The following is a 57354-nucleotide window of genomic DNA, read 5'->3' as shown; positions in this document are numbered from 1 at the left end:
ATGAAGGATGTTCGTGGAGACACCTGACGGTGTTAAATGGATCAATTGCCTTGATCACATATCATGCACATATGGCGGCTACCTTTAGCATATCAATTTTGGGTGAATTTCGTGTAAAGAATCATGGACCAAACTTTTCAGTGTTGAGTTGTCTTACGATGAGCAACCATTTGAAATGGAAAATGGCAAATTATTCTTCATAAGAAGAGACGGAGAATTAGTTTCGTTTGACTTATGTACTTGTATGATTGAGGAGCTTGGTATTAAAGGAGAGACCTTTGGTTGTAGGATAGTAGTTTATAGAGAAAACCTTCTTCCAATTGGTGGAGTAAATAAATAATTAAATGATTTTCTTGTTTTCATCTAGAAGTATATATGACTGTGGTTATTGGGGTGTGACCTTGTAAATAAGGTGGCTTGTCAAATGGGCATATTGCAATCATAGTTAAGTATATATAAGACAAATTAAAATATATTTTATCTTGCATTACCAGTTTTATTTTGAATGTCTACTCTCTTTCTAGTTTTATGTAGAAATAGTATATATACGAGAGAAACTTGATAATCTGATGATCAACAAATCTCTACTTGAAGATTTTGTGCTTTATTTTTTCTATTGCATTTCAAATCAAAATTCATAAACTTAACTTGCTCAAGCTTGTATGGCATAGTTTAAATCAAGTTATCTTTTTCATGTCCCCTCTATTATAAAGAATCTTATTCTACATGCCAAAGACCGAGTCTTCCATTCATGTATGCCAACCAAACACAGATTGATATTAACCGAACAAATAAACCACATACAAAATTAGCAATGCGTGAATCAGAACCTAACTCAATGTCACTTTTATGGTTATTATTCTAGTATATTTTATGGTGATCATAGTTTTGGGTTTAGACCCTCACGAAACGTTAACCATGTACTCAAGGAAATAACTGATTGACGGCAAGAAAAAGGTGCTTTTAACAAAGATGTTTATCGGTCAATATACTCTATTTATAATAATAGGAAGTGGACAAATAGGAAGTGGACAAATAAATCATCCAATTAAAATTTGCCAACTATTTCTTGAAAAATTCTTGAAGCTATTTTTCTTGAGAAGTAGCATTTTCCTTATAATAATATCAATACAACATTTATTATTTTTTATTAATTTCACCCACTTACATGGCTACTCCACTAACTAATAAAGATGTTTTGATATTAATTTTTTCACTAAAAGTAACTCAACTATCCATTTCATTGAGAACCATGAACAACCCAAATGCGATAATTATTAGACGAATGGATAATGAGAAGTGTATATATATATATATAGGGTTATGATAGAAGACACCTTTTATGAAGTTGTCTTTTATCAAGTTACTCTATGAGCATTTGCGAAAAGACACCAACTTACTTTTAGGAAGGTGTCTTTTATCAAAGTTATAACTAAAAAGTGAAAATCACACTTTAAGGTGTGACTTGATAAAAGACATCACCAAAGGGTGGCTTGTAACATAACCCATATATATATATATATATATATATATATATATATATATATATATATATATATATATATATATATATATATATATATATATATATATATATAGGAGGCTGTTAACTTGCACCCACCTAAAAACACTAAGGTGCAAGTTAACAAGTTGCACCTACTAGTTATTTACCAAAACACCCATGTTTTTCTATTATAAACAAATATTATTTATGCTATTTACAAAAATGTCCTTTTAATTAAAATAAAGTTTAATAGAGACAAAAGGATGTTTTAGTAAAGTACAAGTAGGTGCAGCTTGTTAACTTGAACTTAGTGTTTTTAGGTGGGTGCAAGTTAACAGCCCTCATATATATAATGATATATTCACTTTTAAGGTAGAAAAACATTTTCCTTTGAATCTCTATGAGAAAGGAGAATCAAGTAAAAAATGGTAGGTGGGAATTTGATGATGACAAATGATATGGCCAAAAAATATTCCTAGTCAATTCTTATAAATTAATTTCTATTTACGCCACGAGAGAAGATAAATCCAAACATTAAATGTTAAATACAAAGTTTTTTTTTTTTGAAAGAAAGAATGTTAAATACAAAGTTGTGTAATCATAATTTCACAAGTTAAACATTTTACAAAATCGTATTTGCATCTTTCGTGTTTTGACTTGATATAAATTATCATTATCATGAGAAGTATGTAGGAATGATATTTTCATTCTTGAAGATAGAAAAAACAAAGCATTTTTCTTTTGAATGAATCTCTTTGAGGAAGGAGAATCAAGAATATGGCTGGTGGGTCTTTTACAACAGGTAATGTGGACAACGAAAGGGCAGAGCTTTATAAAGGGAGGGTCACTCCTTATGTTATCATTGCATGCATTGTTGCTGCTACAGGAGGATCACTTTTTGGTTATGATGTTGGAATTTCAGGTTCTTGCACAATTCATTACTTGAATCATAAGTTTTTGTAGTTTTTTGTTTTCAATGTTTTTAATGATATTTCATTTCATTATATTTTTCTTAATTTTTTCATGAGTTGAATATCCCACAAGAGATATGAAATTGCATATATGTTGATCTTTATGTGTTTTTTTAATGAATTTTTAAACTCAATTTGTTGATAAGCCTATTTCCTGATTCTATAAATTATCATTCTTAATTATATTTTCAAACATGAAAATTTAAAACTATTATGGCTTAGTCACCTAAAAATCTAAAAAAACCTAGCTGTAATGGTAAACAACAAATTTTTACATCATATTTCAATTTTTTTGGTGTAGACCGACTATTTTCTAGTTGTAACTACAAATACTAATCTCTCGAGCCGTGTATAAATGAAATGGTCGATAAATTTCTCCCTCAAGAAATTTGCCATTGTTTTACTATCAGTTTGCTATAGATGGAAATGCAATCATCCATCATGATAGAATGTTTTATTAAATTATTGATTGTTTCTAATTATCTTCTCCCAAAGCTTAATTCACAACGTTTTTAATCTCAACCGAAGACTTAAGGGTCAAGAATTGGGCAATAACAAGCCACTCCATTGTCAATTATTGGCGACATGGGATGTGATTATATTTCTATCAACAACAAATTGATAATGAAATGACGTTAACACTTTTGAGGGGGATATTTATTGGTCATTTTGGGTCTACCCGACTTTAAGGGTCATCCATCACGGTCAGGTTATGGATTCCTTCAAATTATCTATAAACCACTTCATTATCTATAAAGGCTTGGGACTTGGGCGCATTATCATCTCTAGGTTTCAAGTTTGAATCCTTTAGATACTAACAATCCATATGTTGGGTCAGTTCATACAAGACTTTGCTCTGGCTTCAACTGAGCCATCAGTTGGTGGATGTTTGATTAGACCTCCAGATTGATCGGTCATTAGGTCGGATATCAAGTTTAAAAAAATCTATATAAAACCATCAACTTAGCACTCTGAATCACAAATAATTAAGAAAATATAGCATCACATAAATGTGTACTCTATCAGGAGGAAAATGCATGTAATTATAGCAATGCTACATGCATCCCCAAATTATTTAATTAGTTGTACAAGAAGCTTCAAAACTCAACTCATATCGTCATAAACTAAGGAAAGGGAACTATGTTTCCTTACTGATTTGGTTATCTTAGAATATTTTTCTTGATTTGTTTCCTTATTTCAATAACTTTTAGTCTTAATGTTAGTTGTTAAGATGTTGATGAACCTTACATCCATTTCATTATCTGTTAGAATTTTTTGTGTTCATGGTTTTTTTTTTCTTCTGATGAATGTTATATGGTTAACAGGCGGGGTGACTTCCATGGATGACTTCCTTAAAGAATTCTTCCCTGCAGTATACGTGCAAAAACAACATGCACATGAAAACAATTACTGCAAGTACGACAACCAGGGCCTTGCGGCATTTACCTCTTCTTTATACATTGCTGGTTTAGTCGCATCCTTGTTTGCATCTACCATTACAAGGACATATGGACGTCGGGCAAGTATCATCAGTGGTGGTATTAGCTTTCTAATTGGATCAGCTGTAAATGCTTCCGCTATTAACCTCTCAATGTTGATCTTTGGCCGTATTATGCTCGGCATTGGCATTGGATTTGGAAATCAGGTAATAACATATTACTCTAATTTAGCTATGATCAATCCTTAAAAGTGTTAAGCTATTGTGTCAAGTATCACATTTTCTATCTATGATGAATTGATGGTCAATACTTAGCAGATAAAACATTTTTTCCTTTTATTGGTTTAGAACACAAGTAAATTTTTTCTATGAAAGAAGGAAACTTTGTTTCCAATTTAAAACATATCTCTAGATTAGTCAAACAAGTATCAAATAGTTTGAAGGGAGTTAATTGTTAATAATAATAGCGTAAATGTTAATATTTGTTCATAAAAAATATGGGAAACAATGTATGTTTGAGTTATACCTTGAAAGTTGACAAATATTTTGCGATGTGCCCCCTCATGCTTTTTTTGAAGGCAATTCCGCTTTATTTGTCAGAGATGGCACCGACCCACCTGCGAGGAGGATTGAACATGATGTTTCAAGTGGCAACAACTTTTGCGATTTTCATAGCCAATATGGTGAATTTTGGAACACAAAGGATTAAACCTTGGGGATGGAGATTATCCCTAGGCTTGGCTGCAATACCGGCTCTTTTAATGACGATAGGAGGAATATTTCTTCCCGATACTCCAAACAGCTTAATAGAACGAGGATCACAAGAAAAAGGAAGGAAGCTCCTAGAGAAAATTAGAGGAACTAGCGATGTTGATGCAGAGTTTGAAGATATGGTTGAAGCAAGCGAATTGGCGAACTCAATAAAGCACCCGTTTCGTAACATACTCCAAAGAAGGTATAGGCCAGAGTTGGTGATGGCAATTGTCATGCCAACTTCACAAATCTTAACCGGCATAAATGCCATTCTCTTCTACGCTCCGGTGTTGTTTCAAAGCATGGGCTTTGGGGGAGACGCTTCACTATACTCCTCGGCTTTGACTGGTGGCGTTCTTGCTTGCTCAACATTTATTTCCATTGCAACAGTTGATAAGCTGGGAAGGAGAATTCTTCTTATCAGTGGTGGAATACAAATGATCACATGTCAGGTATGAAAAATTCCGCCTCAAACAAATTCTAATCATGTTTTAAAGATCCACAAACACTTATTATCCTACCCTTTATTTAGTTATAACCAAAAATTATGTTCATACACGAAGTAGTCTAATGCAGAAATGCTTGAAACTGAACAAAAAATTTAGGGCAACTTATTTTGCTTCATTTTTCACATGAGCAGGTTATAGTTGCAATAATTCTTGGAGTCAAGTTTGGGGATAACCAGGAACTCTCCAAAGGCTATTCAATATTGGTTGTAGTTGTGGTTTGCCTATTTGTTGTAGCATTTGGATGGTCATGGGGTCCTCTTGGTTGGACAGTTCCAAGTGAGATATTTCCATTAGAAATTCGTTCAGCAGGGCAAAGTATCACAGTATTTGTAAACCTTTTTTTCACTTTCATAATCGCTCAGGCATTTCTTACTCTTCTATGCTCATTCAAGTTTGGGATCTTTCTCTTTTTTGCTGGTTGGATTATCCTAATGACCATATTTGTTTTTCTGTTCTTGCCTGAAACCAAAGGTATTCCTATTGAAGAGATGACATTTATGTGGAGGAAGCATTGGTTCTGGAAATTGATATTGCCTGAAAACACATCACAATAATGCAAAGAAAGTAGCATGTATTTTTTTGTTTTTGTTTACAAGTAGCATGTATGTATGTGTTTTTGTATCTGTTAGAAATGAAAATATTTAGTAAGATAAATTGTAATTGTACAAATCTGACATTTTTCTTTAGAAAATATGTTACTATTTTACTATTATTTTACAGAAGAAACAAAAAGACAAAAGCCACTAAATATACATTAAAATTGGTAACATTTTCTTGTAAAGAGATAAAAAGAAAGTCCACAAGTGCTCTTGTAAATTGTAATGCACTACATTCCTCCTTAAATATAGACTTTTTAAGTTTTTTCATTGTCTTGTTTTATAAGACTCCTTTCAAATTGTAAAGGACGTTGATTATTTCTTTATAAATATATATATATATATATATATATATATATATATATATATATATTATGTTACTTTTTTTTTTTTTACAATATGTAATAAATACTCCATGTAAACGTTAACAAATTGCTCAAAACATTGTTGTCAATGTTTAAAAAATACAAAAAAAATTATTATCAATGTTTAGTGCATATATAATTGCTCAAAATAAATTGTTTAATGCATAGATTCTGCATCTAGTTATTATAATTAATAATAATTTAGTTGTGATTGACTATTAAACCTACAAAATTAAGAAAATTATGAGTTTAATCGTAGTTAATAAAAGAATTTTAACCAAGTTGCTTGGGCTCCTGTGGCAAGGAGCTACTTCCAAAGACGTATCCGGGAAATACCAGGTTCGATTCCCAGGGGGGACAATGCCTGGCCAGTGCGCATGCCTCTACGCATGAGCCGGATTAGTCGCCCACCTTTGGTGGGTCGGAAACCCGTGCGAAAGCCAGAAAAAAAATCATTAATTTTAATATATTAGTATTAGAAGAGTAGTGAATAATAGCAAATATTAATGGAAAACTAGTTTATGCTAGTTTTACCAAATAAAACAAATTTAAACGATCATTTTATTCACTATAAGTTAGTTTACCAACTATATAAACTCATCCGCTAAGGGAAATGTTAACAAGTGTTTGAAGAACACTGTTTAAGGATTATAAGTGGTAAGTATTTATGAAAATACATGTATTCAATGCATTGAAAATCGAAATATTTGACTTTTTAATGAATAGTTATTTATTTTGGAATGTTTAAAGAGCACGCAGAGGACACTCGTTAACAAGACATGTTTGTTAAAAACTATAAATTCAACCGGTCATTTTATTCACTATAAGCTAATTTATAAACTATGGGTCATGCTAACTTTTGCCTCTAGGGCACAAGTTAAAGAACTAAAAAGAGAAATAATAAATTAATTTTGTATTGAAAATATAAATTCTTAAAATTTTACTCCCTCTGTTTCAAAATGAGTGTCGCTTTAGCCAAAAAAATTTGTTTCAAGATGAACGCCACTTTACATTTTCAATACAACTTTAATTTTTTTTCTTCCAACTTTCCCTCTCCAATTTTTCTCTCACACAATTTTCAATGCAACTTTAAATTTGTCTTTTTCTTATAAAGTAAGGGCAGTTTAGTAAAAGTGTTATGTCTAATGATTATTTCATTCTATCCCTTAATCTGTGTGCAATTGGCTAAAACGACATTTATTTTGAAATGGAGGGAGTACATTATTGAATACACAAGTTTCAAGAATTTTTTTTCTTCTATCTTTAGCCTATTAACTTGTGCCTTAACGGCACAAGTTAGCATTTCCCACAACTATTTGCTATAAAGTCATATGTTATAAACTAACTCATTAACTATTCATTATTATTGTTAAAACTAAATTACACTAGTGATTTTTAAGGCTTTGGCTGGATTGATGGAATGGAATAGTATGGAATGTGATTCCATTATTTGGATATTTTAAAGGGTCTTGTTAACGAGTGTCCCCGGACACTCTTTAAACATCCCAAATTTATTAATTATTCTTTTAAAAAGTCAACAGTTACAATTTCCAATGCATTGAATACACTATTTTTCATTAAAAACGTACCATTTAAATGGCTTAAAGAGTGCCCCGAAGATACTCGTTAACATTTCCCTATTTTAAAAATGAGTGGAAAGGAGTGGTATATGATGGGATCCATTCCATCCCATTCCATCCACTTCTCTCATTTTTTCATCCCCTCCAATTTGGGAGGCATAGGATGGAATCCAACCTCTTAGTTTATTAATTACTATATTATCCATTTTGTACATCATCTTAGTTTATTAAATCCACCTTATGACTGTGTATATATAGCTCTCGACCTTTCGTTTTCGTTTTTGTTCTTCCTGCTAGCTTTTGACCTTGCCTATGCTTCTTATATAAAGCTGAAATTCATATTTCAGTTTTTTTCGTTTTCTTCTTCCTGCTATCTTTCGACCTTACCTGTGATCATTCTCCTCTCTCATTTTCTTCTTCATGCTAGCTTTAGACCTTGTTTAATTTATTAGCATTATTATTAATATTATTATCAAAAGAACTCAGATTGAGACAGAGACCCGTATCACCGAAACTGATAAATTTGCAAGAGTTGATTGTTGCACATTTGTGATAGTAAAACTTGTAGCCTTAAACATGGATACTTCGTCTTCTTAATCAATCATTTGAATTAGAGATTAAAAACTAACATTTTAATAAAATATTAGTATTTTAATTTTACATAATAATATTGTTTAATGAGGGTAAAAATGGAATAAAAAAATCTAACACATACCACATTCCGTCCATTTTCCAAACGATGGAATGAAAATTTCGTTCCATTCCGTAGTAAAATGTCCAAACAATGGAACGAAACATTTGTTCCATTCCGCTCCGTTCCACCCCATTCCATTATGTTCCATTCCATTCCGCTCTGTTATGTTCCATCAATCCAAACAGAGCCTAAGTTTGAGGTTTGTAATAGATTGGTCATTTAAGTTATTTTGGTCATACATAATATTTGTAATAGATTGATCATTTAAATTATTTTGGTAACTGGTGCGTTTGATGGTCAGGATAGGGAGACAAGATATGATACATTAATCATATCCTGCTTAAATATCATGTTTGATGCACCAAAAGGATATGATAAAATAAATCATTTTCCTATCCTATCCTAACTTTCCATTGTAATTTCTATCTTGAGTATAAGTTGAGTTATAAATTATCCTGATGGGATCATTCCTTATTTATTATCCTGAATATTCTGCCATTTTTAAAATATTGTCATTTTTAAAATAATGATAGCATGTATTTTCTATTATAATTAATTACATGCCATTTTTATAATATTTAATTAATTATGAGAGCAATTTTTTCGTTTGTTATCATATGCGCATCAAACACATGATAGGATTAATGTTTATCATGTCCTTATCATATCCTATCTCTACCCAGCTTTATATCATATCTTGTCTCTATCCTATCCTGACCATCAAACGGTTGTAAACATTTTCAATTTAGTCCTTCTATTAACCAAACATTACAAGTGGCAGAAGGACTAAATTGAAAATATTTACAAACTTAAAAGATTCATGTGTGACCAAAATAATTTAAAGGACTAATCCGTTACAACTATAAACCTAAAGGACTTATGTTATGTGTGACCCGAATAATTTATATGATCAATTTATTACAAACCTCAAACTTAAAAGACCCATGCGTAATTTAACCTTTATTTTTAGGGTCTTGTTAACCAATGCCCCGGAGCACTGATTAAGGAATCCAAAAATAGAATTTTTTGTCTAGAAACCATGAACTGTCATTTTTCATCAAGTAATAATTATATTACTTTTTAACAAAAACTTGTTTCTTTTGGTGCTTAACCAATGTCCCTGGGGCACTGGTTAACATTCTCCTTATTTTTATTATGGAATAAAACATGTAGGGACATTTATGGTTTTTTAGTTAAGCAAGTAGAAGTGTAAGCATTGTTGTTTGCCCCAAACAGAGCATCTGACAACCAGAAGTGGGGGTGGTCAGTCCAAGTCCACCAACTCTCCTCCACGCCTTCTCAATTCCCATTCTCTTCCTTCTCAAACCCTAATTTCCCAATTCCAATTTTCCCTTTCAATTAACCAAAATTTTCACTATTTTTTTCATGTATATACACTTTCTTCATTGTTTTTCACCTTCCTCGGTCCTCGGTTGCATCGCATAACCAATTTCATCAAAATTCAGCAAAATATTCCAAGTTCGGTTTTTCCAAATTTTCTTCTTTTGCATAAAAATACGTTTTTTAGCTTGTGGGGTGTTATGATTTTAGTGTTTTAGCAATGACACTCGAATCAGGGGTTCTGGGTCATCGAGTTTTCATTTCGGGTTCGAAATTGTTTTACCCTGTGCATGAGAATCGTACAAAGAGAATGCCAATGAAGGTTTTGGGTACAAATGGGAGATACCATTTTCCTATTGTGTCCAACTGTGTTGGCCCTTTCAATTGTAAAAGCTTTCATCTTTCAAGTTATGGAAAAAATTTGAATTTAGTTGGTGGAGCTAGCTTGAAGGTGAAGTGTATTGGTAGTGGTAGTGATAGTGATTGTTTGCGAGCGAAAAACAATGTTTCTGATGCTAATTTGAAGTTTACAAATGAAGTTTTGGTGAAGAGAGGAATTATTTTGGCTGCTACTGTTTGTGGGGTGTTGGTGTTTGGATGCCCTAAAGTTTTGGCTACTGAAGGTGTGGTGAATGCTGGATATGGTGTTATTGGAAAGTGTATACTTTTGCTTAAGAATACTTGGCCGACGGTGTTGCAAATTCTTCGTTTGTTTAAGGAACAAGGATTGTTATTGGCTTTGCTTTTGGGTCTTTCGGCTTTTTTCTCTCTGGCAGAGACTTCGATTACTACACTTTGGCCTTGGAAGGTATCATGCTTATTTTTTCTTTTTATGAGTGAGTGACTATTTTTATATGTATGGCATTGTTCAATATAGGTCTACTGAATATAGTGTAGTTTGTAAAAGGATTGTTACCAGGGTTGGGTTGAGTTTTGGAGGCTATTTTTGTGGAAATAGGAACATTATTCATGATGATACGGGAACATTTTTGACAGTGAAATTTATTTTATTGCTGACTGTTGAAAGTTTCTCATTGTTGAAGTAATGAAGTTTGTATTTTAGATGAGATATAGTGACCAGAAACCCATCTGCTATCTAACTGTTTGAGACACCAATTTTTTTGGTTTTGTTGAAGTGATGGGTTTTAATTGAAAGAGAAGAGAAATAATAAGAATTTTGAATATTGTAATAATAACTGGATACTAACTTGATAATTAACTTGATACTGATTTGATACAATAGACTAAAAATCAATTCCTGTATATTGGGATGTAAGACTCACAATCCTAAACAAATGGGTAAATCTGGGAAAAAAATTAAATTAATGAATAAGTACTATGTAAATTAGTTTAAAGAGATAATCAAAGATTAGAAATTGAATGTTATTGAGATAGTAAGTTTAGCAATATTTTTAATAGAACAATATCTGACATATTTTCCTTATATACATATATTTGTGCCATTGTCTTGCTTTAGTAACTTGGATCATGTCGCCACTGAAGGTGAATACTAGTTAAACTTAAAATCTAACAAAACAGCATGATTTGATTGTAATATTGGTGTGACTGTAGAGTCACAAACTGCTAAAATAGTGCTTCTAACAGTTAAGCTTTTAGCGACTCACCTATTTGTTGGCAAGGAAATTAAATGCAACTGCTTGAAGCATCAGTTGCCATACTATAGTTCCTTTTCCTCTGAGAATTTTGTTTGTTTTCTTTGATATGCATGCATTTCCGTACATTAGATATGTTACTTCCTATGATTAATATGGTTGACTATAATTTTAAAATTTTGATGTCTGATTACTGTTGATGACAATGTTTTAGGTTCGTGAGTTGGCTGAAAAGGAGTCTGAAAATGGCGTCTTCAGACTACTCCGAAGTGATGTTACTCGGTTCCTCACAACCATACTTATTGGCACAACGTATTTTTCTTTAATTTGTCTTTTAATTGAAGAATATCATTTTGTTAACTTGATTATAGTAGTTTCTCATGTCGATAAGTTGTATGCAGTGTGGTAAATATTGCAGCAACTGCTCTGGTCACAGAAGCTGCAACTGCAGCATTCGGCGAAGCTGGTGTCAGCGCAGCAACAGGAGTGATGACGGTATGTTTTCTTGTTCTTGCTTGGATATTAATAACAGGTCATCAAAACATAAACTCAGATTCACTAGGCTACTTGATTGTTATTCATTTCAAACCTTGAATATTTCAGTATATCAACATGCTGCCCATTAAACTTGCAAACTCCTGATGTGATGGCAACCAGAATTTGACATATAAAGCTTGCTAGCTTTATCACCAATTTGTGAAAAAAGGTGCCCGGGCTAATCTTTTAGTGAATAGACAAAGGGGCGGTGATATGATATGTTATTTGAATTTATACATTTAAAAGCTATTCACATGTCAGCAATTTAGGCACCATTATAGGATGTAGGATTTTCATAAAGTTAAGTATCCTATTTTAAATTTTATTTAGTCTTTTTTCGTAGTACCTGTACTTGGTATAAATTATCTTTTCAAACAGAATGGTTGTATCAGATTGATCACAAAACCTTACTCTGACGGTTTCTTTTTGACCCATAAACTTTTTGTCCGAAACCTCTTGTAATATCTTTATTTTTCTCCAAAAATATCATTGCTCATACCACTCATCTGAAGCTTGGTTTGATTGATTGAAGCTACAAATTCGTTGGGCTATAAATTGAGTCTGTTTATCTTCTTAATTCTCATGGATGCTTCAGCATCTGTTTAGTTGTTGTTTCCGATAATGAACTACATGTATTTTAATTTCATAACTGTGTTTCTTCTCACCTCTTGTAAGTATAATATACGTGTACATGTTGATACGCATTTCGTAGAATTTTTTCTCATAATAACTGATTTCTCTTCTCTCTGTAATCATACAAGGTTGCCATTTTGCTTCTCACTGAAATCACTCCAAAAAGCATCGCGGTTCATAATGCCACAGAAGTGGCTCGGTTTGTGGTAAGTTGTAAATTTATTGCCTTCTACTTTTTTTTATATTTGGAAACAGAAATGTGCTGATTAAGCATTTTTGTTTGTTTTGCACCCCATGGCATTTCTTTTTCAACTTTGTTTAGTGACAAATATTAATTTTAAATTATAATGCCTCTAGGTCAGGCCAGTGGCATGGCTTTCTCTGGTACTGTATCCTGCAGGAAGAATTGTTACCTTTCTTTCAATGGGGATGCTTAAATTGCTTGGCTTAAAAGGAAGTAGGTATGCTGAAAAAATAGCCAGCCATTAATATTCTCTTGTACATTTGTTTTTTGTTTTTATTTATTAATGTGTCTATCGTGAAATCTGATTCTTATTTGTGATGTAAATCTTAGCCCCTTCATTAAAGGGATGCATTTTTTTTTTTTCACCCATGCACCATGATAACTCTGCATTTTCTAAGTTTGTTTTTGTTTTTGTTTAAATGTATGAGAGATTAAATGGGGAAATGAAGTTACTTTATTGATCGTGAGGGTTTTATGTATGGTAGCTGTTAGATGGTTGGTTACAGTTTTTGGGTTTGTAATCTGGTCAAATCATATGGCACAAGGAAGCGAACTTTGTTTCTTTATGTATTCTTTATCCTTGGTTATGAAAAGTAAACATGGCCACCTTCTTGTGTTAAGCTTGTAGCATAATGAGTGGATACACGACCTTTTACTATTATAGATGGTCTGATATTTTTAAGATGTTTACTCTATGTTGATACGGAGCAAACATTGGAAGCACATGACTTTGCTTAAACAAAAGCAAAATAGGGTATTTGGAATGTAAGCTCTTCGGGAGGCACACAGTTAGAGGTGAAAATTGGAGAAAGACTTCAGGTTGAATCTGTGATAGGAAAAAGGCCACTCAAGCTAAACTGGAAGTTTTACTGCACCATCTATAAGACCTACAATATTGTATGGGACTGAAACTTGAGCAATAGGTAGCCTATAGAAAAAGTAAGTTCAGTACAGAGATGAGAATATTGCAATGGATAAGCAGTTTGGTCAACTAGCGGCTATAGATTAGTGGCGCTATAGCTCAGCAAAATTTGAATAAATCAATATTTTGGCGTGATACAATATTTAGTACAAAATGTTGTCAAATAGCGGCACTTTAGCTATGACGAGTAGCGGATTTTAATAAACCACAATTTTCCATGATCCCCAATTGACAACACTTTGGATAAGTGATTTCAAAAGACCAGTAGTATTAGAAATGAAATCATTAGAGATAAAATTGGGGTAAATTCCTTTGTAGAAAAGGTTGCAGATGTAGGATATGATGGATAGAAGACTTTTAAAAGCAGCGATTAAGAGGGTAGGCCAGATGTAGGATAGTCTGATGCTAGGCCGTAGAGCTAAACTAAAGAAAACTTATAGAGACGCGGATTTAAACCGTCTCATTAACATGATTCATTACATATTGTTATGGCATCATTTGAGCCATATTGCCAACCTCACCTAGTGAATAAAGGCTTCTGTTGTTGTTTGAATATGTTGATAATACTTATCTGGGAAGTTGCATTCATTTGTTGAAGCAATGATCTTGGGTTATTCTCATTCATTTATTTTTATTGAATTTAACACTAAAGGCAATATATTTTATTTCAGTGAGCCATATGTAACTGAAGAGGAGCTAAAACTGATGCTAAGGGGTGCAGAATTAAGTGGAGCAATAGAAGAGGAAGAACAGGTGATTAATTTTGGGTTTAATTCTAATAATATCACTTTATATTTCTTTTCAAAATGTTCAGCCCTTTCTCTCCTCTAGAGAAAATAAAATTTTATAAATATGTTCCGTTGTAAAAAATTGTCTCTACACTATTGTTTTTTTAAAAAATGCAACCTGAAATTTAATGTGAAAATGTGCTCTTTGTTTTAGTAATGGCGTATGTTCAGTGTTATTCTTTACACCACTTACAAAAGCCATTTGATTATTTATAGTGTTTAATCTGTTTTCATTTGTTTTTTTTTCTTTTTCTGACAAGTGTCTTGAATATATTTTATAGGATATGATTGAAAATGTGTTGGAGATAAAAGACACACATGTCAGAGAAGTTATGACGCCTCTTGTTGATGTTGTTGCAATTGATGCAAGTTCAAGCCTTGTAGATTTTCATCACTTGTGGGTTACACATCAATACTCAAGGTATTTAAGCGTTTCCCAGTTTGAATTCAGTGATATTTTTTTCCCAGTGTGCTAACTGTATCATGACATGTTTCCTAGGGTTCCTGTTTTTGAGCAACGTGTTGATAATATAATGGGTATAGCATATGCGATGGATCTGCTGGATTATGTCCAAAAGGTTGGTAGATTTTACTACTGTTATTGGTTATAAGTTCTTTACCGATTAATCCAATCTCATAGTTTGCAGAATTATATTATGTTTAATTTTGAAGGGCGAAACTTTAGAAAGTATCACAGTTGGAGATTTGGCTCACAAGCCTGCATATTTTGTACCTGGTATCTTGACTAAATCTTAACACATCGAAATTGAAATAACATGGTGCATAATATTGGATGAATAATTTCTTATTATTTGCCTTTGCAGATTCAATGTCTGTTTGGAATCTTCTTAGAGAATTTCGAATCAGGAAGGTTCACATGGCTGTCGTTCTTAATGAGTATGGTGGAACTGTTGGGGTATGTGCTTGCCATACTAGAATTCAACCAAACTCGGATCAGTTTGTTTGACATAAATATGAATATATGGAATTTGTGATTCTTAAGATGTATAAACTGTGCAAAGTATAACTGTAGGAAAAAAAAGATGCATATTAAAGATATCAATTAGAACATGCTATCACTATGGGTGTATGTTTCTTTCAGCCTCTTTTTTATGTTAATTTTAAATAAAAGCTAATCAACATTGAAATCATACCACTCATCAGAAACAATTTCAAGAATATTCATAAATTATCCTGTACAAATATTTGCTTAAATTATTGTAGATACATGTTTAGGTATTAGTATGCTGCTTTCCACTTTAATTTAATAATATATAAGTTAAAATAGTTTTTTCTCTACTTTCTGATTCCAAGGCAATTCTGATTTACTAAATCTTGATATTTACCTTCTGTTCTCATCTTTCTGTTGCCCTAGCTTCCCTGATTTTGGTTGCAATAAATTTTGAATCTGTGATGATTGAATTCATTTTGCCAATGATTTTATGTGGCATCCTTCCACGTGCTTGTTGCATTTAGTAAATCCTTTTTTTAATTGCTAAATGGGGCATGTTTTCTTCTTCTGACACAGTTTATTACGATTGTAACTAAACTCTCTGATTCATCTGAAGTTCATTCTGTGATCTGCCAATAATGTCTAACAATTTTGATAAGATAATGGTTTTTGAATCAATGAGTCTTGATGTCTTACGTATTTTTCCATTTAACAGCTTGTAACTCTTGAAGATGTTGTTGAGGAAATTGTTGGTGAAATATTCGATGAAAATGACTCGAAGGTAAATCTCAGTATAAACGCTTCTACTTAATCTTTACATTTTCAAATTTACATACATTGCCGTCACTTTTCCTCCCGAGCAATAGTTCTGTATATTTGCATTTGATTGATAAAAAATCAGCAAATTTAAATGAAATTTATTTTTTTTATGTATATTTGCATCTGATTTTTGGTGACTACAACTATTTTCTGCTTTTATGTGCCAAGTTTTCATTAAAGAACATTGTTTTGTTGCTATTACAGGAGGAAATACAAAAGAAAACCGGCTACATAGTAATGCGAGCTGAGGGCGTGTTTGACGTCGATGCTAACACATCCATTGATCAACTCTCAGAAGACTTGAACATCAAGATGCCAGAGGTTCGCCACTTTTTTATTTCATTTTCCATACATGCATTTACATATTAGTCTTCTTATATCAGTGCTTGAAATTTTGGTTAACATTTTTCTTTATTACAGCACCCAATCAGGTTTTCCTTTTAAAGGAAAAAAGTGCCAGTATCACAATTTATTGTTATTTGTAGAACCAATGATTAAGTTGATTTTGAAGTTGCCCTCAGAACCATTGCAGCCTACCCTAGCATCTTTGCAGCTCAAACAGCCTACCCTATATTTTGACAAGATTACCAATGTTTAAGATTTGCGGGCCTATTAATACGGTGGTTACTTTATTATTTCAGGGTCACCAATATGAGACGGTATCGGGCTTTGTATGTGAAGCCTTTGGATACATTCCAAGGACAGGAGAAACCATCAAGTTAGTTCTTGAAAGGGATGATGAAGATGACGACGATGACACCAATGGTGACCACCAGGAACCGAAAGAGAAGAAACATATTTTCAAACTTGAGGTAATCACTTTGTTGCTATTGATGGTATTGTCCCTTATGGTATTATTTATAAGTTTTCAGATATTTTTTTTTTCTTCTTTTTCCGAATCTGTGTGAAGTAACAAAACTGAATTGAGAGCTTCTCTGTCTTTGACGCAGATACTAGCAGGAAATGCGAGAAAGGTGAGTGCTGTTCGGTTTGAAAGACTACATAGTGGCGATGAAATGTTGGAAGCGAAAGAAGTAACACGAATGTTCCCAAAAATTGTGAAAAGAAAATGGAACAGTGGTGAGGAATCTGAAGATGAGGCAGAGTATGATGGATATACATTTCCAAAGAGACCACATGAAGACATTTCTAATGAATATGTAGTTGATCAGGAAAATTCTCATAGTAATTATTAAGTTATTTTCCTCAATTTTTTTTATCATTTCTTTCTAATTGGCAAGCTTTTGTGCCATTTTTGTATTAGTTGGAAAACTTGAGATACGTGTACAAATTGAGAACCAATGTTCTTCCACAAAAAGAAGAGAGAACCAATGAGTTATAGCATGCAGAACCTTTCCAAGACAAATAGAGGGTTCTAACTTCTATTCAAACAGAAATCCTATTCTCTTTGTCTATCATCCAAAGAAAGAAAAAACATGAACATTAGGATGAGGAAACTATAAGCAAGCTAGAAAGGCCTAAGTGTGAAATATTTGTTTTTATTTATTTAATGCATTATAAGACTTTATGGTGTTTTATGACAGATATATACTCCTTTTGGCGTTAAATATAAACGCTGATTGACAGAAAAATTAAACCTAAATGTAAGCTATATTTTAATTTACTAGATACCTTTGCTCCTTTTTTTTCTTAATAAGTATCTTTGAATATAAAAAGTTAGGGTATGTTAACCAGAGTTTCTGATATATATTGAAAATAGCATTTTTCCTACACTTTGAAGAGGTTGACTACACAATATTTTTTTTCATTACTATATTTGGTTCCTTAAGTTTGCATTTTTCCACACATACACATATAAAATGGTATTTTAGGTACATTCATACGAACACATTAACTACATTATTGATTTTTCTTAACAGAAGTGAAATGTGCAAGACCTGTTTATATTTAGGGAGGGAGTATAAAGTATGTTTATATTTGGGGTGGGAGATATATAGTGAAAAGGATTTGGTTGTTTCAGTTGTATGTACATTTGGATGCCAAGTGTTTTTTATGGTGGTTGGTCCCCCCTCCATTTTCACTTGTGTAATAAGGTGGTGTTTTGATTGAAGTGGGAATGGTTCAAACAATATAAGTCCATCTGTCCATGTTTTGTTATAAAATTAACAAGGGTTAATTATGTTTCTAGTCCCTATAAAATAGCGACCTTGTAAGTTTAGTCCCTACTTAATTTTAATAGCATTTTTAGTCCTTAATTTTGTTTTTCTGCACTGAGTATTAGTCCCTACTCAATTCAAATTTGTTTAATCTATGCTTAAACTCTTAAATTTTTGAACAATTTTTTGCAGACATGTTTAGAACATTACTAAAAGTTCGTCCGCAAAAAATTATCGCGAAATTTGATTTCTACATCCATATTTTATTACTTTTTATCTTTAACTTTTGTCGTTTTAAAAAATTCATATTTAATTCATTTCATGTCAGAAAATTCTAAATTTTAGTAAACGAACCTTTCATAGTGTTCTAATCTTGTCTCAAAAAAATCGTTCAAAAATTTAAGAGTTTAAGGATAATTAATCAAACTTTGTTTTAGCAGGGACTAAAATTATAAGTAATTTTTTTTTATAGGGACTAAAAATGCTATTAAAATTAAGTAGGGACTAAACTTATAAGGTCGCTATTTTATAGGGACTAGAAACATAATTAACCCAATTAACAATAATTTCAAATAAAATCCAAATACTATTTTATACCAATTAAAAGAAACACAATCCTTACATATGACATATAACATAAAAAATTACTACAAAGCAAAACGATACAAACAATTTGAAGAATACATTTCTGCGTATAGGATAATTTTCACAAATGAACAATCACCTTTCTACATATGAATATTGAACACATATATTTCAAGCAACATTATACATAGTTATTCATCATTGGTCACACTAACAAGTCTAGCATGCCTGGTCACTTTCTCCCTCAAACGTTCAGTCACCCTTGCTGCATCAACATCTTCTCCTTTAATCACCACTCTATCTTTTCCTTCCCTTTCCAAAGTAACCATTGTAACACCTATATCATTCACAAACGATTAGTTAATTAACCGTATTACCAGTTCCTAATATTGAAAAGTTAAAAATACAGTAGTGAAACATTTTAATTGAAAAAAGAAATGTGTATTTTTTTTATCATATGAGCATCTCCAATTTCTCGAGGATGACTAATCTTCATCAGGTAACCTGATTGATCTTTAGTGGAGTCTTTTCTCTTAACCATATTTTTTCATTCACAAGGTTTGAACTCGAGACCTTGTTTAAGCGATTCGAGTCGAGTTCTACTTGGACCAATGTAATGTTTGTTATATATATATATATATATATATATATATATATATATATATATATATATATGTATATTTTTTTTTTTTTTGAATACATTATTTTTTTTTCAATATAAAACATTTCACTTTTATATGATCAACACATACCATCAGCAATGGTACATATGGCCAATATCTTCTTCTTGCATTTTGCACAGTGGAGGGGCAACTCAATCACGATCTTTTGCTGCACCATTTATAAGTAAATTAAAAATGCATCATAATTAAGCAATAAACCACATATGCATGTATATAAATACGTTGATCAAATTAATGAGAAAATATAGTTCTGGAATATAGGAAAGTCCAGTTTTTGAGAGAAAAAGAAAGAAAACGAAATTTAATGAAGCAATTTGCAGCGTACCTTCATAATCTCGACCAAATGAAATGGATTAGCTAGTTTAATTAAGTTTACGAGAATCTTCTTGATCTTGAAGAAGAATTAACCATGATCCCATGCATATATACTATAATGTAGAGCATGTATATCTGTCACTAGTGGCGGTATAGATTATTAAATTCAAATAATTAACTTGCAAAGCAAAAGTATATGCAATTAAGTTAACTAAATAATATTAATTTATATCCTAACTTGGTGATCCACTTTTTATGGATTCAACACGGTTGACATGGTCGTGTTATCAATTTATCAATTTAAATGAAATAAACAAACTAAGTCAGCTGCTTATGTTCAAAGTCAATATCATATGAATGACGTGTATGAAAGGAATATGGTGATGTATATGTACACGTTCAATTTTAGATTTTTTTTTCCTTCAAAAATATTTACTCTCATCTCCTTCTTGCAAAAAGAATGAATTTGTAAAACATTTTTTAGTTTAAATTTTGTGTAAACAACGGGTAGTCAGGAGTAGAATAATTAATCACAAAAAAAAACTGAGACTTTATCAACAACTAATTTTCAGTTATTAATTAATATTAACAATTTTAAATTTAAAGGCTATATTTTTATTAAAATAAATTTAAATACAATATACATACATACTTTTTTTTTTTGAAAGAATACACACACATATATATAATCTTTTCACAAACATAATTTTGAACAATATTAGCAAGTTACTTTTTTTGGTACATTTTGACTACTAATATTTAAATAGTTTCACTAGATTGTATGAATCTCACATAATATTTTTAAAAGAAAAATATTTCATTTTATCATTTATTTATTTTTGAAGAAATCAAAATGGAATATATTAAACGACTGACTGTCTTTCTAGCACAAGGTGTGCCAAGAAAGATAACAAATATTTACAGCAAATTGTATCAACAAGAATGAACAATGATTAGCCTATACCCAAACACAAGAGGGGGTTTTGGCACCAATCATGAAACTTATAATTAAAACTAGCACATTTTGCTTTATGCCAATAAAAAGAGAGTAGCCTAATGTTCTCCAAAAGCTGAGGAAATGAGCTTTGTTTTGTTCTGAAGAGTTTATCATTCCTTTCCTTCCAAATAACCCATGAAGTTGCAAACCAAATTAAGTGCATAAAAGAACACCGCACCTTTGAATAACCTGCTGAAGAACCAAATTGTATGAAGTGATCCACCAAAGTTAAGGGATCCGCAGTATAGACACCTAGCCATTGACGAACCAGGTACCAGACCATACCAAAATGATTACAAAGCAAAAAAAGATGATCGGAGGTTTCACTGGAACCACAGCCACTGACACATGATTGTGCCTCAAAATGAATTATTCCCCGCCGAAATAAATTCACCTTCGTAGGCAACCTGTTCCTAAAGAGCCTCCACGCAAAGATCGAAACTTTCAGAGGAATATCTTTCCTCCAAAGCAAATCCGCAGTACCAAAGGGACATTATGGTTGACTGGCGTTCCTCTAGTGAGAATGCGATATGCCCCTCGAACCGTATAACCCTCGCCTCGATCAGGAAGCTAAGTCCAAATATCGTTAACAGTACCCTGCAAAACCACGGTCAGTAATAACAACCTACACTCCACTAGAGAGTCCTCCTCCCACCCCCTTAACCTCCTCCTCCACTTCCAAGCCTCCCCACCCTCACCCCAACCCAAGTCAAACATCTCAGCCACAGTTAACCATTTGTTTTCTGATAAATCAAACAAACGGCGAAACCGGACCTGAAGAGGCACCTCATCAACCCACCTATCAAACCAAAATAACGCCTATGACCCATTACCTAACTGTAATCGCACATTATCAGGGTACCACGATCCTCCCACCAAGTCCACCCCATCACGGATATTCACAATATCCCTCCACCACACCGAACCCTCACTGCCACCTCCCTGAAGCCCCCCCCCCCCCCCCCCCCCCCCCCCCCAGAAGTCTAAACCACAAACCCTCCCTATCCGACACCTGTCTCCAACACCATTTACCTAACAACGCCACATTTAACTCCCTAATTCTCCTTACCCCCAAACCACCAACCTCCTTATCCAAACAAATGGACTCCCAATCAATCCAAGAAATTTTCCTATTATCCTCACTTCCCCCAAAAAAAACGAATTAAAAAACGAATTATCCTCACCTCCCTAATCATTTTATCATTTATTAAATCATATAATACCACCAACCTCCTTATCCAAACAAATGGACTCCCAATCAATCCAAGAAATTTTCCTATTATCCTCACTTCCCCCAAAAAAAACGAATTAAAAAACGAATTATCCTCACCTCCCTAATCATTTTATCATTTATTAAATCATATAATACTTTTTTTTGTCAAAAATAATAATAATATCATACTTAGGTGCTAGCTTAAATAATAATATACACACACAGACACAATATTTTTTTATACATAAATAGTATATACGAAGCCTTTTTGTGACAATTATAGTATGTTTGAAGATTATTTAGGAAAGTTTCACATTATATAATTTTTTTTTTTTACGTGTTGTTCACTGTTTGTCAATTATCAAATAAACATAGAAGCTGACTTTTCTTATTTTATTCTCTTATATTATACAATTACTATTTGTTTTCACCGAACATGTAGTCATTTCACACTTAGGTGCTAGCTCGGTAGTAAGCTTAACTTTTTAATCTTCATATACAAAGTTTCTTTTTTTAGGAAATATACAAAGCTTAATTCTTTGTAATTAATAATTTTTTTTCTTTTTCCAATTTTTTCAAAAAATTTATATCATTCTAATAATTTTTTTTTTGTTACAATGCAAAAATGAAAGAAATGTATAGGAAAAAAAACACAAAAAAGACTACTCTCTAGTATAGAAAGTTTCAGTCACATACATCCCAAGGAGATACAAGAGATCTTTTGGAGGAGAGGCATGATACAACAACTCATTATCCGAAGAGGCTCTTAGTTTGGACATAAAATCCGCGTAGTGGTTACCCTCTCTAAGAGTATTGAAAACAATGACATTGGTATGCTCAATTAAATCCTTCACATCTTGAATCAAGACCGCGAAGACATGAAACTTCGTTGTTGGACCTTTGAGGAGGTTGATACAGTGCAAAGAGTCGGAGTAGCAAACAAGCTCAATTAAATTTAAGTTTTTAGTCAAAATTAGACCTTGTTAGATGGCATAAAGCTCTGTATACATGATGTCGGAAGAGTCATGAATATATCCAGAAAAACCTCATAAATAAAAGCCAACATTATTTTAAACGACTCCTCCAAAGTCAGCTCTCACGAGAGTGACAAAACAACTATTATCTACATTAAGGATGACACAAGAGTGATTATCGTTGTTCCACTTAATTAATCTATAAATTGGCTCGACATTGAAAATAGGAGCAAAACAAGATGTGAGAGAATCTACCATACTGTGAATGTTGTAGGAGAGGCGCGTGGCCAATTTTTATTGCTTAAATACATAAGATTTTGGTGATGCCAAGCCCACCAAACAATAGTAGCAAAGAGGGAAGAATGAAGACCCATAGAAGTGTCCTTCAACCAATTTATCACATTCATATTTGAGTAGAAATTCGCATCATGGAAGCCAACATGGTGCCAAATGATTCGAGAGAAGTTACAATCACGAACACAATGGAGGAAAGTCTCGTCATCAAGACCACAACGAGAGCAAGCAGTCGATGGTGCAATATTTCTATGGTTGAGCAAAAGGAGAGTGTGAGCGGAGTTGTGACAGGCCAACAAAAAAAGTTTAATTATAGGAGTTTATAATTATAAGAGTTTAATTAATATACTCTGTCAATTAACAATTATTTTAAACATTAATTCTATAATGTATTGTCACGTCAAATCAATTAATAAATATCACAATTTATATGATTCTATATCCATTAATCAACGTAACGGCACATAATTTGATTCAAGTGTAAAATAGTTTTTTTTTAACGAACAAATGTAAAATTGTTGCATATTGAGATGTTATACATCCTTCGGTCAATATTATAAACAAAAATTAACATTTTAGATTCATTTAATAAATGATATATGTGGTATATTAATAACTAGAAGGTGTATTTACTAAAGAGTTTTTTCTAGAAGACACCTTTTATGACGGTGTCTTTTAGCAAATTATTCTATGATTATTTGTTAAAAGACTCAAACTAATTTTTATGAAGTGTCTTTTAGCAAAGTTATAACTAAAAAGTGGAAATCACACCTTAAAATATGACTTGCTAAAAGACACCTTCATGGGTGACCGATGACAAAACCCTTTGTTAAATTCTAAATATAATTATAGATTATAAAACGCTTGGATGTTGTGGGTCCTCGAAGAAATGCAACGGACCCCACAAGGAAGTCATGGAGGGTAAAGAGTGGACCATTGATCAAGTTGGATGAGTGACACTGAATTTATGTAACTTTTGTACATTTTTAATTTTTAAAGATGTTGGCATTGTCCTATTCTATGGTTCCCTCCCAAACAAATTGAAATGTTCCACAACACAACCAAAGCCTTAGCCTCTTTCCAAGGTGTACATTTTCCCTCGTTTCTGTTGGTCCCCGCTCTATAAGATTTGAGTTTCATAAAATCATATTTAGTGCTCCATATTCACCAAGGGTCCATCTCTTTATTAAATTCCTTTTTATTTTATATAAATATATTTTTGACAGTATGTTTAAATAAATATTATTCACCTCCTCTTTGTTAAATGATCATTTTGATGTTGATTTTTTTTGACAATATCATTTGATAATGATTCATGTTATATTATGTATCTTTTTAAATTATATCTTTTTAAATTTAAATTGACCATCATTTTTAAATTGGAAAATGAATTTTTTATTATAAGTTTTAAATTTCAGCTTATCTTTAAATAATTTTCTATTCTTACTTTTATAATAGAAAACACTAAACTTTAACTTTATTCAAAAAATTTAAATATAAAATATTATTTTTAAGGGAGTAAAAAAATCTGAATAATAACTATTTTAAAAGAAAATACAAAAATTTAACATAAACCTAATCTGGTCAAAAATAAAAACTTAAAAAATACATTTTTCTTTAAGAAAAAACTTATTCATGCATTCTTCTTAAAATAAACTGAAACATACATTCTGGTCAAAAAAATTAAATAATATAAAATAAAATACTATACTTTCTTTGATAAACAAATATTAAACTTCAATATAAACATATTTTGGTCAAATAAATTAAACATACATTATTCTCTTAAATTAAAAAACTTAATACATTGTACCAAAAAATGTCTTAAATTAAAAAAATTAATACATTGAACCAAAAAAAAAAAAACTTAATACAAACATGCTTAAGAATTAAGAAAACAACATATAGACACACACTTTGTCAAAAAAAAAACATATAAACACACATAAACTTATTTACCGATTTTTTTTTTTGAGTGCTTATTTACCGAAATTGATGTGTCAATTGAAGAGATATTTTTTGAAGAGGTGGTGGCAATTGAAGAGTTGAACCCTTAAATTTAGCACATTGAATTTTCAGAATTATTATTATTAATCTTTTTAGAAGATTTATTTATTTTTTAGTAGTAGCTATCAAAAAAAGGGTTTTATTTTATTTTATTTTGTTTCAGTATCTGAGCAGTTCCAAGCGGTTATAAAAAAAGAGAGAGAATTTAGGAAATAATTTTGGGTCAAATCACAAACTATTTGACACCTCTACTTATAAAGTTTGAATCTTTATAATCAAAACCGAAAATAAATACACTTAACACTCTCACACTTATCACTCTTCTCTAGTACTTATACTTACTTGACTCACTCAGTGCGTTTTGTTGGAGAAAGAGAGAGAAACAGAAAAAGGGTTGGTTCTTCTTCAAACATTGTGTTCCTGTTCTTCAAGCATTGTTCTGTTCTTTTTCATCTTTCTGTTTCATGGGTATGTTTCTTTCTAGATTCTGTTTATTTTAATGATTTTGTGTTTTTTGTTTTGTTTTTGATTTTTTGTTTTATTTTGGATTGTTTTGTAAAAGGGTTGTTTTGAATTGAACCAATTTGTATGCATGTTGCAAAAATTTAGTTCTTTAACATTTTGTTGGGTTTAATGTTAATTTTTGTTTTTTTGTTTTTTGTGTTTTGAATTGTTATCATGAAAATGGGTTGTTTGAAATTATAAACATCTTTGTTTGCATGGTGAAAAAGGTTGTACCTTTAGATTTTAATCTTGAAATGAATGATAGTGTTGGTGATTTTGATGTTTTTTTTTTTGTTTTGAACGGTTGATTATTGTTGAGGGTTGTTTTGAAATGAAAATAATTTATTTGCATGTTGAAATTTTTTTGTATCTTTGAATTTCAATCTTGAAATGTTAATGATGATCTAAGGTTAGTTATTTTCTATTGTTGGTTTTTGGAATTTTTGAATTGTTTGTCAGAGAAAGTTATTTTCTATTGTTGGTTTTTGGAATTTTGGAATTGTTTGTCAGAGATAAAGTGTGTGATTTGCTATTTTCATACTATAGCCCTTTTCTGCTATGCATTAAATTTGATTCCTTTTGAGTGATGACAGAGAAAATTTAGGAAAATAGTATATTTTGCAAAATTCAGTAATTTGTATGTGTCATAAGAATCTATGTTTCTTTCTGTGTCTTTAGGTGATTGGGGGAATAGCTTGTCTTCTTTTGTAGTAAACATCACTTTTATTTTAACTTGTTTTTTTATTCACTAAATTTTGTTTTTATTTTTATTTTTATTTTTCAGTGTTAGCAAGATAAGAGCTATGGATATATCAGAGTACACAAGAATTGTGTTTGATAAAATTCAGAAATTTGAGCCTGAAAATGCTAGAAAGATTATTGGCTATCTTCTTTTACAAGACAATGGCGAACAAGAAATGGCTAGGTTGGCTTCTTGTCCTGACCACATCATCGGTGAAGTCGTCTTTAAGGCCAAAACTGATCTTCAAATAATGGCTGTTAATTCAACCATGATGCCAATTCCGCCACCTAATGTCAACCCTCAACAAGGTTTAAGCCATTTTCCGGCATTATCTCCGTCTTCACCGCTGAACTTTCAAGTTCCATCTTCCTATTGGGATCCACAATCTACCAGCAATGCAAATCCTGAATTTACGGGAATGAATTACATGGATTCTATTCTAGAACTTCAAAAACAAACGCAATTGCTGAGTTTGGAGAATCATTTGGATCATGTGAATACCGGAACTCGAGGTCTTGCTGTTAATGATTACAACAATGGCTTAGATGTTTCTGCTGTCAATTTTGGTGGAAAAGCTACAAAAAGGTTTTCAAATTCAAACATGTCTGAATTTCCACTCAAGATCTGTCATTATTTCAGTAAAGGTTACTGTAGGCATGGAGGTAACTGTAGATATTTTCATGGTCAAGTTCCTCACGACAGTTTCTCTCATATGCATGGAAATAATGATAATACTAGCAATGAGGATCCGGTGATTTCACCAGGGTCACTAGCTCAGATAGAGTCTGAAATTATTGAGCTTTTAAAGCAGAGAAGAGGAAATCCAATGTCAATTGCTTCGCTGCCGATGGCATACTATGATAAATATAAAAAGGTACTGCAAGCACATGGTTATTTAACTGAGAGCCAGCGACATGGTAAGTCTGGCTATAGTTTGACAAAGCTTCTCGCGCGACTCAATAGTATTCGGCTAATTGATAGGTGAAATTTATAAGTCTTATGTATCTTTATATGTGTAAGTATTCAAATGTCTCTTGCTCTAGTTTGAAATTTGTTATGGTTGATTTACAGGCCTCACGGACAACATGCAGTGGTTCTGGCTGAAGATGCTCCAAAATACATTCAAAAGGGAGATTCTGTTCAAAATATCAGTGCATCGCGACAGATATATTTGACTTTTCCAGCTGACAGCACTTTCACTGAAGAGGATGTCGCAGAATACTTCAAGTAAATTATTACATTTTTTGGCGTACCTATACTTATTGACACTTGTTTGTTGCAGCTAATTATACGTATTAGTATATTTGGTTTTACATACTTTTTTCTTTGCAGCGCATTTGGGTATGTTGAAGATGTTAGGATTCCATGCCAGCAGAAAAGAATGTTTGGGTTTGTAACATTTTCTGATCCTGAAACTGTGAGAATGATTTTGGACAAGGGAAATCCTCATTATGTTCGTGGCTCTCGTGTGCTTGTGAAACCTTACAGGGAGAAGACAAAGGTTGTTGAAAGGTTAGAATTCCTTGTCTTTTCTTTTTGATAATAAAGGTTTTGTTTTCTAGTTTTATGACTTCAAATTCTCATTTAATCTTGTAATTATAATTATTTACTGTTCATGTTGCAAAATGAAAATTTATGCTTCTGATTTAAATGGGAAATGTCTGTATTGCTGTCTATATTGTCTATAGTTTTCTAGTATGATGAATGCTTATTCCTCGGTGTTTATTCTCTGGTTCTTAGTTCATCCTCTTGCACTCCATTTTTTGAAGTTGTACACATAGTAGGCACATATCTATATATGTCACGCGTTCGCAACACACAACATATGTATCAAAATTATTTTTCAAAAAATGTTTAAGCTCAGCCGTAAGAGAGCTAAAACTTAGTTTTTTACACATACAAATTGTCATCTTGTCTAAAAAAATGTTTGAAGGGACTCCCATTCTTGAAGTTGCCAATGTTTCTCGTGATGAATCGGAGTCTATTCTTTTCATTGATTATTGACAAAGGGGATGATAATATTGTCACTGTTCATAGTCATTTTTCATAGTCATGTTTAGGTTTTATGATGTTGGTTGTTGAATGATTTATATATTATAGTTCCTTATTTATGGTCACTGTTTTATGATGTTAGCTTGTTTTTGCAAAATTCTGTTTTTCACGTATGTTTAGTTTTCGGAAATTATATTAACATACGTAGAGTCTAGCATAGAACATGTATCTCGTACCCGCACCTGTTCCATTGTCCATAATTTATGCTTGTAAAGTTATGGTATCTTGGTCACTAAGCGTCTGCGACACATGTATGCAAAACAGTTTTGCATTGAAAAGTAAGGTATGCGTACACAAAAAAAAAAAATTCCTATAGAAATACGACCAAGCTATAGAAGGAACTGTCTTTTCTAATTAATTGCAACGCAAATCAGAACAGAACTCCAAAATATAAGAAAACTGGGAAGTTAGAATAAGAGGATATTTTTGACCGAAAATATGGAAAGGTTACTTGTATAGGAGAAATAGGTGAGTTAGGATCCTCTCCGTTTCCTTTCTCCATTTATTCTCTCAATTACTATAGTTTTTAAATGTTGTGAGGTGTATAAAAATGATTTGGGCCATTGTAGTCAGGATTGAGGGCTGGTTTGTAGGATCGTACGATCCTACGTCCCATGGCACCTCAACCGTGCTTCGACCTTACTCAGGTTCGTTTTTGCTTTGTTTTCCTATGTTTGCTCTGTTTTTTTGCTGTTTTTCCTCTGTTTTCTCTGTTTTTTTGCTTGTTTCCTCTGTTTTTTCTCTCAACTCTATCAACAACCTACCAATCCTACTATCGTGTTACGTTCCTCGTGTTTTCACAAGCGGACCGATCCTACTTAGGATCCCAATCCTACTTAGGATCCCAATCCTGACTATATTGATTTGGGCTCATTTAATTCATACTTTTGTATTTATATTTCGAGAACTATAGTAATGGAGCAAATGGAGATGATAGAAAATGGAGAGGATCTTAACTCGAAATAGGGAAAGAGTGTACATTGTATGTAATAAGGGAATTTTTTAAAATATTTTACTAATCGACAAAAGCATTTTTTAAATATTGTATTTATGTTTCCATGAGTACTGGATACAGTTATTGGTATGTTGACTTCAGAGCTACACAACATAAATTATACAAGTTTGAAGGGTATGGCATCTTGGTTTATTTAACATCACAAAGGCTTAAACCTAAAATATGCAAAGTTATGATTATTTAAAAATCAAAAACTAGTATTCTCTCTCTCTCTCTCTCTCTCTCTCTCTCTCTCTCTCTCTCTCACACACACACACACACACACACACACACTGACAAATATAATATTTTGGTTCCTATGATGAATGTTTTCTTTAATAATTATTAACTTCGGTATGTATTTCAGGAGGTACCATGATAGAATGGAGCACTCTGCTTGCTGTCCACATCACTTTGCAAATATCGACTCTGAACTTGACTCAAGTATGATTTAATCTAGTTTATAACCTAATTGTTTTTCTTCTTCCGGTTCACAATGTAGAACAATTCATAGCTTTCCTCTGTGATTAGATTCTATAAAAAACAAAAAACCTTACTGGTTTCCTCTGTGATTGGCTTTCTCAATCAAGTTATATAATTATTTTGAATTTCGCTTTTTGTGATATATGCAGTTCCAAGAAGTTATGGGAACCATAGATCTCTAAGTAGACAGTTGATGGAAGAGCATGAACAAGCTTTTGAATTGCAAAGGAGACGTCTTGCGCAGCTGCAATTTACCCGACGACCTTTTCCCATTTCACCTCATTTTGGGTTTCCTATGGATGCGTTGAGAGTTCCAGATGGTATGTTTTAATGTAGATTTCAATTTTGCTTATAATTTTTATACATGTGTTACTCATCCGTCATTGTTATGCTAATTGAAATAGTTTCTCATGCAGATCATTTCAATTTCCAGGCTGCGGAACCTCTAAATCATGCGTTGAATAACAACACCAAGAATACTGACACTGATTCCTCTGGAGGGAATAGGTATACATTAATTTCTACTGAATTTATTACTCCCATTTTAGTACTAAAACAATTTTCCTTTGGTGAGCTAGGCTTATAGCACCGTTCTTCCTCTCAAAAGGCAAATTTGATATACTCTAAAATTTTCTTTTGTTTGTTCACAATTTCACTAGAGGCTAAAATGGCTGTATAGTGCTGTTAAATGGCCGAATTTGAATATATTGTTCTGCAATATGGTATTGGTTCAAAATTGGGAAATAGTAGCACTGTTGCATAACAGAATTTGAACAAACCACTTTTTTTTCCGCCATCTGCAACTAAAATTTCAGTGAATGGTGGCGTTGTTTGTCTCCTTACATGCAGTACGATTGCTACACCTATCTTGACATAAATCATATTTTGTTAACTATGATGATGACGATCATATTTATTTATTTCTTTATATATTTATGTTTGTAATTTTATGCAGCAACGAAGGACTCAATCTCCCCGACAGTCCATTTGCATTTCCAATGGAAAATGAAAAATAGGAAGTGACTTAGTTTCAGAAACAAATACAGGAGAAGTACAGAGTTAGAACAGTGGAGGCCAAAGGCAACAAACTCTTTCTTTTGATACATAATACAGTTCTTCTTTTGGAACACAATTTACTCAACTAGCTTGGCAGTATAGTTAAAAATATTCAGCAAATATATACAGGCTGAAGAAGGGATATTAGACGAATTTCCTTTTTGCAACTGGAACTGGTGGAATTAACAAAAGTTTACTATAGAAATATGGCTGAAGAAGGTTATTGTTTTGTTTTTTAACTATAGAAATATGGCTGAAAGGTTTGGTTTCTAGAACATCCTTGGGAGTTTTTTTGTTGTTGAAGTTTTTAGTGGTTTGAAATAACTAGCTATATTTTTTGGACAACCTTTCAGAATGTGGTTATGGATCAATGAGCTCATTTTCTCCCTATGAGCAGCTTTCTTTCTAGTTTTAAAACTTTATATTATATGATGTACATTATAAGTATTTTAAGATCTTTATATGGTTTATATGCCTCAAATATGGCTTTTTAGAGTCAATAATCAGAATGTTTTAGTCAATGTTATAATGCTACCCAAAAGGGTAAAATATCCTGTTTCATTTATTTATTGGCTTTCTAGACAACTGTTTTTTTTTTTTTTTTTTTTTTTTTGTGTCGATTAAAGCAATGCATTTGTTAGGAAAATTTCTGTTAGGAAATAAATGTCTTAGAAAATCATTATACTTGATGTTTAATTTTCTAGATATAGTATAATATTATGTAAGGTAAAGATCATCTGAGACATGCGAGTTTACTAGTAAATTGAAAATGGTAAATGGAGCATTTGTTTGATGATTAGGTTGCACTGGTGGATTTGTATGGGACAATGAAAATTGGTACAATCGGAAAATAAAAATGGAGTATGATTATTTTATGGTTGAGATTTTATAGGGAAAAATAATGTGGTAGAAAGGGATTACCATGGTGTGAAATGTAGGCTATATCACCAATTGTGCAGATTAGTATAACTTTTATAGGATCATCTTTTAATGGCATTTTTATAGCACCTTCATATTGATAGATAAGAGGAAAATGGAAAAAAGGAAAGAAAGAGAGATGATACTGATCATATATCCATCTATCTTTTTTCGAGGGGATATCTCCATCTATCTAGTTTATTAAAAAGTACTCTATTTGGTTAATGTTGTGGTAGAATTTTTCTTCTAACCCACCTTAGTTAGGTACTTCTTGACCTTCTAGTAGGGAAGAATACTGTTCACGTATAGTGTTTGGCTGAAAAACACCAGTCATTTACTAATATAATATCATCGACAGTTAATGACCGATGAATTTTAACCGGCGGCAGTTAACTGCCGATGATCATTTACGTCTTTTTTTTGTGTGTTTCAATCTTGTTAGAAGTGTATGCAACAATTTTCTCTAGTAGGTGCCATAAGATATCTCAACGATTTAGGTCTTTTGGATCTACTATGAAATTAATTGTAAAGTCAACAAAGGGACATCCATTTTCTCTTAATATTGGATGGAGTTGCTTTCCAAATAAGTGATTTCAAAAATTGAACTCAAATCCTTTTTCTGGAGGAGATTCATGCTGTAAAGTATTATGTTGGTGACGTGGTATAACTTTTCTACCAAATTTTCTCCACATTTAAATAATTTTGCATAAATTTTATCAGTTTATCTTAAACAAACTTCTATAAGAGATGTACCTTGTTTCATAATTTTGGAAAGGAGAAAATACGCAAACAGTTGCACATTATATTACCAAACTCAATGAGATCTACTTGTTGGAATGAAAACTATCAACAACCATTTTAGAGTTCAATTCAAAATACACAGGACTCAAATGCAAATCATGAACCCAATTCATGAACACTTCACATATGTTGTAAAATGCAGAAAATCAGATCTGCATCATTAGTGGTAACCATAATAACGTTCCGGACAACAACGCTGCCAGAAAACCAGTAATGAAGTTCCCACATCACCTTCACAACCTGCCTTTCATGCTATTCTCATCGTTTTTTTCTTCTTGATAATATTTAATTATTACTCCCTCAGTTCCTTTTTGTCGAAACAAGCAATTGACAATTTTAAGATAACAAGAAACAAACTTTGTTAACATAAAAAAAAAAACAACAAATTTTGTTTTAAAAAACAAACTTTAGTTTTCCAAATATATAGTATTAATTAATTAGTTTTATTGAAAAAGATAAGATAATTGACAACGGGTATAATTGACAAATCGTACCCTTAAAACGACAGCTAAACTGCACTCAAACAACACTTCAAAAGGAGTGGAAGGACCATATTTTTTTAATGATAGATACAATAACAACTATTGGATTTCAAGTTTTTAAATCAACCAATATAAAAAACCTACAAAAAAAGATAAGATCAAGATGTTTATTTCTCCCATTAAAATTGCCTAAAATCTTGAGTTTTAGTTTTAACTCTATAAATATAGTGATACCAAGCAAACTAAATATAACTCTCCAAAGCTAAACCTAATTAGTTTCTTTTTTCATATCATCACTCTCCAAAGGAAAAAAAAAATAACCGATCACTCATCATGCTTTATAATTTTAACCTAGAAATAAGTTCAATCGAAGATGATCCTTTTACGGTGTCAAAAGATGATCCTTTTAGTAACTACTTTTACATTAATTTCCATTACAACCAACTTAATTTTCCCTTGTACACCAATGCCTCAACCTCATCCTTTGACTATAAGACCACCATAAATCGAACCTTGTTGATTCCTTCTAATATCTTATGTAAGTGTAATGAAATTACAATATTAGATAGGGAAGACAACATCTTCTTAAACGACTCTTTTTCCTTTGTGCCTATTTCTTCTCACATATTACAAGAAATATTGCCCCAGATTGGTGAATATGCTAGGGAGATGGTCGCTAATGGCGATGATGAATGTCGTAATATGTGGGAGATAGACGTGAGCCTTGATGTCACTACATGGTATATTGAAGATAATGATGCTGTGAAAGCCCTACTTGTTGTGGATAGGTTGAAAAAGGTTGGAATGGATGATTCATCTTGTTACTCTACTGATAAATGTACAATTTGTTTGGAAAAGCTCTTTAATGGATCAAAGTCAGAACACGTTATGACTAAATGTTTGCATGTTTTTCATAAAGAGTGTATTTTCCAATGGCTCAAAAGATGCATAAGTCGTCAATCATCTCTCTCATGTCCATTGTGTCGCAATAATTGGATATTATGAAAACAAATCAACCAATTCAAGAGTGAACTTTTGAATGAAGTATTTTTCTTGTCTATTTTTATTTACTAGATTGTGTATATTCCTTCTGGTGCGGATTCGATGAGAAAACTCACACCAATAACAACTTGATGTGTGGAGCAAGGGATAATAAAGCAACCAATAATCAAAGTGAATAGAACAATTATAATCACAAGCCAAAAGTAGAAAACAACACAGCAAGAGAAAAGAAGAAGAGAGAACACAAAGAATCTGTTTACCCAGTTCGGTCCAAATTGACCTAGACTGGGGGAGAGAGCAGCCCTCCGTTCCACTATATGATGAATAACGTTACAAAAGAGATGGATTACAAGAATAAGTCTCCCGCCTAATTCTACCCAAATCCCAGCCTCTTCCCGTAACCAAGAGACTCAATCCTAATAGTGTTTCCCAAGGTGAATCAACCCTCAAAACCTAGTGTTTGCTCCAAAGAGACAAACTTTATACAAACCCTAGTTTTGTTGTTGCCTTTCTAAACCCTTGTTTCAGCCCCCTCTATCTCCAGGTTTACACTGATACAATGCCTATATTTATAGTAAAAGAAACTCCCATAAAATTGTACCAAATCTGGCCCAAAAAATACGTTTCTGAAAAATAACAGCACGCAAAATCGGGCCCCGATTTTTACCATTCGGGCGCCGATTTTTTCAGTACCAAACTGCTCCCAAAGACAGCCAAAATCGGGCCCCGATTTTTGCCATTCGGGCCCCGATTTGTACTTTCAGCAAACATCAATTTTTGGCCTCCAAACTCCAATTTTGAGTCACTTTCACAACAATCTCCACCTTGACTCCAAATTAGTGATGATGCCCATTTAACATCAACACCTTGCTGCTATTTCCCTTGTTCCCACTACACCAAGTAGCTCCACAAGTTTACACCCTAACCTCTTCAGCCATCGGAATGTCTTCCGCCTTCTCGAAGGTACTTGCAGTCCAACTACGCTAGGAATTTTAGGTAGTTCCACAAGCCTTTACCTCAACCTCTTCAGCCATCGGAACGTCTTCCGTCTTCTCGAAGAGTCCTTGCATTCCAACTACACTAGGAGTTTTAGGTAGTTCCACAAGCATTCACCATGACATCTTCAACACAGGACATCTCCCGCTTCCTTGAAGATCACCTTGCATCCAATCACCCTTGGCCTTTTTTTAGGGTAATCCCGCAAGTCGTGCTATACATTCTTCAACCTCCGGAATGCCTTCCGTCTTCATGAAGAAATCCCTTGCTCACCATGGAGCATAGCACCCAAGGTCCTCCATAGTCGTACCATTACCGGTGTGTTCAACTCCACCTCAAGTTGAGCGTACTCTACCTCAACTAGCAAATGCGTACATCCCACTATGTCTTCAACCTTGAAACTCCACCTCAACAGGTAGATCATGAGTATTGTTGCCACCGCCTCTCCAGGCTGATCATGAGTATTCTTACCACCGCCTCTCCAGGCTGATGTTGAGTGTTTAACGTCTCTCCAGACGAACACCGCTCCACTAGGCATCAATCCCAAGGTGACCAACATCACCTTCATCCTCCAAACAACACCACACCATCAGAGCGCCTGCATCCTCATAACCCTCAGTGACAATTTGTGCGGAGTTACCATTAATCTTCGGACAATCCTTCATGAAGTGACCCATCTTGTGACAGTTAAAGCATTCAGACTTTGACTTTTTACCACTCTTTCTTCGGTTACCTCTACCTCCACCATTCCCTCTTGTGACACTTAGGCCTTCACCGTTTTCATGAACTCTCAAGTCCTTGGACTTGGTCAACTCCTTGGTTCTCAAAGCCGATTGAACTTCTTCCAAGGTAACAGTGCCTTCTTTGCCATAGAGCATGGTATCTTTGAACGATTCATAAGATTTCGGTAGAGCACACAACAAGAGTATAGCTTTATCTTCATCCTCAAGTTGCACCTCAATATTCTCCAAGTCATCAAGGATTTTGTTGAACTCCGTAAGTTGCTCCATGATGGCCTTTGACTCCACCATCTTGAATGAGTAGAGCTGTTGCTTTAGGAATTGCCGATGAGCCAAAGACTTTGTCATATACAAAGATTCCAACTTTGCCCACATTGATGCCGCGGTTGGTTCCTTTGCTACTTCTCTCAAAACTTTATCTCCGAGGCACAAGACAATGGCACTTCTGGCCTTGTCCACCATCTCGGTCTTCTCCGCACATGACATGGTGACCGGTAACGCACCTTCACCCTTCAAAGCTTTCTCACACTTTTGCTGTATTAACACCGCTTCCATCTTTACCTTCCATAACCCAAAATCGTTATCTCCGGTAAACTTCTCAATATCCCACTTCGAACCCATGGTACTAGATTATCCTTTGACCTTGCCCCACGGTGGGCGCCAATTGTTGCGGATTCGATGAGAAAACTCACACCAATAACAACTTGATGTGTGGAGCAAGGGATAATAAAGCAACCAATAATCAAAGTGAATAGAACAGTTATAATCACAAGCCAAAAGTAGAAAACAACACAGCAAGAGAAAAGAAGAAGAGAGAACACAAAGAATCTGTTTACCCAGTTCGGTCCAAATTGACCTAGTCTGGGGGAGAGAGCAGCCCTCCGTTCCACTATATGATGAGTAACGTTACAAAAGAGATGGATTACAAGAATAAGTCTCCCGCCTAATTCTACCCAAATCCCAGCCTCTTCCCGTAACCAAGAGACTCAATCCTAATAGTGTTTCCCAAGGTGAATCAACCCTCAAAACCTAGTGTTTGTTCCAAAGAGACAAACTCTATACAAACCCTAGTTTTGTTGTTGCCTTTCTAAACCCTTGTTTCAGCCCCCTCTATCTCCAGGTTTACACTGATACAATGCCTATATTTATAGTAAAAGAAACTCCCATAAAATTGTACCAAATCTGGCCCAAAAAATACGTTTCTGAAAAATAACAGCACGCAAAATCGGGCCCCGATTTTTACCATTCGGGCGCCGATTTTTCCAGTACCAAACTGCTCCCAAAGACAGCCAAAATCGGGCCCCGATTTTTGCCATTCGGGCCCCGATTTGTACTTTCAGCAAACATCAATTTTTGGCCTCCAAACTCCAATTTTGAGTCACTTTCACAACACCTTCGTTGTATAGTATTATTATGAGGTGTTTTTTTGTGTGTATATTCCTCCGTTATACAGTACTAGTGTCGAGCGGACACTCCGTCTCCATTTGTAGTCGAACGGGCACTCCGTCTCCATTTGCATGCTCTTTTTACTGCGCTAATGTATATAAATTACAGACAATAATTTTTATGCAATTTTGATTTTAATTAAAACTATTGGTATAGTTATTTTGCACTTTCATATTGTAACAAACTATATTATCTTTTTCAATGACACCAACGGTATAACAAACTATAATATAAAATCTTATCTTTTTGAATAAAACCAATAATATAACATTACAAATTTATTTAAGGGTATCTCCTTAAAAAAAAAAATTATTTAATGGTATACATACCCTTAAATAAGAGAGACAAATCATAACCAGGTAAAATTTAGTAACAAGTAATTAGCGTTCTGAAATAAATTGCCACATGTGATACAAATTGCCACAAGGTAACAGATAATTGTCTATGTTATGGTGATCGTCACTAGTGCAAAAAAAAAAAAAATGGTCCTATTGATTTCAGGTACACCTAAATAAATAATGTACATAGATTAGAATTACAAATGCAATTCACCGGTGATTTCTGGCTTGAAACATAGTTATACGGAACAAAGAACAAAGTTGTGATTTCTGGCTTTCCACCGAAACCGCCGGGGCAACTACTATGGTTCACTGAATTTACAACAACAAAGATAACCATATAGTAATATTTATCACATATATCCTTTGTTGTTTTTACTTCAATGTTTGTCTGTCTTTCTAGAAGGAGAATAATATTGTTTGAACTCACACAAAGTGGTGGAACATACATTGATTTCATCCAATAAAAGAGTTAGTGCTAGAGAGAGTGTTAAAGAGTGAGTGTTGCTAACATTCCTCTTTGTAAAATATAAGCATTTTCATCCTTTTGGTCATATGCTTTATTAGCGTAAAAAAACATTGTCCCTTTGTATTCCAAATACATTATATTTTGACAAACAATTTTGATTGATGCAACTCAGTATGAGTAGAGTTATCTACCATTTGTTGATGGATAAATAAGAATTTGTCTTATATTTTTTTTCATGTGATTGACTACCCCAAATGACGACGAATAATAGGAACCAAGCGTAAATCATATTCCCAAATGACTCAGCCATATCCAATTTTTCAGTCTTCATTTCATTGGGAAGCTTCCAATCAAAGTGATAAAGTAAACTAGCAAGAGGCAACTCAACGTTAGGTAAGCCAAACACAATACCCGGACACATCCTCCTTCCAGCACCAAATGGTATATATTCAAAGTTTGTACCTTTGAAATCAATTGTGCTATTAACAAACCTCTCAGGTTTAAAACTCTCAGCTTCAACCCAATACTTTGGATCTCTTCCAATGGCCCAAACATTGACAGCAACCCTTGTCTTAGCAGGGATATCATATCCATTAATTTGGCATGGTTTCATACTTTCTCTTGGAATCAATAATGGTATAGAAGGATGCAACCTTAATGTTTCTTTGATAACAGACTTTAAGTATATCAATTGGTGCAACTCTGTCTCATCCAAATACTCCTTTTTATCAAACACTCTTCTTACCTCAGTTTGTGCTACTTCCATTACCTTTGGGTTCTTTACCATCTCAGACATCGCCCATAACACAATCCCTGATGATGCTTCACTGCCAGCTGTGAATATGTCCTGCATGAGGATTAACAATTACACTATTCATTACTCCATCCGTCCTTTAATATACAACTCTTTTGCAACATCTAATTATCTCTAAATATGACCCTTTGTGTAATAAAAAAAATATGATCCTTTGCAAAATTTTATATACATTCATTTATAATTACTACTACCGTCAAAAAATAAATTACTACTGCTGAATTTCCTTAGAGTATCACTTGAAAAAAATTGTCTTGAACTATAAAATGTTGTCACTGAATAATACTATACAAAAGGGAAATTTAATAATAATGATGCACAAATCTCAAACATTAATTATATTAAAAACTTTTATTGATATGTGTAAAAATTGTCAAAGAAATTTTATATAAATAACTAAATAAGGACAAAGGAAGTAGTATATAAACCATCATGCATCTTTGAGGCTTTCTTTTATAGTCACATATATAAATGAATATAGTTTAGTTACACATATAAAAATTTATTTGCTCAAAATACTAAATTATTTTATTATTAATTTTTTTTTATTAAAAAAATTCTTTTAATGCGTGTGTAACCAGAACTATTCGTTTATACTTGTGACCATATTAAAAAGTGAATTGACGCTCTTTGCAATCTAATATGATTAGTCAAGATACATATCCATTTTTCTTCAGGAAATCTTACTTCTAATCTCTAAACATATACACATTTTCAACTAGTCATTAAAATTTGAAAATCAACTATTTAATATCTTTGGTTGTACACTAACCTGGATGACTGCTTTTATACTCTCATCAGTCAAGGGGTGTTCTGAGTGATCGGTTTCTCGTTGAATCTTTAGAAGAACATCAACTAGATCTTCATCCTTGCTTGTTTTCCTATGATTGCTTTTGTGATCATTGATGACATCTTGCAATATCATATCAGCCTCTCTCTGAAGATTTTCCATTTTGGTCTTTGCCCTACTCATCCTTTGAAGCATTTTAATAGAAGGATACAAATCAGCAATGCAAAATCCTCCCAATAATTTTATTGATTCCTCCATTGCTGATTTGAACTCTAGTATGTGTTTACTCTTTTTTCCAAAAGCTGCACGTGTGGTTATTACACATGTCATTGAGAAAATCTTATGACTCAAATTAACAACTAATGCTTCACTAGTAGATATTGATTTAACTAGTGATGAAACCTCTTCTTCTCTTATAGACCTAAATGATTGGACACGCTTTGCATTTAATAGCTCTACAACACATATCTTTCGTAGTTGCCTCCAATGTTCTCCATATGCAGAGAATGCAATATCTCTAGCATTGTAACTAAGTATTGTGGACAAAAGAAGGTTTGGTCTATTACAAAAGGTGAGATCATGTGTTTTTAGAACCTCTTTGGCCATTTCTGATGAACTAACTATTATGCATGATATTTCTCCTAGTTTTAGATGCATTAAGGGTCCATATTTATCTGCCAAATTTTTGAAGCAATGATGGGGCAGTGAGCTACTAATAATTTGATGTATATTTCCTATGAGGGGCAGTGTCCATGGTCCTGGTGGTAAATTGATGGTGGAATAGTTACACCTCCATCTCTTAACTATTTTGAGTAGCAAAAAGATGAAGAGAAAGGAGGAAATGAATGTAATATTAGAATAAAGGCTGTCAAGCTCCATAGTTGTTGCTCAATCTTGGAGTGTGGGTTGTTACTTTAGGTTTGGTTTTATTATATAGTTTTTTGGGTTTCTATCTATAACGCCCGATTATGCGGTATATGTGCGGATATGATACGATATAAATATATTGATACATAAATTTTTAAAATTTAGGATACGATATGGTAATAAAATTTTTATATGAAACTCATATGCTTGTAAAATACCCGAAGAAAATAAGCATTAATTACTCTTCATTATTATATTATTTTTTAAGGTTTTATTATTATAAAAGTTAAATTTTTTAATATATTATACATGTGATCAAAATAAAAAAAATGTAAAATTTTCGTATAAATTGTATTATATTTTCAGTCATTTGTTAGTATATCAACAGAAACATTTATAAAGGAACTCAACTTAAATTTTGTCTAATGTTGATTAATTGAATTTCTTCTCATTTCTCATTATTTTCATCCACAAAAAGTATAATTTTAAGTGGTTCATCAAAAAACATTTCTACCGATGCATATCTAAAATTGAATAATGTACATCTTCACTGAATTTTCACAACATTGTTTCACTTTTTTACATTTCATCTTTTCTAGGATATATATTTGTGAAATATCTTATAAATATCCTTGTATATCTATAGAGTATACTATAAAGATTCGATAAAATGTTTTTTAAGTATAAAAATAATTAATTTTGATACATCGTGGATACATATCGACGAATATCTCTAAAGCATCAGTATCTTATATGTATTTGACACAGGTAGGTTGATGTGTTTTATGTATGCAGTTTTATATATTTGGATATTGATTCAAAGGTTTGCATGGGTCTATATTAGGGGGACCACGGTTGTTTTGGTGGAAATATGGCCAACATTATCTCATCTAACCGCACACTCAATCCATCTTGCACCGTTAGATTATGGATGATCGAGATGGCTTTGAATAAAGTGTACGTACATTTAGTGAGGAAACGGTGATATGAATAAGAATGGCTGAGTTTGGACCACGTCGGACCAATTAATGGTAGCGGCTGAGTTTGGACCACGTCGGACCAATTAATGGTAGCAATACATATGAAAGTTGTACTTTAGACTTAAAAAAATGCTCTTCCAAACCTAAATAAAAACTCCAACGGCATTGAAGTGCAGTGCCGTGGAGCATGACATGTGGTTCTTTTATTTTTATGATTGGACCAGTCCATGGTATTTTCTTAAGCTGTCATAACTTCCATGACAACATGCCACGTTAAAAAATTTGTGAAGGATGATGGGGATAAAGACTTTGTATTAACGATAATTAAAGAAGTCTAAGATCGTAGTTATTAGAAGGTGACTATACCATCGTGGTCTCTTGTAGTCGTTGTGAGCGGTTGTTTCAACTGGAGCGGCAGGAAGACGTAGAATGTACATGCAGACACTCTGACGTCCAAGTCAATATTGAATCTTAGAATTGAGGTTAGAAGAGTAGAGAGAATCTAGTCTTGGGGACCGCTCAGAGTCCCCTTTTTATGGTGTGGAGGTGAAGAGTTGTTGTAGGGCATACGGAGGTGAATTCGTGGGAATCGTAACCGTCGAAAGAGAGATTTGTGGGAACGTTCGGGAGACGTTGTCGATGAGCGTTGCTCGATCTAGAACACTTGCTAAAAAACAATTAAAGATGTCAGGAGATCATTTTTATTGGACATGATGTGCTTTTAGAATATTTGATTATAGCTCTGGAGAAGTTTTTCATAGTCACAACCTCAAATAAAAAATATTTGGACACTCACCCACAAATAAAAAATATTTAGACACTCACATCAAATACGAAAAAATAAAAATAAAAATAATTGGGTATAAGTTTTTGGTCTCCATAAATATAGTCAGTTTTATTTTTAGTTCTCATTTAAAAAAGTGATATATTTTGATCCTTATAAATTTAGTCCCTAATTAAAATTTGTGTAATGCTTAAACTTTTAAATTTTTTATAGACTTGATATTTAAAAGTTGAATTTTAGGCCCAAATTTTTTTTTTTTGAAAAAAAAATAAAAATTCTTGTTAGTTTTATCTTGAAATTTTGATATTTAAAAAAAATTCACATTTAATTTATTACATGTTAAAACAATTATTTTTTTGATAAAACAGTTTCTTATAGTGTTCTTAACGTTTCTGTAAAAAATCATTCAAAATTTTTAAATTTTAAGCATAATTAAACAAGTTTTAATTTAATATAGGTGCTGAAATTTTTATAAAGACCAAAACTTGTAACTTTTTTTTATGAGGACTAAACAAAATTTGTTATATTTATAAGGGCTAAAACATTATTTAACAAAATAATTTAATCACATCAATTAACATCATTTGATTTTATTCTCTTTTAATTTTTTCATTTGATGTAAGTGTGTCAAAATATTTTTTAGTTAGAGTTGTGCCCACATAAGAGTTGCTTATCTAAGCCATTGCAATCCCAACAAACTAAGTGAGGAAACATAGAGTTGTGATTTCCAAACAAGACTTGCAGGCCTGAATATTGAAGGCTAGAACCATATAGAGTTGTGATTTCCATGAAAAGTGTTTTGAACATAGTCTGCATGATAAATGGAAAAATGTAACAAATTAAATTTCAAGAAGAAGAAAAGTTATTTTAGTTTGAAAACTTTTATATCAAGGTGGCAATAGAACAAAAACCATTTCTCTTCTTAGTCTTTGCTTGTAACCAAGCTCATTGATTCTCTTCTCTGCTGAACCCATAGCAGTGTTTTCTGTCATTTCCACAAAATTTTGCAAAATGAATTTGACTCAAATTAAAGTTGTTGCTGATCATGTGCAATTCCTTTCCTTAATCTTCATTCCAACAACATTCAATAAAGCTTTTTACAAACATTATTGAGTTTTAGAATTGAGGTTAGGAGAGTAGAGAGAATCTAGCCTTGACGACCGCTCAGAGTCCCCTTTTTATGGTGTGGAGATGAAGAGCCGTTGTTGGGCATAATGTGGTTCGGCGGTTACAGATTCGTGGGAATCGTAACCGTCGAAAGAGAGATTCGTGGAAACGTTCGCGAGACGTTGTCATTTGAACTGGTCTCCTCTGTGGTACGAGCACCTCCCTCGCCAAGGGGGGGAGGGTGTTGCGAGTAAGCGGTCCAAGTGTTAGATTTGAGCCTTTTTTGTATTGGGCTTTTGTAAATAGGCCTATGAGCATATGCTCTATCTAGAACACCTATTAAAAAATAATTTAAGATGTCAGGATATCATATTTGTTGGACATCATGTGCTTTTAGAATATTTGATTATAGCTCCTGAGAAAGTCTTTCATAGTCACAACCTCAAATAAAAAATATTTGGACACTCACCCACAAATAAAAAAAATATTTGGACACTCACATCAAATAAAAAATAAAAATAATTGGGTATAAGTTTTTGGTCTCCATAAATATAGTCAGTTTTATTTTTAGTTCTCATTAAAAAAAGTGATATATTTTGATCCTTATAAAAATTTCAACATATAGTTTTAGTCCCTATTAAAATTTGTGTAATGCTTAAACTTTTAAATTTTTTATAGACTTGAAATTTAAAAGTTGATTTTTAGGCCTAAATTCTTATTAGTTTTATCTTAAAATTTTGACATTTAAAAAAAATTCAGATTTAATTTATTACATGTTAAAAAAAATATATTTTTTGATAAAACGGTTTCTTATAATGTTCTTAACATGTTTATAAAAAATAATTCAAAAATTTAAATTTTTAAGCATAATTAAACAAGTTTTAATTTAATATAGGTGCTGAAATTTTTATAAAGACCAAAACCTGTCACTTTTTTTTATGAGGACTAAACAAAATTTGTTATATTTATAAGGGCTAAAACGTTATTTAACACAATAATTTAATCACATCAATCAACATCATTTGATTTTATTCTCTTCTAATTTCTTTCATTTGATGTAAATGTGTCAAAATATTTTTTAGTTAGAGTTGTGCCCACAGAAAAGTTGCTTATCTAAGCCATTGCAATCCCAACAAACTAAGTGAGGAAACATAGAGTTGTGATTTCCAAACAAGACTTGCAGGCTTGAATATTGAAGGCTAGAACCATATAGAGTTGTGATTTCCGTGAAAAGTGTCATTGTTGAAAATGCTATTGCGAGAGTTTTGAACATAGTCTTCATGATAAATGGAAACATGTAATAACAAATTAAATTTCAAGAAGAAAAAAAGTTATTTTAGTTTGAGAAAAAACCATTTTTCTTCTTAGTTCTTGCTTTTAACCAAGCTTATTGAGTCTCTTCTCTGGTGAATCCATAGCAGTGTTTTCTGTCATTTCCACAAAATTTTGCTTAATTGTTGTGATTTAATTGTGCAAAATGAATTTGACTCAAATTAAAGTTGTTGCTGATCATGTGCAATTCCTTTCCTTAATCTTCATTCCAACAACATTCAACAAAGTTTTTTACAAACATTATTAGAACATCATACATCTTATTGGGAGATATGAATCTTATTTGCTACTTTTATCACAATCATTCTCCAAATCAGGAAATTGAACATTTGTTAACATATATGCTTAGGGTCAAACATATATCAAGGACGACGAATGAAAGGAATCAAGCGTAAGTCATGTTTTCTTCCTACAGCAAGCCCAAATGACTCGGTCATATCCAATTCTTCATTCCATTTGGAAGCTTCCAATCAAAATGGTAAAGTAACTGAGCTAGAGGTAGCTCTATGTTGGGTAAGGCAAATGCAATACCCGGACACATCCTCCTTCCAGCACCAAATGGTATGTATTCGAAGTCTGTACCTTTGAATTCAATTGGGCTATTAAGAAATCTCTCGGGCTTAAAACTCTCGGCATCAACCCAGTACCTTGGATCTCTTGCAATAGCCCAAGCATTAACAATGACCCTTGTCTTAGCTGGGATATCAAACTCGTTGAGTTGGCATCTCTCTCTACTTTCTCTTGGAATCAATAATGGTAGAGAAGGATGCAACCTCATTGTTTCTTTGATGACGGACTTTAAGTATATCAATTGGTGCAACTCTGTCTCATCCACATATCCCTTTTTATCAAACACTCTTCTTACCTCAACTTGTGCTTCTTCCATTACCATCGGATTCTTTACCATCTCAGACATCGCCCATAACACAACTTCCGAAGATGATTCGGTGCCACCAACAAACATGTCCTGCAAATCGATTAGCAGTAGCCTTGTCTAATATCAAACCAAAATGAACTTTTTATTAATTTGATGTTTCCTCTAAATTACTATAGTGTGTTAAGATAATCTTATTTTTCTCTACCGGAAATTTTACTTTTAACATGTGAAAAATTATGAACTATCCTTTAAATTGTGAAAATAAATGTGTTAACATATTTGATTTGTTGACGGACCTGGATGACTGATTTTATATTGTCGTCGGTCAAAGGATGTTGTGAGTGATCATTTTCATGTTGAATCTTGAGAAGAACATCTACTAGATCATCATTCTCCCTTGCTTTCTCGTGACTACTTTTGTGATCATCGATGATCTCTTGCAATATCATATCAGTCTCTCTATGAAGTTTTTCTAGTTTTTTTTTTGGCCTACTCAACATTTGAAGAATTTTAATAGAAGGATACAAATCTGCAATAGAAAATCCTCCCAATAGCCTAAATATTTCCTTCATTGCTGATTTAAACACTTCTTGGTGTTTATTCTTTTTTCCAAAAGCTGCCCGCGCTGTTATCCCAATTGTTAATGAGAGAATCATTTGAGTGAGATTAACAATGGATCCTTCAGCTCCAGATACTGATTTAACAAGATTTGACACCTCTTCTTCTCTAATGGACCTAAATGATTCGACACGTTTTGCACTTAATAGCTCTTCGACACATATTTTTCGTAATTGCCTCCAATGTTCTCCATACGTAGAGAAGGCAATATCAGTAGCATTGTAGCTAAATATTGTAGACAACAGAAGGTTTGGCCTATCACAAAAGTTGATGTCATGTGTTTTCATAATCTCTTTGGCCATTTCTGGTGAACTAACTATTATGTAAGGTACCTCACCTAACTTTAGGTGCATTGAGGGTCCATATTTCTCTGCCAATTTTTTGAGGTGGTGATGGGGCAATGAGCTGCTTATAATCTGATGTATGTTTCCTATGAGGGGCATTGTCCATGGTCCAGGTGGTAAATTGACAGTGGAATTGTTATCACTCGATGTTTTAACAATTTTGAATAGCACTAAGAGGAAGAGAAAGGAGAAAATGAAGGTAATATTAGTAAAAAGGTTATGAAGCTCCATAATAGAGGCTTAATCTAGGAGGAAGTAAAGCAGAATTTAGATAAAGATATTTGTGCAAAAGACTCAGATGATGATCATCTGCCTTTACAAGAAAATGCAAAATGTGTTAATTAAGTACTATTACTCTCTATTTCATAATAATTGTCGTATTTTAAAATTGTCTCATAAAATTTTTTTTGAGGGGAAATTGTCTCATAAAAATTGTCATTTTCAATTATTAGTCCAACTAATAAGGATAATTTCGTATTTTCATTTGTATGTTATTTTGTTTGATTTTTTTTTTTTTTTGTGTGTTAATTTTTCGGTTTTAAGGGAAAAATGCCTTGACAATTCAAAGTTAGACTAAGAGATAAGTAAAACTTAACGAATAATTGTTCCACGGAAAATGCTAGATATCAAGAATGGATTTTCTTGATGAATTCAAGAATGACATGGCAGAATAATCACCCTTAGATTTTAATCTTATTTATTAAAGTTTCATAAAAAAAATATATATAACACCCACCACCCCATGATTTCCAGTCAGGCTGAGATTTTATTGGCTAACATTAATTTCGGGACAATTTCTTGATAAAATTTTTCTTGATAAATAGCATTGCTCTCGTTCCACTAAGGAATCGAGTTGAGCTTCTCCTGAACAATTTATTATTGGTTGAGTTCATTAATTACATGAGTTCAATTGCTTGATTTGTATGTTGTTTTTTTAAATATATAGTTGATAAACTTGTTATATTAAACCTCTCAAAATAATGTTTTATTAAAGCTATTGTCCTAAATTAGAATTAGTATATTAATTAGATTAATGAATGTGCCACATAGGCATAAATAGTGAGACGATTGCACCCTACTCGGCACTAGGGCTGAGAGACGTTGACGTTGAGCACCTTATTATCCGTTTCACAACTCTTCACTGACGTTGGTGGTCTGTGGTTGAATTTTTTATTTAATTTTGTTAATAAATCAAACTAGTTCACTAAATTAACACATAAAAAAATCGAATTTAAGACCTTAAGAGAAGTACAATCCAAAATTTAAAATCAACATCACACCCAAATAAATTTGTTTGTGGTTGAACTTATACGTCTCATTGGCACCGTCTCATTGAACCTTTGGCTCTGGAAAGAGCTATTTAATCCAGGATCGAGACTTGGCTTAAAACTAGTCGATATACCCGTGCTGAGCACGGGTAGCGCGGCTGCGCCGCGCGGCAAAACTTGTGTCGTTGTGCGATTAGGTGTCATTCAACCTACATGTGATTGAACAATTTGACACAAACGGTTGAACACATTCTTATAAGACACTAACATATATGAACATTCACACAAACATTATATAAGATTGATAATAGGTAATTGGTAGGAATGAGTTCAGTGGCATTCAACCAACATTCAAGTTCTGAAATAAGTACCATCATTGTCTTAGGAGATATTAGATATTATAATAAAGGGTAATCAAGTTCCATGAGGAGTTCCTCAAAACATTCAACCAACAAAAGTTCAAAGTTCAACTTAGTTTATAAATCAAAAAGAGGCATGATAGTTAGGTGACCAAAATCACGCTGCCAGGTTCTTCACACCATACAACATCAAAGATCTAGCGCTCGAATATACCCAGATTATTCTTGTTAATCATCTTCATTTGGCTGTCTTGTTTGCTGGTAATCAACTTTCCTGCATAAGAAAACAAAATCATTGTTAGAGAAATATAGTTGAGTACACTAATATGGTTCATATGTTAATCTACTTCATTTGGCTATCTTATTTGTCATTGTTATAAAAACAATATAGTTTACTATTATTTCCACCATCCTATTTATACCTAGCAAGAACAATATATATTAGCTAGTGTAAAACGTAGAAATGTGTTAACATAACATAAAATTTTAATTAATTAGTAGAACTTAATCATACAAACTTGCCATAAATGAGTAGGCAGTTTTAGTACAAACAGTGCAACATATAAATGAAAATAGTACAGATAATATAATATAATATAATATAATTTAAAGAAACAATTGCCATACTATTAACTAACTTCTATTCTGCTATGCTATTTCCTGAAATTGTCAAAGTCGAAAAGTTTGAATTTCAAATTATCAAACTGAAAAATAGGCTTCCCCCCAAACAGAATTGAAATTCAAATGAAATGATAGAAGGTAAAATAGGCAATAGAGGTAAATAAAAACATAGATTTTTGCTGAACCAAAATATGACATCTATTGCACATAATTGACCAAGATATCATTTTTGATTCACCAGGATAGATTTGTTCATTCGAGCATAAATGTCTCAGTTGAGGTTTAAACAAAATACTGAATATTCAAGTACACCAAAGTATCAGCAGAAGTTAGTAATCATCAGAAGGAATTGTTCCAAAATACAAATGTTGAACATAGTTCGGTTAATTCCAAAAAAGAGGCATCATAGGTTGGGCATGAAGATCAAACATAACAGCTTATTGAAATGATGTAACAACAAACATATAGCGCTCCAACTTTGGAGTCTTTGCATTCTTTGGATTCTTTACCAGTTTAGTTGTTGACAGTTGAGTTGGCTGAACTTCTATTGGAGTTGAAGGTATGATTTCAACATCAAGGTGATCTAAGTAAAGTCTTTTGGCTGCTGGAGTTTTCTAAGTTACATTGGGATCATATTTACCACAAAGCGACTCCTATGATATAAGCAATGATTTATCATCATATATTGCAAGCTGTTACATTCAACATATAGACTATAAATCTGAATATAATCAAGTTACTTACAACAGGATCCATTGATGTGTCCTTGATTTCTGAAATGATCTCAAGTCGAAGAGGTTCTTTACTTGAAGATGTCTGTATTTTAAATTTATGAGATTAAAGGTAATTATATAGATAAAGAGTAATGTGATTGTAGAGTTGACCCATATACAATACCTCTAACAAACCAAACTGTGTTTCTAACTTCTTCAGAAGAAGCTCACTATCACTGATTTTTTTACAAAGGATGGATTTCCACCTGGATGTGCTTTCACATGAAAAACCTTATTTTCACACAACAATTGATCAAGTAATTTCGGGTATTTCCGTGGATTGGTATGAGCAGCCTACATTATCGGAGCAACCATATAGTTTAAAATTGAGTGAAATCAAAAGTGGGTGGCAGGAAATTAACGCAAAGGACCACAAACCTTAATCATATGTGCCCTCAAATCAGCAGCATATATCTTCAAGATCTTAGCACATTGTGCATCTCAGCCTACATTTTCGGGTATTTCTCATTTGTACAATTTGGACAATTTGAGTTTTGATATAAAGCTTCATACCTTGGCAATGGCTTTTCATGGACATGATCACTCGTACACTTTAACTTGCCACCGTCCATCCTGACACTAAAAACACATCTAAACTAAAAACAAACAAATGAAGAGGACGAGTTAATAAAGGTTCCATCTAATGAAATGATCTGAACAAACAAAAAAAAACACGGTTTTGGTAATAAAAATGCAGCAACATATGAAGAAAAACACATCCATTAAATGAATGTAAACATATCAAAACTTCAAACCAACAAATCTTGCAGACGAGTTGATAATGGTTCCATCTAATGGAATGACCTAAACCCAAAAAAATTGATTTTTGGCATAAAAATATAGCTACATTAAAACACGAGACATTAAAACAAACACCTTGCATGCGAAATTTTATACAGTTTGATGAAAAACATTTAAAAACTTTGCAAAAATTCAAACCATATCAAAACTGATAATCACATGGATTTCTCCTTATTTTACATTTCAAAACTGAGAAACAACAGATTATGCATGAGAAATCAATCATATTCCAATCGAAAGACAGCAAAAAAAATCGAAATACATACAAATTGAAACACATACTAACCCGTATTCGATTTGTGGAGATAATTAACATTGAGATATTTCTGACCAGAAGTTTAATGGGAGAAATGAAAGAAATTTTTGGTTGAGGTTTTGAGATGAAAGAAGCGCGCAGGAGGGGGAGAGAAGAGGATAGATGATAGCTTTGTTTTGGTTGGAAAGGGTGAGAGAAAAAAGGAATCTGTTTTTGAATTAAAGTGATGACAATTTTTTGAATTAAAGTGGTTATGTCATCTATTTGTACTTGCAGTAATGAAATAGATGCTTTCCCTGATATATTTTCGTGCTTGTACCATATTTACCCTTTATTTAATTGAATCAACAGTGTAATGAAAAGGGCAGAAAAGGCACATTGTGGTAATAAACTCAGGAGCCTCCCATTTCAAAATTTGTTACCATCTTACCCTTCAACAAAGTGAAAAAACTGTGCAGTCAAAAAATTAGTGCCAAGGACAGTTGTGAAATTTTGATAGGCATTTGTTTTCTCATATAGTTAATAGATAGATAGATTAATAGATAAGAGAGACAGTTAGCTAGTGACACTTGGTTACAGCTCCTTTCTTTTTAATTATAAAAAATATATATGTCATGTTTGTTATTCTTAGGATTTTAATAATATGAAATTGGTCAAAAGATGGATCACCGTATTCTCAAACTAAGATTTATTTGATCATAACTAAATCATTTTGATTTGGACATATACATAAGTGAAAAGTTATAAAATAAAAATTAATCAAACAATATATATTCTAACATAATTAATTGAGATGCATGTTTATGTGTGTGTGCTCAAATCTTTTATTTATCTGATTAAGCCCAAACAACAACATTATCTTATACTACCCAGCACTCAACAACCCATCTTAAACGGTTAGATTGTGGTTGATTGAAGAGCCTTTGAATAAAATGTCTGTAACTTTCGTGAGGAAAATTGGATTTTAATAAATATGACAATAACTTTGGACACACATTAATTAAAAGAGGTATTTACTCATATTTTATTAAGAAATGTGGGGATGAACGTTGAGAGCATGTGGGGTGGGGGGCTATATACTTATATGCTGGTAGGAGTTTGGGCCTACTTGGTTGTTGGAGAATTGATGAAAATTTAAAGTGTTTGAACTTGAGCCAGGTTGCCATGATGGATATAGAGACAACGTCCGAATGCATGAAATGATATATTTTTTTTTTTTTTTTCATTTCACATCCATACGTGATACCTCCACTCGAGGCAGAGGCTTTGAGGTCACCTAAGCAAGAGGTCCTTGACGAGATTGTTGCTGAATAGTTAGGGAATCAACAACAGCTAAACATGAGCACGCAGTTAGGTGCATTATATAAGAGACTATGTCAAGGGGATAACGACCAATGGCCAAGTAGTGCAGGGAAGTCTAGCTTGACAGAGTTTGGAGTATATCATGGATGAAGTTCATGGAGGGCTGACCATGCTACCGAGTAGTTTTCTGACTGTGTTGTTGCATTTGGATAATTTATGTTTGAATCTTGTGTTTGTTTGTCCACTTGCACAAATCCCCACTTAAACAACTTTTATTAAGTTTTATTAAGCTTACCTCTATTTCTTACACTTTCTAATACTTACTCTTTTATTTATATGAGATCTATTTTTTAAGTTTGAAAACTACATGAGTTTCAACTAATAAAAGAGTGAGTGTTCAAGAGTGTTCATCCAACTCTTCAAATAACTCTTGATCTTTAGGATGCTTGAATTGTAACAGTTTTGTGAGCTTAAGACCTGCAAAGATATTTCAAACAATAAAAGTTAGATTAGTGTTGCTAAACTTTCCCTCAACTAATTTCTTTTAAATCACAAACACGTAATTAAAATTTGAAAAAATTGAAGAGGAAAATTATTATTAAAGTGGCACTAATGTTCATTTTACATAATCCAATTTTTATACTGGTATATTTCTTCCTTTAACAAACAATTCAACAACAATGGGTTTGAAATGCTATTTATAGTAGTTGAATTATTTAAAGGAAAAAACATACTACTACAAAAATTGAATTATATTGTAACGAAAAAAAAACGAAAAATATATTAAAATGAACGTTAGTCAATTACTTTAATAATAAATAATTTTTCTCTTCTTCAATTTTTTTAAATTTAAAATTTATGGCGTCTCGTACAATTTTATTCAAGTCAATGTGCATCATTGACCTCCATAAAAGAAGGGACACACACTTATCATAATTTCTAATCAAGCTCTCATGAATTATTACTTGAATATCACATTTTTTAACAACTCTCATTTTTCTATCTTGCTCTGCATCTAGTCTCTCTTGAGACTTTTATTTCTTATAGATTTACTCTCTCCCAACTCTTTGCCTCTTTTTTCAGTTGTTATAGAGTTAGGAGAGGATCCAAATACAAAGCCTAATGAACAAGTTGCTGAGTGGCAAATGCATTAACAAAATGTCAATGGCTTGAATCAAAGAAAACAAAATGTTAAATGACTCACAATGTTATTGCATTAAAAGTTGTATAGCATTTATGAGACCATTCGAATCTGAAGCCTCCCATTTCCTTTCTTCCCAAAGAGTTAAATAAAAAGAAAGACAAATCAGAAGCAATGTAGAATTTAGTCGCAAGTCTTTTTTTCAAGGGAATAACATTTTCATTTCAACTCGTACATGTGGTACAAATTGTTTCAGGGTAACAAATAATTGTCCATGTATCATGTATGGTCACAAGTGTAACAAAAAGTGGTACAATTGAGTTGAGATACAAAAAACAATGAATATACAACTTTTAATGAAGGAAAGAATGTATATAGATTATAATTATACAGTTCATCAATGAAGGTAAAAGAAAATGAGAGAATCCATAAGTTGGCTCTTAAGTTTATACAGCTTCTTTCTTCAATCTATATGTTGACCACAACCTGCAATAAGACAGGGATTAATAACAGCTTATTCTATGTATTAATAATAATTAATCACTAAACAAGCTCACCTTTCAGGCCAACTGAAACAGCAATGATAAATTACACAAAACAAGTTGAGCAGCTTCTGCTGAGAATAAGACACTGATATTTATCTGTCATGAAATATTGTGCATATAGAGTAGGCACATCACATGGCTTAGTAAACTTCAATGATTGAACATGTTGTATGTCACAAGAGATTGCCGATCATTTTCCAGTACTCGTGCAAGTTGATTGAGACAAACTTGATTCTGATTTTTTCACATTTTTCTGTCATATTTCTCAGCAAGTTTTTTGAGCAATAATCTCTGTCGAAATGCAGCATATTCATCAAGAGTAGTTCCAGCCCATCGTTGACAAAAGGATTCATCAGTTGGAACTAGAGATCCAAGAGGAAATGGTCCTTTTGGAGCTTTCTTTAGGGAAACCAAGAACTTATGACGAGGACGAATTCTCTGGTCCAAAGACAAGCTAAGGTACATCGGGTATTTGGTCAAGGTTTGCACCTCATTGTGAAGCTCATTTACCAAGTACAAATACTTCGGCTTTAGATTAGCTTCCAAGGACAGAGATAGCACCTGCAGGCACAGTAGTCAATAAGAACTTTTAACTGAGTGTCACGTTATAAAGATCAAACAAAAGGTGCAAAAAAAAAAAGAACATTACATAACATCGTTTCCTTTTCCTTGTTCCTTTTGTGCAAAGGGAGAATAAAATAACAAAGATGAATGCAAAAATAACCTGTGTAAGGCTAGTCAAGATTTTCAAGATGTCCGCATTTTTCATTCCTATGCTCCTTAGGAAATTTATTCTTGGAAGCAATCCATCATCAATACTGTAATGCAGAAGCTGAGGGTGTTTCGTCACCATCTTCACAATGCTCTCTTTGGGTGCATCCAACTCTTTGTTAAGAAACATCAATCGAGTATTCCATGAAATGTCAATACGTTGGACAAGAATTTGAGGACTCAGTTGAATGACTTTACCCAAATCTTTTTCCTTGATGCCAACTTCCTCAATTAAATATCTTACTGTTGGTTTTAACGATTTCTCAACACTGTAAGAAAAAAGGGACGGAGTAGAAGCAATAATTTGCCCTATTTTGGTACTAGGTACGCCCAAGCCCATTAAGAAAGCAACGTGAGTCTTCAAATTGTTCTCCACCGTGTATTCTAGAATTTGTGGTTGCCTCAAAAGGATTCTTCTTATATCTTTATGTTTAACCCCAAGACTCATTAAGTAATCTATCCTTTCCTGTGCAGAACATACATTAATTTGAAATGACGACATGTGCCTCTCATAAATTTGGATGAATTGTGATTCCTTAATTCCAAAGGTGCTTAAGTAATCAAGAAGTGGTAACCATTTCTCATCCAAAAGAATCTCTTCAGACAACTCCGGATATCTTTTCTCCATCGAATTTCTACGAAACTACAATTACAAATAAAAAAAGCAATTATAAGATTCCATAGCACCACAGGTACATTAATTGGCTGCTAGAAACAGACAATGAGAAAAACCTAAATACATATAATTACAATGAGTCCCCAAAAAACTCGAGTTGTGGGTCTCTCCCTTTCAAGAATTTCGAGAGTTTGGTCTCTCCCAATCAATATTCAGTCCCAAAATAAAATGCCCCTGACTTTTGGGCATTCAATAACTGACTAATACATGCCTGCTGCCTAATCACACAATAACTGCAGCCTAATAACATAATATAACTACTAATAAGAGGTCTAACAATGGCATCATTTAATACTTAACACTTAAACAGATTATTGTATCACCATTTAATACCTTTGCACTGTTATTTTCTTGTAAGGATGCTATTCTCTGACTTTTGGGCAATCTTTTGCTCTGTCCATTGTTAAGAGATCTCACACCCTTTTCCTTTTCTTGTTGTCTATCTGTATCAACACAAACAACATTATGCAACATTCAACTTCTATGATTCACTAACTCACACACTGACAATGGACACGACACAGACAAGTCGACATTGATAATAATTTGAGAAAATTGACTAATTGAATGTAACCACACGAGTCGGTGTTGTGTCAGACACTAACACGTTATGGACACCAAATACACCTACAATATTATAAAGTGTCTATGCTATATAGGTCAATTTCACCCCTTAAAATTAAAACTACCAAGCAAAACTTTTTCAAACATATACCTGCAACTGTCTTTGACTTCAATCTCTTGTCTTTGGCATTAAGATCAGTAGGCTCAGCAAATCCGTCCTAGATACAACACAAGTTCAATAAGCAAAACCAAAAATTAAAATTAATGCACTCGAATCACAAATATAACATAAAAATAGAACCATTTATTTCTCCAATTCAAACACAACTTCACAAAAAAAATATAAAAAAAAAAATCAGCAACATTGAAGATTGATATAACCCATTACTTCAATTCAAATATATTATGCAGAAAGATAAAAAAGTTCAAAACTTTTTAACTAAAATAAAAAACCCACTTCAAATTTTCTACTAAAATTAAAAATTGGATCATTCATCGCAGAATTTAAATAAAAAATACTAAAATTTCATCATGGTCATTGAAATTACAAAACTCACATCATCATCATCATCATCATCATCATCTTCATCATCTTCATCTTCATCTTCATCGTCTTCAAAGTCCATTTCTTCATCTTCATCATCAGAGTCATACGGAGAGAGGAATTTTCCATAGGGTGATTTTCGATTGGTTTTGAGAATTTTGGGATTGGAATGAGCAGAAAGAACAGTGAATTTTCTTCGTTTGAGAAATGAAGAAGAAGCAGAAGCATGATTAGAGGAAGGAATTGGAAGAATGTTGAAAGGATTGTAAGGGTAAAGTGATAAAAATGTAGTAGCCATGAATGAATATGAATATTCTCAAAAACCCTGAAAATTATCTTAATCCATGATAGAATCTCCAAACTGCTTGAAGTGGGTTTTTGATTAGGTACATTAGTCAAATTAGTCAAACGGTGTCGTTGAGGTTCCAATAGTTGTTTTTCTTTTAGGTACATGATATAATAAATATAAGTAATGAGATTGATGGATATTGTGAGCTACCTCATTTGTTTGTTAACTAGACCTTAAAGTTTGTGGGTGACATAATGTCACCGTGACATTAAATCTGGGCCACACAACACACATTGTCATTTGCATCTGGGCCACACAACACATCCATGAGTACATTTGTGTGGCCCAGATTTAATGTCACGTGACATTATGTCACCCAAGTATTTTCCGATAAACGGGTAGCAATTGGGTGACATTGTGGTGATGACATTGGTGACATTGTCCAACCACAATGTCACAAGTGG

General features: G+C 32.8%; 5 protein-coding genes, 1 long non-coding RNA gene and 3 pseudogenes across 13 annotated transcripts; 3 read left to right on the top strand and 6 right to left on the bottom strand.

Annotated features, from left to right (window-relative positions):
- The first annotated feature begins 2114 nt into the window (after positions 1-2114).
- On the top strand, positions 2115-5887 carry LOC146925154 (sugar transport protein 7-like). Its single transcript, XM_085710107.1, has 4 exons — positions 2115-2426; positions 3801-4120; positions 4492-5118; positions 5307-5887. Exons 1-4 carry the CDS (start codon positions 2282-2284, stop codon positions 5727-5729), a joined length of 1515 nt encoding a protein of 504 aa, XP_085566233.1. The 5' UTR covers positions 2115-2281; the 3' UTR covers positions 5730-5887.
- A 3748-nt stretch (positions 5888-9635) lies between these two features.
- Positions 9636-17656, top strand: LOC146925153 (putative DUF21 domain-containing protein At3g13070, chloroplastic). The gene is made up of 14 exons (XM_085710106.1): positions 9636-10559; positions 11579-11676; positions 11766-11859; positions 12663-12740; positions 12892-12995; positions 14372-14453; positions 14770-14909; positions 14988-15066; positions 15161-15224; positions 15313-15404; positions 16156-16221; positions 16464-16580; positions 16901-17071; positions 17210-17656. Exons 1-14 carry the CDS (start codon positions 9972-9974, stop codon positions 17453-17455), a joined length of 2019 nt encoding a protein of 672 aa, XP_085566232.1. The 5' UTR covers positions 9636-9971; the 3' UTR covers positions 17456-17656.
- A 1290-nt stretch (positions 17657-18946) lies between these two features.
- LOC146925152 (heavy metal-associated isoprenylated plant protein 47-like) lies at positions 18947-20071 on the bottom strand. Of its 2 annotated transcripts, XM_085710994.1 has the most exons (3): positions 19970-20071; positions 19714-19792; positions 18947-19298 (listed from the first exon to the last, which is right to left on the bottom strand). In XM_085710994.1, the coding sequence occupies exons 1-3, from the start codon at positions 19973-19975 to the stop codon at positions 19153-19155; spliced, it is 231 nt and encodes a 76-aa protein (XP_085567120.1). In that variant the 5' UTR covers positions 19976-20071; the 3' UTR covers positions 18947-19152. The 2 variants fall into 2 exon arrangements, with proteins under 2 accessions (XP_085567120.1, XP_085567119.1); XM_085710993.1 differs by lacking the exon at positions 19970-20071 and having other exon boundaries at positions 19714-19801.
- Positions 20072-22831: 2760 nt separating this feature from the next.
- Positions 22832-23401, bottom strand: LOC146925151 (uncharacterized; annotated as a pseudogene).
- A 2342-nt stretch (positions 23402-25743) lies between these two features.
- LOC146925150 (zinc finger CCCH domain-containing protein 18-like) lies at positions 25744-31824 on the top strand. 2 transcript variants are annotated; one of them, XM_085710105.1, is made up of 8 exons: positions 25744-25837; positions 26733-27671; positions 27762-27917; positions 28023-28202; positions 30104-30180; positions 30369-30539; positions 30636-30726; positions 31175-31824. In XM_085710105.1, exons 2-8 carry the CDS (start codon positions 26752-26754, stop codon positions 31233-31235), a joined length of 1656 nt encoding a protein of 551 aa, XP_085566231.1. In that variant the 5' UTR covers positions 25744-25837; positions 26733-26751; the 3' UTR covers positions 31236-31824. The 2 variants fall into 2 exon arrangements, with proteins under 2 accessions (XP_085566231.1, XP_085566230.1); XM_085710104.1 differs by having other exon boundaries at positions 25744-25912.
- Positions 31825-38494: 6670 nt separating this feature from the next.
- On the bottom strand, positions 38495-40970 carry LOC146925149 (cytochrome P450 71D10-like; annotated as a pseudogene). The gene is made up of 2 exons (XR_015010424.1): positions 40054-40970; positions 38495-39314 (listed from the first exon to the last, which is right to left on the bottom strand). The product of XR_015010424.1 is annotated as a cytochrome P450 71D10-like (transcript).
- A 4321-nt stretch (positions 40971-45291) lies between these two features.
- Positions 45292-47312, bottom strand: LOC146925148 (cytochrome P450 71D10-like; annotated as a pseudogene). The gene is made up of 2 exons (XR_015010420.1): positions 46315-47312; positions 45292-46108 (listed from the first exon to the last, which is right to left on the bottom strand). The product of XR_015010420.1 is annotated as a cytochrome P450 71D10-like (transcript).
- Positions 47313-48368: 1056 nt separating this feature from the next.
- Positions 48369-51564, bottom strand: LOC146925147 (uncharacterized). Of its 2 annotated transcripts, XR_015010423.1 has the most exons (6): positions 51089-51564; positions 50380-50597; positions 50126-50295; positions 49973-50044; positions 49738-49881; positions 48369-48881 (listed from the first exon to the last, which is right to left on the bottom strand). It is a non-coding gene; the product is annotated as an uncharacterized LOC146925147 (long non-coding RNA). The 2 variants fall into 2 exon arrangements; XR_015010422.1 differs by lacking the exon at positions 48369-48881 and having other exon boundaries at positions 49536-49881.
- Positions 51565-53751: 2187 nt separating this feature from the next.
- Positions 53752-56950, bottom strand: LOC146925146 (Mitochondrial transcription termination factor family protein). 3 transcript variants are annotated; one of them, XM_085710100.1, is made up of 6 exons: positions 56615-56950; positions 56209-56275; positions 55827-55936; positions 54771-55460; positions 54059-54607; positions 53752-53987 (listed from the first exon to the last, which is right to left on the bottom strand). In XM_085710100.1, the coding sequence occupies exons 1-5, from the start codon at positions 56897-56899 to the stop codon at positions 54290-54292; spliced, it is 1470 nt and encodes a 489-aa protein (XP_085566226.1). In that variant the 5' UTR covers positions 56900-56950; the 3' UTR covers positions 53752-53987; positions 54059-54289. The 3 variants fall into 3 exon arrangements, with proteins under 3 accessions (XP_085566226.1, XP_085566227.1, XP_085566228.1); XM_085710101.1 differs by having other exon boundaries at positions 56621-56950; XM_085710102.1 differs by having other exon boundaries at positions 56627-56950.
- Between the last annotated feature and the right edge of the window lie 404 nt (positions 56951-57354).

Source organism: Medicago sativa, chromosome 5, assembly GCF_051527215.1.
Source record: "Medicago sativa cultivar Bolivia chromosome 5, Bolivia_mono, whole genome shotgun sequence".
Lineage (NCBI taxonomy): Eukaryota > Viridiplantae > Streptophyta > Magnoliopsida > Fabales > Fabaceae > Medicago > Medicago sativa.
Note: the sequence above shows the minus strand (reverse complement) of the source record. Positions and strands in the feature narration are given on the sequence as shown.

What these genes read in the sequence shown, in the direction of transcription:
- LOC146925152 (XM_085710993.1), bottom strand. Translation starts at nt 19,801, where the DNA reads ATGGTGCAGCAAAAGATCGTGATTGAGTTGCCCCTCCACTGTGCAAAA. An exon ending in CATATGTACCATTGCTGATG is followed by an intron (nt 19,299 to 19,713) that starts GTATGTGTTGAT and finishes TGAATGATATAG; the next exon opens with GTGTTACAATGGTTACTTTG.
- LOC146925150 (XM_085710105.1), top strand. Translation starts at nt 26,752, where the DNA reads ATGGATATATCAGAGTACACAAGAATTGTGTTTGATAAAATTCAGAAA. An exon ending in GATGTCGCAGAATACTTCAA is followed by an intron (nt 27,918 to 28,022) that starts GTAAATTATTAC and finishes TTTTCTTTGCAG; the next exon opens with CGCATTTGGGTATGTTGAAG. An exon ending in GATTCCTCTGGAGGGAATAG is followed by an intron (nt 30,727 to 31,174) that starts GTATACATTAAT and finishes AATTTTATGCAG; the next exon opens with CAACGAAGGACTCAATCTCC.
- LOC146925153 (XM_085710106.1), top strand. Translation starts at nt 9,972, where the DNA reads ATGACACTCGAATCAGGGGTTCTGGGTCATCGAGTTTTCATTTCGGGT. An exon ending in TGCTGGATTATGTCCAAAAG is followed by an intron (nt 15,067 to 15,160) that starts GTTGGTAGATTT and finishes TTAATTTTGAAG; the next exon opens with GGCGAAACTTTAGAAAGTAT. An exon ending in TGAACATCAAGATGCCAGAG is followed by an intron (nt 16,581 to 16,900) that starts GTTCGCCACTTT and finishes TTATTATTTCAG; the next exon opens with GGTCACCAATATGAGACGGT.
- LOC146925146 (XM_085710100.1), bottom strand. Translation starts at nt 56,899, where the DNA reads ATGGCTACTACATTTTTATCACTTTACCCTTACAATCCTTTCAACATT. An exon ending in GAAGTCAAAGACAGTTGCAG is followed by an intron (nt 55,937 to 56,208) that starts GTATATGTTTGA and finishes GTGTTGATACAG; the next exon opens with ATAGACAACAAGAAAAGGAA. An exon ending in TCTTGACTAGCCTTACACAG is followed by an intron (nt 54,608 to 54,770) that starts GTTATTTTTGCA and finishes CTGTGCCTGCAG; the next exon opens with GTGCTATCTCTGTCCTTGGA.
- LOC146925154 (XM_085710107.1), top strand. Translation starts at nt 2,282, where the DNA reads ATGGCTGGTGGGTCTTTTACAACAGGTAATGTGGACAACGAAAGGGCA. An exon ending in GCATTGGATTTGGAAATCAG is followed by an intron (nt 4,121 to 4,491) that starts GTAATAACATAT and finishes CTTTTTTTGAAG; the next exon opens with GCAATTCCGCTTTATTTGTC. An exon ending in TACAAATGATCACATGTCAG is followed by an intron (nt 5,119 to 5,306) that starts GTATGAAAAATT and finishes TCACATGAGCAG; the next exon opens with GTTATAGTTGCAATAATTCT.